This window comes from Calliphora vicina, chromosome 4 (genome assembly GCF_958450345.1).
Source record: "Calliphora vicina chromosome 4, idCalVici1.1, whole genome shotgun sequence".
Lineage (NCBI taxonomy): Eukaryota > Metazoa > Arthropoda > Insecta > Diptera > Calliphoridae > Calliphora > Calliphora vicina.
In genome coordinates, this window is record NC_088783.1 from 100179226 (window position 1) to 100251314 (window position 72089).

At 29.2% G+C, this 72089-nt stretch overlaps 2 protein-coding genes across 2 annotated transcripts in view; one reads left to right on the plus strand and one right to left on the minus strand.

The window, feature by feature from the left end:
* LOC135957280 (lipid scramblase CLPTM1L) overlaps positions 1-1359 on the plus strand; it is a 4048-nt gene extending 2689 nt beyond the window's left edge. The window contains exon 3 of the mRNA XM_065508002.1: positions 513-1359. Within this exon, the coding sequence (XP_065364074.1) occupies positions 513-1304 (792 nt within the window). The 3' untranslated portion in view covers positions 1305-1359. The remainder of the gene's footprint in view (positions 1-512) is intronic.
* Positions 1360-5197: 3838 nt separating this feature from the next.
* Positions 5198-55541, minus strand: LOC135958799 (nose resistant to fluoxetine protein 6). Its single transcript, XM_065509699.1, has 7 exons — positions 54140-55541; positions 11642-11907; positions 9480-9658; positions 8696-9409; positions 8472-8637; positions 7791-8414; positions 5198-6018 (listed from the first exon to the last, which is right to left on the minus strand). Exons 1-7 carry the CDS (start codon positions 54519-54521, stop codon positions 5890-5892), a joined length of 2460 nt encoding a protein of 819 aa, XP_065365771.1. The 5' UTR covers positions 54522-55541; the 3' UTR covers positions 5198-5889.
* Positions 55542-72089: the final 16548 nt, after the last annotated feature.

A 72089-nucleotide genomic window follows, 5' to 3' on the forward strand; every position in this document is an offset into this window, starting at 1 on the left:
ATGGTGTATATGCTTATACACTATTGTTTTATTGAAGGGACGATTTTCAATACTTCTGTCATCAAAGTAAATTGTAGGATTCAAGTTTGGCAAATGAAAATTAATGGATTTTGTTTTATTTAAAAACTCTAATTTTGGATAAAGTTTAAATAATTCCATTTCTGCACTAAATTGAAGAAATATATCATCAACAAAGACAAATGATTATTTGCACATATCATTATCCATCAAAGAAATACGAAGAACTGAGCATTGAGGAACCCAGAACTAACAGTTCCAATACTCGAATTAAAAACATAAATTTGTTATTTTTTGATATTTTTGTGAGATTCTGCAATGTGTTGTATTAGAAATATACTTTCTAGTCTACAGGCATAGATTTAATAAAGATTTTAGCTGCAGAATTAATTTAAATTTTCCATATGCAACGCTTAATTTTACTGCATTCTATACATAATTATTTAGAAATTTACCATTTACTTGCAATTTATTAATTAATTCTTTGTTTATAGACTCTCTTCGATTTTCTTTCCTTCAAAAATGACGTAATATTTTGGCGCAAACGGAAATCATATCAAGGTCTTTCAACTCGAACTACACTTTGGCGTTGTTTTTCCCAGATCATCATATTTTTTTACTTGTTGGAGGAAAAAAGTTCATTATTGATTTCAATACCAGCTGGCGTTGGTGTATTGATTGAATTATGGAAATGCAAAAAAATACTTAAATTAGAAATCACACTAAAGGGTATATCCAAGCGTATAGATGAAGGCGAAGCAAAGTCAAATGGTACTGCCGAATCGAAAACAGAAGAATTTGATAAACAAGGCATGCGTTATCTCAGCTATTTGTTGTATCCGTTATGTGTAGGTGGAGCAGTTTATTCACTTATTTATCAACCGCATCGTAGTTGGTACTCTTGGACATTGAATTCGCTAGTGAAAGGCGTCTATGCCTTTGGTTTCCTATTTATGCTTCCCCAATTATTTATCAACTACAAACTCAAGTCAGTGGCTGATTTACCATGGCGTGCATTTATGTATAAGGCTTTTATAACATTTATTGATGATGTGTTTGCCTTTATAATAACCATGCCCACTGCCCACCGTGTTGCTTGCCTACGTGATGATATTGTGTTCCTTATTTATCTGTATCAACGTTGGCTGTATCCAGTCGATAAGAAACGTCTCGATACTGGTCTTAGCATTGAGGAGACTGTGGATAATGAAGATTTGGCTGAACGTTTAATTGAAGACGCATCAGAAACAACTACTAGTAATGTAGAAGATAAAAAACTAAAGTAATTATAGAAGACTTTTTTTATTTTAATAAATACATTCCATATTTTAATATAGACAATTTTTGTTGTTTTGAATATTTTTCCATAATAAGCTAATCGAAACCTATTTCGAAAATTCGAAACTTTTTTGGACAAATTGCACAGAGATCTTGACTATGAATTGTTGTAAAGAATTTTAAAACTTATTCAATTTGTTTTAAATTTTTTTTATATTTATGTACATCAAAACGCAATATCTATTCCCCATATTCAGGGCTTTTAGATCCATCATGGCGCTTCCAGTTGTTAACTGCGGTTGTTAAGAAATCAGCGTTGTCAAATGTAGGGAAAATTCCCCTTTTGGAGGGATTTTTTGCATAAATTAGAAGTGTAGGGGAAAAGGGAAAGATTTCTTATTTTAAGCCGATTTGTAGGAAATTTTCTTAACTAGGAATCATGAATTTGTATTTAGGGTGGCCCATCCACAAAAAATTGTCGGTAGCATTTGGCATGAGGAAAAAAAAGTTCCACTACGACATAAAAAAAAATCATTTTCGAGTCGCCCAAATTTCAATTTTTTCACATTTTCCCAATTTTTATTTTTTAGTACTTAATAAAAAATGGCTAATTTTTTTTTAAATATTACCTTTTCAAGGTGAAATTGTACGCTAAAAACGATGGCGATAGCAGTTTTTCCCCAACATTTTTTTTATTAAGGTTTTGGACGTTTTAAGCGTACAATTTTACTTTGGAAAGGTAATATTTAAAAAAAAAATTAGCCATTTTTTATTAAGTACTAAAAAATAAAAATTGGGAAAATGTGAAAAAATTTAAATTTGGGCGACTCGAAAATGATTTTTTTTTTATGTCGTAGTGGAACTTTTTTTTCCTCATGCCAAATGCTACCGACAACTATCTTCATACCCTTAGATTCAAAGAACTTGAGGATAGAGTTCACCGCTAGTAACCATAACAGGGGAGACTATACTCCACCTTGCGGTGTACCCCTGATAACACATCTTCTAATCCTGTCTTTTCCTAGGCTTCAGCTGATAATCCTGCTAGCAAGTATCGAAACTATCCTTAACCCCGAGTTCAAGTAAAGACTCTCTGCCTCTAACCTAATGTTATTAAAGGCTACCTCTATATCCCGGGAATTTTGCCAATTTTTCACTTCCGGATTCCCGGGATTTTTAGTCGGGATTCCCGGAAAATAAAACCTGATGAAATTACAAAGAAAACAAGTTAGAACTCCATTTTTTTTAAAGTGAAAAGTTTTTCGTTTATATCTCGGAAATAATAGGTCGCTTAATATTATTATTTAGTTGGGGTTTAACGAATTGACATTTAAAAAGACATATGGAAAACTGAACGATCTAGAAATAAAAGTGAATAATCTTCAATGCCAAAATGGACTGGTGCGAATTATTCCACAAAACTCTAGTAGAATAAAGGCCCCCACATTTGATGGCGGCACACGCTTTGGTATTTTCAAGTATAGAATTGATTTTGGCTTTGAAAGAAAACACAGCAATAGTTCTTGGTAACAATGACATCTTTATAATGAGTGTGTTTTCTGCAAAAAAATTCATTCTGTATTATAAAAATTCATAATTCTTCATTTTGTGAATGAACACCTTGAATCCAATAATTTGGAAATTTTCATCTTTAAGTTTTCCGTCATTATATTTTTTAAAAATTATTTGTATAAACTTTTATGTTTTGTAAATAACAAAGGCATCAAATGAAGACTTTATGTATATGTAAACATTCTTAATTCCATTTTCGTGATCAAAATAAATTTTATCTCTTAACGATTCAGTTAAATGTATTGAATTAATTCCTTTTACTAAAATAAAATTTCTTTCTATTCATTTTGTAAATGATTAAAAGCTAAATAAAACTGAATGAGAAAAAACATTTTAACTCAATTTGTAGTAGATTTGAATCAACAAAAATTTAATCATTCAAAGTTTGAATAAATTCTGTTATTAATTAACTTCAAATTGAAGCTTTTAAAGGAAGCTAAAGAATTAGATATTGGGAATGGATTTATGAAATGAATTAAGTTCAAATTGAATTAATTAATATGAAGCTTTATATATAATGATTATAACACTAAGTTTTTATATGAAATTTTGCTATAATATTCATAATTCACAGTATTATTATATATTTCGGGAATAGCCGGGTACCCGGGAATGTAGAGAAACATTTGCTGTTTCCCGGGAATCAAAAAAGGTCGGGAAATTAAAAATCCTACTCAAGATAGATACCTCCTACTCAGACAACTCCTGAAAATATCAGCCAATAGAAATAACGTAGGTGCAGTGTCCCCCTGGTCGTCGACCCTAATTTCAGTTTCTGTACAACCAGGAAAGTGTGTTTGGAGAACTCATTGAAGTTATCAATGAATTCTGTTTTGCCCTCTTGAGACCTTCTTTAAACTTATTGAACCATACTTTATAGTTGTTCCATTCGCTCGATAGTCCTGTGATCTTGGCCTTATTGAACAACCTTCTAGCTGTCGATCTTTGAACGTAAAGTTCTTTGGTCTACCATTTAGGTTGCTTCCGCCTGCCTGGAAACTTCACCGGGCAGGATAACTCATAGCTCTCCTTTAGTAAGTGGGTAAACTTATTTAGCGCACTATCCATGTCAAATGGCAACAGTTCACGTGAAGTGAGCTGAGTCATACAATTCTGAACCTTACATTCTAGCTTATCAAAATTCATAACTCGGTAATAAATAAAGGTACAGTCATGTCCAGGCGGAATTGGACAACTGCCACGCCCACTTCCCATATAAGATAAAATTTTATATTACATTATAATAATCGGGCAAGCCCGACCTATGATACCCTACACCGAGTGATTATAAACTGTTTTCTTTTGATATGAAACTTATTTGTATTGAATCTTATTTTCTTATTTTCGAGAATGGTGCTTATATGGGAGCTATGACTAATTGTGGACCGATCGTTACAAAATTTGCGTATATATAAAACTTATGTTTGCTGAATTTGGTTTGGATATGTTTATAATTATGATATTTATGAAAGCTTAACTGTTTTCAGATTGGGCAGTTGTATGGGGGCTAGGAGAAATAATGGACCGATTCTGTCCAAATTCAATAGTTCTTGGGGCAATATAAAAGTTTGTGCTTAATTTTGTCGAATTTATTTTAAAATTGCGACCTGTAGTCAAAAATTTGTTGGCGAGAAATACCTGAACCATGATCAGTTTTTGGATCGGCAATTGTGGAATGGCAAGTTGGGGCAGATTTTTTTGGTTGATGCTGTAAGAAGACAGATAAGGTTATCTAATGTAAATGATCTGACTACTTTTCCTTGCTTTCCTATATATTTCAATTAAAAAATACAAAATTTCAAAATAAGTTCAAAAAAGAGATATATTTTAAATTAAAAGCTTCAAACTTTTTTTCTGCTCACGAGTTTTAAAATTTATTATTTTTTTTTAACAAAAAATGTATGAAACTACAAACTAGAAAAAATTTCATGAAGATAATGCATTTAAAAAAAAATAAACATTTAAATTTGAGCTACATGTCTTGTAAAAGTCTGCAATTACAGTGAAGTTTCAGGTGCTTTTACTTTATAAAACTGTAATTTTTTTTACTTTAAAATGCAATTCTTTGTAGTTGGAAATATTATCAATCAATTCTAGTTAAAATTCTTTAAAAAAAACAAAAACCAAAAAATTTATTATGATAAGCTAAATTGTTAAAACCTCACACTGTGCCGTGGTTCGAAAAATAACAGACCATTTGTCGATCCACAGCGAATTGGAAATCCCTCCCGATATTCTACTTGCACACCATTGAGATTACACGAGAACCCCAGTTAGGTCCATAAAATCACCAGGTATAGTAAATTTAAATAAAAAAAATGTTCATAAATTTGGTTTAAGACTAAACATTTTATTTTGAATCAATTCAATGTATACATGAGTTTTGCACATTATTATTGTTTGTATATTAAATTAAAAATAATTTAAAAAAATATATTATATACACATTTGTATATTACATACATATGTATTTTTCATTTACAAAACATATTGATTATTTACTAATTAATTTCTAATTACAAATATTTAATACATATGTATTATTAAAAAGTTGTTTGTTTTAACAAAATAAAAATAATAATGAAATGATCTTGTTGTATGTTGGCGTGTATTTGAAATGTGTTAAAAATAAAAATAAAAAAAATGTAAAATGTTTTATTGTCGACCTTAATCCTTTGGAATAATTTAAATAAAAAGTAAGAAAGAGATAGAATTTGTTCGTTTTTTTTTGTGAAAATTTTCTTAATTTACTAAAAATACAATACATAGAAATGACAATGTGGGTTTCATATTTTATACAATTTCATTTCGTTAAAAATGATTTGTTTGTTTTGTGTTAATTTTTTTGTTGAAATGTATAAAATGTGTGATGAGTTTTTTTGTTTTTCATTTAGTTCGTTGATAAATAGAGGAGTGTTTCGTTTTGACTTTTGTCTTTTAATAAAACTTAACAAATATTTATGTACATAATTTAAATATAAAACAATTGCAAGCGTAGTTTTTGTTTTAGTTATTGATAAATTAAGCGAGACGCTTTTTTCGACTAGGAGATAAAATTTTAAGCATTGTTACAACGGGTGCTTCAAATGACATTGACACTACGAATGATAGTAGATATGAGGCCACTACAAATCCAAAGAACATGACAACCTGAAAAAAATAATTAAATTACTTACACATTGTATAAAAATAAAATTAAGCTAAAAAAAAACAGTTTTTCTACATCTGTATCATTCAGCCATGAAATTTGTTATAAAATTTAGTTTTTCAATCTACGAAATACAAATTAAAAAATCAATTATTAATTTGAATTACATTCCCTTAGTAATGGTTAAAAATCAAAGCATACATTAAGGCTTATATTTAATTTTCTTCCATAGATATAAAAGAGTAACGTCACTGACCGACTGATTCATTGTCGCTTCGTATTTCAGAAATTCGAACTTTTAGGGGAATTTGGCAGAGCTGTAAATGAATCATTCTTTTTTGATTTTAATTCATTATGAATTAGCTAAATTTTGAATTAATTCATTGAATTGAAAAAATGAATTGAATGAAATTTGAATCAATTCAAACGAATTAAGCAGAAATGAATTTCAATTCATTTCTAATTCAAATGAATTTGTAAAAATGAGTTGCAATTCATTTACAATTCATTTGAATTGAATTCATTTTGAATTAATTCAAATGAATTAGAAAAAAGAATTAGCAATTCAAATGAATGACTCGAAAATGAGTTGCAATCAATCAAATTCAAGAGCAGATCTCTAGGGGGAATGAAAGATTTCTCCTACCAAAATGAAAATATCCAGTACAAAAATTGAAAAGCCTTGACATATATACGCGCCTGATCAATGAAAACATGGTGTTTGGAGTTTATTTCTTCAAGAAGAACTGATTTTTATTTTGAAATACGCTGAACGACAAAACATATTTAATATTCAAGAAGCAATTAATAATTTTTGAAATTTTGTGACCCACGACCACCCAACGACAAACTTTTTGCTAATGTTTATATTATATTTATTTCAAAAAAATAAAACTATCTTCCAAAAATAATCAAAAATCAGGAAAAATAACAATGTATGTAGTTCAAAACACAATTGAGTTTCATAAATAAGGCTAATTAGATTTAATTAGAATGCATTTGGAAATGAATTGCTAATTTTTTTTCTAATTCATTTGAATTAATTCAAAATCAATTCAATTCAAATGAATTGTAAATGAATTGAATTAATTCAAAATCAATTCAATTCATTTGAATTGGAAACGAATTGCAATTCATTTTTACCAAATTCATTTGAATTAATTCAAAATCAATTCAATTCATTTGAATTAGAAACGAATTGCAATTCATTTTTACCAAATTCATTTGAATTGACTCAAATTTCATTCAATTCATTTTTTTGTGTGAATGATTCGCGAATTAATTCAAAAATGAGTGATTCATTTACAGCTCTGGAATTTGGTAACCTTATAACTTATAAACTATGAACATTTAAAACAAATAAATTTAAAATTTTGTTGTTGTTTTCAATATAAAATACGAAAGAAAATGTTCGTTCGCATTTAGAGAAACAGGCAGTTAATATAGATTTATTTTCAAGATATTTCAGATTTCAAAAAGTAGGGCTAGTTTTCCGATATTGACCTAACTTTTTGTACTTTGTCAGGACGGTCTTTGAAATACCATTAATGTGATATATAAATTTGTGTATAAAAAGTTCATAATATTTGCAAATATAAAGCCACACCCACTTGAGTGCAAATTTCAGCCAAAACACGGACTGACGCAATCTATAAGGATTCGGAATATATAGGTATGCCTTGTGGGCTAGCAAATGCATATTTTAGAAATTACAAAAATAGAATGATAAACTTACATATATGTATGTATAGAAAAATAAATACTAAAATCTTACCATTGTATCACCACCCAAATGTAAAGGCGAATCCGTATTCAAGGCCATTGAACGTATAACAATGGGATGAACCAAATAAGCACAGTATGTTACTCTGGAGAAGGGATAAAGACATGGCGCTGACAGCAAAGTGTTAACAAAACCACCATAACCAGTTGAACAGGCAATGGTTATCCAGGCCAAGGATAAAGCCCACGCCGAATGACTTAGAGAACTGTATAAAGCAGCAGTGAGTTGAGAGAGTTCGGCCCGATAAAGGCCAAATATTAAAACGAATAGATTTAGGGATGCCAAAGTCCAGGCAGTGATCACAGTTGTTTTGGACATGCGAATTTTGCAACTTGTGCGGAAAAGAATCCATCCCACAGCCATGCCAATTAAATAGGGACCCAAACGAGTCCAGGGTTTATCGTAGATTTTATCAAACAATGCCAAAGGATCATCTGAATCAGGACGATGATTATTTGTAAAGGCAATGACTGCAGTAGTTATCCACGATAAAACAAGGAAGACACATGTTGTAAACGCCGACAATTTGAAGTGTCGTACTGATACTATGAGGATGATTGCTCCAATTATATAGAATTGTGTATCATTAGCCAAGTACCAACTCCATAACATGCACTGAAATATAAAGTTAAAATTTTATATTAATGTCTTGAATATTGCAATATTACTTACCATTTGTTCCACCGGAAATAGAGTGTTAATATAGAGCATATTACGCCACCAATAATCAGGACATGTAATGTGATCGTTAGTGGGAGGATCAAAAATTGAGTAGGCGGCCAAATATTTCATAGATACTTGTACTACGCCCAAAACGAATAAATAAGGAGCCGTCAATCTGAAATATAAAGTTTAAGTATTCGTATTTTCCTAAAAATCTTACTGTTAAAACAAACCTCATAAAACGGTACATAACCAAACCGAAGAAGTGGGCCGTACATCTAGTGAATTCATTCGAACCTTTGGCCAGTTTATTCAATTTACCCTTGGCATTTGTGCGGAAATAGAGATACGAAACCAAACAACCGCTGATAAAGAAGAATGTATCCACACTGAATGGTCCATTGGTGATGGCTTGGAAGAAGAAATTCTTTTCGACATCTTTGCGCAATTCCAAATTATCGGAATATTTAAATATTACAATACAAGTATGACCCAATATAACCCAGGCCATGGAGAAAGCTCTTAGACCATGTATGGAAGGTATGGTATCAGAACCAACATTACGATCACAGATTGCATTGAAATTCGTTATAGCCGAGAAGGATAACAGAAGCTCGGAATAAATGCTTAGTTTTTCCGGTTCATGTAAATGACCTTCCAGATGTTCATCGGAAGTACTGTTGCTAGTAGTTACACCATTGCAATTTGTTACTGTGTGGGGCAGGTTCAACACTATATTCAATTCTTTAAGAGATTCTTTTTTCAACGAATCAGTCGTCACCGAATCACTGTAATCGGATGAAGCACATCCAATACCCGAAGACGTTTCACTGTTGTTCATCATTTCCTTATCCTGTTGACGCAGAGCTTCGCGCAGACGTCTTCGCAGAAATACTTCATACATGGTGCCGGTTAGAATTAATAGTAAAACAATTGTTGACACGATTCTAAAAATGAAAGAAATGTTAAAATAATTTTTAATTGTGTTTAGAGTGGGCTGAAGAGTTCTGAACTTACATTAATATCCAAAACGTGCGATCTTCGAAAATATTGAATTGCCTATCGGTAGGTACGCGTACATCCAATATATTGATTGCTCGCGAATCTAATGAACGATGACCGTGTTTGGCCAATTCTATAACATCTCCACTGGAGCAAGATGATGGTAAACAGACGCCAACATAAACCGTTCTAATCTGTAAGTGTAAATAAAATTTATATAAGAGAATATACAATTACTTTTCAATACAATTGGGTGAGGTATAAACCGATATAGAATTGTGAAGTAAGTTTGAATTGAGGATTAATATTAAAACTCAAAATTAGAAGCACCACATCTTTGGTTTCCAAATATCATTTAGAAAACATAAGAAATGATAACAAAACCGTTTAAGTCCATTGTGCATTTCGCCAAACGTAAACTGTGAGTCCTTGAATTATAATATCCTTTGAATTATAATATCCTTTATAATATTCCTTTAAAGAAGGAAAATGGTTCGGGAATTCTATTTTTATGTGATGAATTCTGAATTAATCATAACTCTAGGCTGAAAAACTTATTTAGCATTTTTTTTCCAAATTATATATTTTTTTTTGTGTAAAAAAAAAAATTCAGGTTAAAAAATATTTTTTTCCCATTGTAGGTCAAAATTACTATGGTCTTTGAAATATCTATCATTAGATATCCATATTGTTCATATTAATGACTTTGTAATCCAGATATAGGTCAAAAATAGGTCAAAAATCGAGGTTGTCCTGGTTTTTTCCTCATATCTCAGCCATTTGTGGACCGAATTTGCTGATTTTAAATGGGAAACTTCTTGAAAGCATGTCTGGTAGAATTATTGAAGATTTGAATCCCGAAGATATCTGGGGTCTTCAGAAAATTGATTTCAACAGACAGACAGACGGACATGGCTTAATCGACTCCGCTATCTATAAGGATCCAGAATATGTATACTTTATAGGGTCGGACAATTATATTGTAGAAATTACAAACGGAATGACAAACTTATATATACCCTTCTAAAATCTGATTATAAAAACGTTGTAAAGCTCAACATTTTTTGGTTCATATGTTTTTAATGTTTACATACATATATAAATTCCAATTAATTATAAATGTTATTAGGAGTTGTGTTCCATTTGTAATAGATTTGAATTGAAGACAAATTTAATCATAATGTAATGGATTTGAATTATGTATGTAAATAAAACTGGAATTATTCAATAAGTTATTAATTCTATAAAGAATTAATTCTTATAGGAATGAATTCAATGCCTTTGAAGTACTAAAGAATTAAGCGTATGAATTAATTCGTAATGAATTATTAAATGTAACGGTTAAGAGAAATAATTTAACATCCCTATAAGAAATGACTGATGGAAACTAACACACTAGCAATTTATTTACCAACACATGCATGACATGGCACAAGTTGGAAAGAGAAAACAATAGTTAGAAAGAGAAAAGAAATCATACGTACACGAATGTTTACACCAGTTTTTTCACAATGCCCTTAATAAAATGAGAACTACTGATGTATAAACCCATCAGAAATACCCATCAGATCATGCATCAAATGACTGTTACTGTTCTTGTAGGGATATGGTTGAAATAGAGGCACAACTGAGAGTAAGTTGAGAGTAACAATAATCACTCTTTCCCTAACCTCCTGTCTATACTTGAAAAATATTCATCATAACAATAAATGACATTTGTTGTCAGACAAAGTTGTCTAAGCAAAAGCACTAACAATATTATCATAACGAAGCAATAATACTAATAAATGGAGACTATACCTGATAATTTTTTATCTAGCATTTTGAAGTTTATCATGATCAAAATTTATAAGAAAATGAATACATTGATTAATATGTATTTTGTTGTTGTAAGACTAAGTTTTTGAAAATTGAATTAGGAATTAATTCTTTCCAAACTATCCTAAAAGGTTAAGTCTGAATTGAGGATGTAGGATGTAGTATTACAGGACATAAAGTTTGGAAAAGGAGAACACACTTCCCTTCTCTGTAGATGTCCTGTTTGGGCTGTTTTTTAAAAAAGAAAGAATTCTTTCAGTAGAGTTTCTGAAGTAGAGTTTTCAAAAAAACCGCGTGTAAAATGCACATGTTAACTGTGTGATCCTCCTTTAAATCTAAGCTCACCATTTCATACTTACAACACTTGTGGGATATGTTTCATTTAACAACAACTTTATAATATAAAATCCTGGAATGAATGGTGGATTTTCATTGTAGACAGATGTGTACGACTGCAAATGGGCTTTGGCAAATGGTAAACCAGAATTTTTTTCTGTCTCTCGGCGAATTTGATCTTCTTCATCATCATCATCATGATAAACTGCCTTACAGAGTGACATTGAACCCATCCAATAGTTGTTGCCATAGAAGAAACCAGAAGCGTAATGGCCGGAAGCATCATCCACTGAAAAAAAACAAACAAAAATAAGTGGGTGAGAAAATATGTTATTACCAGTAATGTGTTAAATAATTTTCTTACAAAATGGTAAAATTTCAATAATATATAACAAATTCTCTGGAACAAACTTTAGCTGTTCAGTTTTTAGTACAAATATTGAAACCAGAAAGACAAACATGATTTCAAAAGCACAAAAAACCGCCAAGCCAGCATTGTACTGTTAACGTAATAGTAAAACATTGACTTATTGTTACATAATTGTAATAATTGTGGTTAATGTCTTAACCAACAATAGCAATAACAACAATGAATTGTTAATATAATTTGTATTGACTGACGTTGTTGTTACCAAGACTAGACTTGAACGAGCGTCTCTAAATGTGCAGTCAAAAATTACTTTTGGTTTCGTATATCGTTTATCCAGTACATCTTAAACACTTTTAACGCGATACTGAATTTGATAAATTTATTTCGAATATTTATTTTATGGAAGACTCATCTTCTTTGAATTTTATGATCTGCCCAACGAGATGGTGAGCCTACAGGGAATCCATGAAAATAGTAAGAATCTTCAATATTAGTTATACTACGATAAAGATACTGATACCATTACATACTTAAATCGTCAATCAATACAACAATTATTCTCTTAAGAATGGAATTTTTTACTTTCTATTCAACGTTGGCTAACGATTAAAAGGTAACGCAAACTATTACAATTTGAGCTGAGACCTGGCGGTTGTATGTCTATCACTTTCAGATTTCAAGTAGTTGTGATGTAAATATCGTTTTCATTTCCATGTAACTCTAAGGTGGAATCAGTGCTGAATACTGGTAAAAACATAAAGACATAGTAATGTATTCAACATTGTTAAAATTATCTCAGATGTAGTTTGCTTTTGCTTTTAATGCACTCTGGGTTTGAGTTACATAAACGTAAAACTTTTGTTAATCAACCATAAAAGTTGTTAGCACACATTCCACAACAACAAAACTCCAACCGTCTGAACAGTTGTGGCAAAGCCAATGCTGTTGCAAAGGCTGTATGAGCTTGCAACATGTTTGTTGATTTTTTCTCTAGCATTTTCCAACGCAAACTATTACAATTTGAGCTGCGACTTGGCGATTGTGTGTCTATTACGTTCAGATTTCAAGTAGTTTCCATGTAAATACGAACACGTTGAACCGGAATATTAAAAATGTTTTTTGTTTTTTTTTAATAAATTTGGTTCGAATCAAGTAAAGTTGAGACACCGCATTTTATTTTGTTAATTCTTTTTTGAGCATTTTAATTTCAGCCCAGACCTTGGTCAAGGTGAAGACCATGCATTGTTTAGGTGAATGATTTTGTTACAGAACATACATTAACTTAATTTTATTGTTACTTATGAAGTACGTAATAATTTAAAGAATGTTGTCGATCAGTTGGAATGAATTGTAGCTTTAAATTGATCATTTATGAAGATTACGTAAACATTTAATTGAAATACAGTTTTACTTAAATATGTTTTGGCTACCGATTCGAAACGGTAAAAAGTTAACGATTAAGCTAATTTGGAGAAGAGCCTCGTGTGAACAGAGGGGAATAACTTGGGGATTCAACAGAAGGCTAGAAGATCTCGACTATGCCGACGACATATGTTTACTATCCCACAACTTCAATGATATGCAGACTAAGATCAGTGCAGTACAAACTGAAGCAGCTAAGGCTGGTCTAAAAATAAATATTGCCAAGACTAAAGCAATGAGAATTAATGCTTCTAACAACAGAGCATTCGCAATAGAAGAGAAGAATCTTGAAGACGTATCAATGTTCTGCTATCTCGGAAGTCTTCTGACTATAACAGATGGTTCTGCTGACGACGTAAGAAACCGAATAAAAGCTGGTAAACATTCGTTTGGTATCTTAAATCCCATATGGCGATCAGCACATATTTCGAAAAGAACCAAGCTAAACATATTTAATTCCTGCATAAAATCATCTCTTCTTTATGGATGCGAATCGTGGAATGCAGCGCAGACGGATGTTAACTCGCTACAGGTCTTCATAAATCGCTACCTGCGGAGAATTTTAAAAATATTCTGGCCAGTTATAATATCAAATGAAATACTATGGGTCCAAACCTCCCAAAACCCCGTACATGTCCAGATCAGAAAAAGAAATGGCGCTGGCTAGGGCATACTTTACGAAAGCCCGTTGACGATGTCACAAGACAAGATATCGAGTGGAACCCACAAGGAAGCCATAGAAAAGGAAGACCATCACACACCTGGCGTCGCCAAATCGAAATTGAAGCAGCCAACCAACACAAGGGCTGGAACGAGATAAAAACACTTGCATCGGACAAATCTGAATGGAATAAGTTTGTTATTGCCCTATGCTCCTTATAGGAATTACGGGAACTTATATATATATACATATATATAATTTGGATTCAGTAACGGTATTTTGGCTTATATACAGGAATTCAAAATCTTAAAATAAATGAAAAATTATTTTATAAAACGCAATATTCATTTCAACTGCAAAACAATCAGATACTTTTGGTTGTAATCTTCGACAGTCTCTTCACTGCCTTCATACGTTTTCCTAAAATCTCGCGCAAATTGTATGAACAGGAACATGATGAAACGACTTTATTTCCTTCAGAGATGTCATCAGAGAAACCACCGAAACTAAAATATAACGGAGATGGATTTCCTGATATGACATGAAACATAATCGAATGACAGTTTTTAACGATATTCATAGCGAAACAATTAGTATTGATGTATCCGGTTATCGCATTAATATCGTAGTTGAATATTGCTTACCGCCTAAAAAGAATTATTTTTATTGCTATCCGGTGTAGCTCCATAAGCATCTTGTTGCTGATCTTGTCCATACCTTTCTTGGGATTTAAATCAACAATAGCATTTTCGATCTCTCGAATCTCAAAACGTAGGGGTACGGCTGCTCCAAAATGGGGTGCAACAGGTGGCAACTCAATTGCTTCGTTTGATGTGTTCGGTGTAAATACTTTTTTTTAAATGATTAACAAACAGATTCCCTTTTTCAGTATCATTTCTTGCCCAACCGCCACTTGAATTTCGCAAGGGGGACTTACATATAACGGGTCTTTTAAGACTTTTTGTTGCTCGCCATAATGAGTAATCCATAGCGAAACAATTAGTATTGATGTATCAGGTTATCGCATTAATATCGTAGTTGAATATTGCTTACCGCCTAGGTTAGTTTGAGTAGAGCTGCAGTTTTATAGCCCATACCCATTTCGGGTATGTACTTACCCGTTTTTTTCAGAAGCCTAAGAAATTGTGGTGGCTATGCTATGATCATAGTTACCTCATTGTAATTTCTTATCGATTTACAATCAGAATTCCTAAAGTGTTCCAAGGTTTCTTCCTCACACCGAGAAAAAGCCGAAAAATCAATTCTGTGTAAAACAAGAGTAATTCAGGCACATCTGAGATCTGTATGGATCAAGATGATTAAAGTCTACTGCCAAAAATACTGTGTTATCTCCAAAATAGTCCCAGTTGTGATTAAAGATCGAAACTCTTCACATATTCTACTTTTAGCCAACATTATATAATTTCATCCTGAAGATCTATGAACACATTCAGTATAAGTGACGCGCCATCTTGGCCTTGATCTAAACTAGAGCTAAGCTAAACATTGGCACCTTGTATTTGGTTTATCTCGCTCTCGATCTCGCACAAAACCATTCAGTCTCGCTATAGAATTTATACGATTAAGTTTTCTCGTCTCCTCTTCATTGCATAAATTCGGGTATGATTATGTGTTTGTCTATCATCGATTTCTTCTATCTCAGAGTATACTTCTGGCTGTCATTGGGGTCACCGATATTTACAGACATAGCAATGTGCGTGTTCTAAACGAAATTCAATTGGCTCTACATAAATTACAAAGAGTAAACTCCGCATTACAAAAGGACACGTAACAACTTACTCTCCTATAGTGTGGGTAAAATCAATTCTTTCTAAATTATAGTACACAAAAGTTTTAAGTGACTACTCCCTAGTTAACTTAGTGACACTAAAGTGACGATTAACTTCACGCTAGTTTACCTGTGATGTGACAATTTCTTTTCAGATTTCAAATATGTTTCAAGAAAAGCACGAGAATGTCATAGAGATGTATAAATTAAGTCAATAGTATCAAAAATTTGTATAAAAATCATTTCTAACATTTGCATCTAAAAGTAAATTCAAGGATTATAATAAAGTTACATAAACATAGAAACAATTATGTCATTCAGAATGTATAAATATATTTTACTAGCTGTACCCGGTCCGCGTTGCTGGCCTTTAGAAAACATCTGTTTTATATTGCAGCTCGATCTCGATTTTAATATACAATGTCGGAAAAAGTCGTTAATCCAACCTTCAATGTTAATACATGTGGTTGCATTTCGGCTGGTTCCAATGAATTCAAAAATTAAGTAGGACAATTATTTGTATTTTATTGTTTCGCCAGACACTTTAAATTATATTTGGTCATCGAGCTTTTTAACATCATAATTTTTTGATTAAAAGTATATTTCATATGGAAATTTCTTATTCATGCACCTAATATGCAAGAGTAAACAAAATTGTTTATCACAGACCGAAAATAAAAAATCTGAAGATTCCGTGAAAATTTTATCAAAATCGGTCCAGCCATTTTTGAGTCCATACGGAACATACATACACACATCCATTTTTATGAAATATATGGTATTAGCGGTATAATGTAAAAATTGGATTTTTACACGCCCCTCCGCCCTCAGACCTAATATTAAAAATCTGACTATACAGTGTTACCCGCTGGGCTATTCTGAAGATTCCGAGAAAATTTCATCAAAAATCTGACTTTAGAGTGTTACCCGCTAGACTATTCTGAAGATTCCCTGAAAATTTCATTAAAATCGGTCCAGCCGTTTTTGGGTTAATTCGGAAATACATCCATTTTTATATATATAGATGAAAAATTTTTATATGAGAAAATTCGAATAATGTAATATTTTAGGTGTCCAAAACCATATTCAGAAAATTTCCTTTCCAATGATACCAGTTTGGAGCTAATCGGTTGGATGGTCTCAGAGTCTATAAAGGACATACATAGGTAGACACATTTTTTGTATTTTATATATATAGATTGTTGTCGTAATCTATATATGTATATAAAAAAGTAACGTTACTGACTGACTGATTCATCATCGCAGAGCCCAAACGGCTGAAGCTAGAATTTTAACTGTGGGTTCCTCTCTCCCCAAAACGATCCGATAAGAAGGGATTTTTGGAAATTTGAACGTTTAGGGGGTAAAAACGGGTTAATTCGGTAACCTTATATCTTTAAAACTAATATAGATACAAAAAAACTTAAAATTGCATGTTACTCCATTTAAAAAATAAGCTGATGTTTCGGTGTTTCGTACTTTTTCGAAATTCGAACCTTTTAGGGGAGAAAACGGGTAAAAACTGTATTTTGGTACTTTTTTGGCACCCTATGTATCTTTTAAACCAATAAACATAGAAACAAATTTATCAAAAAATAAAAAAATACAAGTTTAGTACAAAAAATACAAGGGTATACTATTTAGGTACCAAAATGTGAGAACTGAACTATAGGTACTTTTTAATTAATCTAATGGTACTTTTTGAATTTTCTATAAAAATGTACTTAAAAACGTGAAATTAAGCATACACGGTCCTAGGTCATTCTAGGGGGAAACTTTTTGGTACTTTTCCTTTATTTGAATGGTACTTTTTGTAATTTCTTCACCAATAAACCTAGAAACATTAAGCAAAGCTTATATGGACCGGAGTGAGTGGGAATCCGCATGTGCCTGATTTTTGGTACTTTTTATATATTGTAGTGGTACTTTTTGAATTTTCTATAATAATGGACCTAGAGTTTCAAAAAAACCGAAGAAATTCAAAACTGCAATTTCGGTTTTAAAAAATTGAAAACCGAACCGGTTTCGTTTTTTTTTTGGTTTTGTGATAATTTATTAAATATTAAGTGTTATAGAAACAAAATTATTTGATAATATAGGAAATGCTATACAAATTTAAAATTCAAACTTGACTGGTTATGGTTTAATGAATGCGAATTCAAAAGTGATAATCAATGGTACTATTTTTTTATTGCAATGGTACTTTTTAAATATTTTATAATAAACCTAAAAATTTTAAATTAGACACACATGATTCTGAATGAATTTGAATTCACAGAATGGTAACTTTCTTTTGCATTTTCTATAATAATGGACCCAGAAATATGAAATTAGCGAAGCGCACCGGGTCAACTAGTTACATACTATATATAAAAATACTACTCATTATAAAAAATACATATTAATATTCAAAAAAATCGTTAAAATTTAAATTATTTGTTTTGACAATTAGTCATTTAGTGGCTGACAAACAGTTTATGTTTATGTCTAATTTTCTAATTCAGTTAATGTCAAAAAGATTAAAAGCAAATACCATTGAAGTACATGCAAGTTCAATGTCATAATATGACATTTGATTTTAAAACAAAACGGAAACGGGCTAATCTTAAATAATGCGAATAAATGAATGAATAACTACATACCAGTATATTAAAGTACTATTTAGTAAATAAATTAAAACATACAAGTACCTGATGTGTGTTTGTCGTGAAGTCACGCAAGTGCAATGGGTCTTAACTCTTTTTCTTTTTTTTTGGTTGGAAAATTGTTAAAGCGTTTATACTCTAATTGTATGTACTTCATAAGTAAAAGATGTTAGACGAAAATATTATTACACATTTTATAGTTATTTTTATACCCTTCACAATGAGTGCAAGGGTATATATAGATTTATCATTCCGTTTGTAGTTTCTACATTTTTCATATAGTCATGTCCGTCTGTCTGTTGAAATCAAATTTCCGTAGCCTCCAAATAACTCTCATACATGTTTGATACATCAATATATCCGCTATAGTCCAACTTAGAATGTTATTTAAAATCGAGAAAATAGGCCACAAATGGCTATAATCCGCGATCTACTTTTTTCATAAATTTGTCACCAAAATATTTTTTCTTAAAGTATAATTTGTCGAATATATCACTCTTACTTGTTTATTAACCCTTCATTTGCGACCCCACAAAGTATATATATTCTGGATCGTTATAGATAGCGAAGTCGATATATCCATGTCCGTCTGTATGTTGAAATCAACTTTCCGAAGCCCCCAAATATACATGATTCATACATCAATATATCGGGAATTCTTCCGGCTCGGTTGCTATTTAAAATCGACAAAATCGGCTCATAAATGGCTGAGATATTAGGAAAAAAACAGGAAAACCTCGATTTTTGGCTAATTTTTGATCTATATCTGGATAACTAATGGCGTTTTCTTTTCTGACATAAAATGTTGCCAACATATATTGTACCATTTATTAACGATTACCCATACCCTCATCATGTTTTACATTTTTTACGATCACAATAGAACCAAAACCATTACCATTTGTCCAATTTTATTGCATGTACCTTCTAAATGTTGTAAAACTAAACATTTTGCTGTTTAAAAAAGTGCTGCATTTCCAACCCTTTGATAAAATTGAGGGTGAAATGTGTAGCATATCTTCGGGGTTTTAGGGCAACATTATTTGAAAAGAACACATTATACCCTTACCAAACTACATTTTTTTAGAAAAGAACACAGAAAAGGGTAAAAGGCAGAATAAAGGCATCATTTATGCCAGAAAAGAAAACGCCATAAGTCATTAATATTGATTAATATGGATATCTAATGATAGATATTTCAAAGTCCATTGCAACGATGTATACAATGGTTCAAAATCGAGAAAAATATTTTTTAACCCGAATTTGTTTTCATCAAACTATTTTTTTGTCATAAAAATAAAAAAAAATTTAAAAAACAAAATTGGAAAAAGCTTTTTTTAAACAAATTAAAAAACAATTTTTTAAAAAAAAATTAAATTTTGTTTAAATAAACATATTTAAAAAAAATATGTTTAAGTATAATTTGGGGTAGGGTATATAAGATTCGTCACAGTCGAATATATCACTCTTACTTGTTTATTATTATTTTAGTTTAAATGAAACAATTAGAAGACAGACGATTATAATTATATTATGATTGCCTCAGGCAATGTCACTCACTTGCCAGTTCGTTTATTGCTGATGACTTTAAAGTTTAAACACATTAAATTATTAATAGTTTTGGTTTTTCAACTTCAATAAAGTTTATTAGAGGTTTAGAAGAAAAAACTCATTTGTATTTAAGTCTGTAGATGACAAAAATGTAATAAATTTCTTGTATGTATTCGTATGTAAATGTTTTGTAAATTTGTTAACAAAAATAATAAACAATGAATTATTGTTGTTTGTATCCATTTATGAATGAACACTGTCTGTCCGTCTATGTTTATATAATTAATCTTTTGCTGAAATGTTAAGACCTGAGGCGTTATTTGTCTTATAAATTTATTTAATTGTCAATAGTACAAGTGTGGTTTCATATTGAGTTTGTTGAATAGATCTATTGTCATAGTAAATATGTATAGCTGTCCGCCAGATTGTATTATATGTTTACTGAAATAATATCAAAAAACCCTGCCAATTTGGTTAATAATTTTAAAAATAAATCTCTATAGAAGGTTTTTTATTTGTGTATTTTTATTTTCAATTTGCAATAATTTTTTTTTTCAAATGACCACGGGCCATAAATTGACATAAAACATAATTATTGGTTTTTATTAAAATTGCATAATATTTAACACTATTTCTTGATAACTTTCATCATTCCAATACAATCATTACAACAATAGCTAGACTGGCCTGTTTAGTTATTTCGTCATACGCGATTTAGCCTATATTTTTGTTTCCGAAACTCTGCTCTATCTTCTACAAACTCGAGACTTGCGCAAGTAAACTTGGCGTGTGTGAATCAGCACTAATGAATGTCCAAATATTTTGTTAATAAAATCATCTTATTAGAAATAACACCTAAAATATAAATATATTTATTGGAATTAATCTGCCCGTCCAAAAACGTGGTCAGGGCATTAGATTTTGTAGCGCTTCATGTAATTAATGTAACATGTTTCATTAAACCTATATCAATGAAATATTTCATGAAATCAATGAATGTTTTAAATTGACTGAATGAAATATAATTTATTAATAGTATGATATGATTATTTGTCATTCATGTAATGAAATGTCTCATTGAATTAATGATGAATCTATTTAATTAGTTTAATGAAAAAATTCTTCAATAAAATAATAAACATAATAATAAACGTAATTAAAAGGGACGCACTAAAAGGGATTTATGTATATTTATCTACTTCTCGTCATTGATAAAAATGCCCATCATTATTCAGAACATTACTTAAATTTATAATTATGTATATGAAATAGTTTAACCAATATTTTTTAAAAAATATTGGGAAATTTTCGAATATACTACATACATAAGGTCAAAATAAATATTTCTTTTAATTTCTATCCTTGTAAAAAATTACTTAATTTTAGTATTTATTTATAAAATACTTTACGTGCATTATTTAGTAGTTATAAACAATTATCACAAGATATTTTGGCAATTAATTAATTACAAAATATGTTTAATAAAACCATTGCTGCAAAATTATATCAACATAAATTGTGCAAACCAAAAAGGTATTTTGCATTTAAATTTAATCGTATTACAAGCACTGTAAAACCTTGAGGGGTCATTGTAAAATGTTATCTTTAACAAAAAAAACCCAAAAACTGTTTTTATTATAAACATACCTTAACATATGCTATGTATGTGTATGTAAAATATTAATATTTTTGCCATAATAATTGAAATCATAATTGTTGATTAGTGTTAAACGGTTATTTTTGTATTTCTTAAAACATGGTTTACTATCTGATAAATATTTCAACACCATGCACTCAGAAAAATCTATAGATTGTCTTGAATTTCATACACTAAAAAGAAACACTATCAAATTCACACGAGCATGAGCAAATATCATAACTCTCTTATTAATTTTGAGAAAAATTACAAACTGGGTGGTTAACATGCCTCCCAAATCCCCCGTCTAATCAGATATACATAATTAAATTTATTCTGTAGATGTCGAACTGCTCTTGAATGAAAAAAAGATTTCGAAGAGAGTGGCAATTGCAGATACACAAAAATACACAATAGTAGAATCTTATGGAATATATTAAAGCTATTTGAGAAGATAGTTGGAACTGATTTTAATTGAAAACAATTATATTCCGAATCATCCATGTGGATTTATAAAGAAACACAGTACTATCGTTGAAACTCATAGACTAATTAAGACTAAATTTACTCGCAAACAAACTTAAGCTATTGTACAGTTATTTATCTGGTCGAACATTTAAACTTAAAGAAGGAGACTTATTAAGCTACTCAAAACAAATTCCATACGGAACTCATTCTATATTTAAATATAATTCTGAGCCCAGCTGTTTAACAAGTAGTCAAGAATCCCTTAGGGACAATAATTGTCACTAATGACTGATCATTTTACTGACTTCATAACGCATGTGCTCCTTGTAGTGTATAAAGATGCCAATTGGTTACTTTGTACATCCCGGGTAATCTAGCGTGAAGTCAATTGTCATTTGTCACTTAAACATTTATTTTGTTCTGCACTTTTATCTGAATAATACGTAAAAACTGATTTTATACAAATTATGTTTATATAAATAATTCTCATACAGTTTATTTTCTTTTTGCTTAAGTATACTTGCATCACAGGTAATTTGTGTCCCTAAGTATTCATCGCCATTTTTAATTGAAATTGAGAACATTATACATGATATTGAGAAAATTGCAATTGAAATTGAGAAAATTCGAAATGAAATTGGGAAAATTCCAATTGAAATTAAAAAAATTCCAAATGAAATTGTGAAAATGTTATTTTACACTACATAAATAATATACATTAAACAAATAACATAAATATGTATATAATGTTATTGACCCACAGGCATATCATGCAATTCCAAAGCGCTTTGTTGGAACGATGTTATATGTTGTATAGATATACTGCAGTCTACAGTAGTTACACAGGACTTGGGATCGTTAATTAATTCTTCAAGATATAAAATCCTCTGCTCTCCTACATTAGGAGGATTTACGGATGGTATATTCATCCTTGACTTCAGAATATTTGTGATTTTGGACCAAATTATTTCAATAAGGTTAAGCATTGGTGAACATTTCACGTAGACGACTGTGGCAAAGGGACGAGTTAAGATAACTGATTGCCCAACTCTTGTCATCTATCAAGAACTCTTTTGACCCATTCGTTTGCACTTTCGGCAGTGAACGAACCTCTGCGACTATCCATTTGAATAATGCCTGTGGTACCAATTACACCTACATATTAGGTTGTGGCCACGGGAAGTAGGTATCGAACTGTTCGGGATCCAACACGAGATCATCCATGTTTTCTACGACAAAATAAATTAAAATTGATCTCTTTATCCAGACCACCACATCTTTCCACATTTGATATAATTGTTAATTTTGTTTTTTTAATATAATATAATTTATATCATCATACAACAACATAAGGTACACCCAGTAGAAAATAAATTCTCAATTATACAATTCTTGTAACGTCAAACAAAAGAAAATATAAAAAAATATGAAAAAAATCAAAATCAAAGTTTGACGTTATAGGGCTAAATATTGAAAACTCTCCCTAGTGATTCTACCTTCTACAATTATTGTATCATGATTTATATAATGTTTCTCAATTTTATTTAGAATTTTCTCAATTTCAAATCGAATTTCTCAATTTTATATGGAATTTTCTCAATTTAAAATGGAAATTATTAATTTCATTTGGAATTTTCTCAATTTTAATTTGAAATTCTGAATTTCAATGAAAAATGGTGTAGTTATGTGGTTAACCAGTTGGGTAGCTAGTAAGGTATTCAATTAATCGGGTTTCTGGTTTAATCGGTTAATCGAGCAAATAATTAATCGGTTAATTTTAAATTATTCTATTTAAATTATTCGATTAATCGAATAATTCTAATTTTAAACTGAAAATAAAACCACGAATTTTGTGTACTTATTTAAGTATTTTATTAATAAAAAGAACAAAAACTTAAAAAAAACAAAACATAACAATTCAACAAAAAATAAATAATTTTCTTTAGTTTTAATAAAACCTGACCTGGAAAAAACTCTCTCGCTGATTGTACATGTTGGAGAAATCGAAAGTAAGGCATGATAAAGAATATCCAATATCTCAGTTCTTTTTTTAGTTTTTTTAAGCATATAAAATTCTCAATTTACTATTGGAGTCCTTTTTGGATTTTTTAGACTTTGAATTCTTTTAATAATTTCGATAAGTTCTTGTAAAAGACTTTTTTCAATATTGTCTCCAGTTTCGTCAATTATCATATCAGTTGTTATAGTAACTAAACATGTTTGGATGGATGTTTGAATAAAATATGTATGTAATTTTACTTTTACTTTAACTTTTGTATTTGAATTAAAACGGAAAAGTAAATACAAAAAGTGCAACAAAAAAATAAATTTTGGTTAATCGACACAAATTAATCGGTTTGTTTGTTATTTGAAAATCGGTAATTTTGAATTATTCGAACAGTTAACCGACCAAAATTAATCGGTTAACCGATTATCGGTTAATCGATTAAATATCCTAGTAGTTAGTAACGTAACTAACTTTATATAACCGGTATGTGAATCCCATGCCAACCTAACATTTAAGTTGTAAGTCAGTTTAGAATTTAATTTATTAAAATATTATTGGCCAATTACACTGTTACCGGAAAGTTTACTGCAAAATGATGGTGCCGGCTACAACATAATCAACATATTATGATATTATGATTTATCATGAACATGATTGCCATAAACATATATTTATTTACTACAATCTTGTATGTATATGATACGATACTTACTAATTTCAAATCGATATATCTCGATTCCTCGACATGACCCAGCGATTATATATATATTTTTTTTTTGACTGATATAACTTTTCCCGGTAAGCAGAACCCCCGCCGACCACTGACCCCTACCATTTGTCGCAGAGTGTTATTTTTAAATTAAATAATTCCAAAAAAGTCATTAAATGTCGTGTGGGGTGCGATGGTATTTTTCGATAACAAAAGTACTGATAAAAGTACTCAATTTCCCATACCTGTACTAACTCATACATAAGTTTTTTGATATTGTAAATAACTATGGTTAGTTTTTAAATGAATATAAACGAGTAATAACAATAATCGAACGTGTCTGATGCTTTTTTCACTGTATCACACTTCATTCCAATTGTTCGAGTGATTGAATCAATGCGAATTATCAACGTTTTGGTTTTTCTATGCATGAGGTCTTCTTCGTGGTCTTGTCACGATGATTTCTCAGTTATTTGCACTTTTGTTTTTAACTTTTCTTGGATTTTATCTCTGTCATTGTTTATCTTTTAGCGTATGTAATTATCGCTATTTTGAATTATGGAAAACTGTTCAAAATTAATGTCTATCATCAGTGTGTTAAAATTAGTGAAACCACAATTACCAGGTACTTACTTACATGTATATTTATGTAGTATTTATTATTTAGTTATTTATTTATGTTTCTCTAACTTCATAGCAATAATTCAGTTTGAAACAAGTAGTTTATTTGGTTAAAATTTATGCTAATTCCAAAAAAATAAATTAGCTTTTTCTACATTTTATTTTTCAAATTATTAATACGGAAATCTATAATCTCGTTTTTGCAGCAATATCCGTATGAAGAATTAAGGCGTTTATATCAAACTGCATTTTTTTACCATCTCCATATTAAGCCGACAAATTTTAAGTTTCTTTTGTTAAACTATTTAGCTAAATACATATCTACAATAATACTACAGTTAATAACTATTCAGAAAATGTTCCAATCATTAGAAAAAACGCCAAATATGTATTTCAAAATGATTTAAAAACATATGATTTAATTCATAATTTTGCTAAAATTTTCCAAATTAGTTTTGCTAAAATATGTGCTTTATAATGGATCTTAAATTAAAATTTGTATTTATAGATTTTTAAACAGTCATTCAAAAACTAAAATTAGATGATGCAGGGTTTATGATACAATACCAAACATTTTTGGTTGCAACAAATGTTTCTAGTTACTATTTTTACTACAGCTATTTCTGCTACTGGTTTTTTCCTAAAAATCTTAACTTGTCTTCTTCATTTGTAAAGTTTATTTCGAATGATTCTTTTTGATTTAAAGTTATTTGGGGTTTCGGAAAGCTGATTTCAACAGAGAGACGGACTTTGCTATTTGAATCGCTAATGAAAAATGTGAAAATTATAAACGGAATGACAAACTTTTACATATATTACCACTAGAGTTTTTCTTTTCCCGCACTTTTTAATTTCCCGGGAAATCGGGATTTATTTTGAAATTTACCGGGATCCCGGGAATTCCCACATAGAACAAATTATCTAAAAAATGTCTTTGGTTTTAATATGTAATTGGATACGAATAAAAAAATCCAATAAAAATTTAATATAAAGAGATAAACTGACTCGATTTCTAAATTTGGTTATATACAAACATTTCACCATTTGACATTTGTATTAATTATTAGATATAAGATTTGAACCACTTATTGTTAGTTCATTAAATAATGAAGATACAATAAATAAATGAAAATAAAAAAAAAAAATTGACATTTGTATCGGAATGACTTGAATTTCCATCACCTTCGTTAGATTCCAATCAATTCTGTGAATTAAGTAGCAAAAAAATAAATATTTTATTTTTTTGGATTTTGAATTGGCGATGTAAAACAAAATTCAATTTCACGGAAGGTGGTTTTATTCCAAAAAAGTGGTTTTATTCTTTGTGAATACTAAAATAATTCCAATTTCGGTCGGAATAGAATTCTGCGACAGCCCTGAACATTCATGTGTTTTTGGAATATTTTAAATAATGAACTTGTTATTGATATATTTGGGTTAAATCTTTTTTATTGTATGAATCTTCTGCATTTGTTTTGGAGCTTTAAGCTTCTTTTAGAGAAAGTCATGTTCAAAAAACATAAGTAAAACTAAGGAAAATAATTCCCGGGAATTCTCGCACAATTTTCCGGGATTTCGTGATTGAAAATTTTGTGGAATTCCCGGTATTTTGCGTCTCGGGAATTCCTGTGAAAAACTCTAATTACCACTGATTGTGAGTGGTATACAAAATTTTAATTAAATTTATTCTTAAAGGAATAATTATATTTATGTTTGAAGTACTAAATAATTAACCATATGAACTAACTTTCATTTTATTATATTTTGAATTAATATGAATTTTTGCTTTAACAGTTAATTAATAATCGATTCTTTCGAATTATTTGTTTTGTAAGATCGGTTCCCATTATTGTAGGTAATCAACGGGAATTTTCTGGGTTCTACGTATTACGACAAGCCACGACATGCGCTAACTTGAATGCGACATGGCGACCATCTCGATTTAAAGAACCATAGAGCGATTAAATGATTTTGCAAGATTTAAAGTTGAATGTAAATCATTTCATGTCCGCAAAATCGACATAATAAAATCGATATAATAATAATATGAACAAATTGTCAACCTCAATCCAGACCGCTAGGATTAAAACTAAAGTTTTCACGTTACCAGTCAGTCTACTAAGTAACAATTAACTTTGCAATAGTTTTAATGTTTGCATTGCAAATAACTACATTTTTAAAAAAAATTTCGTAACTGTTATTTATTATTCATATATCTTTCTTCAAATTTAATTTTTTCCCCAAATACATAATAATTTCTGAGTACGAGACCCGGTTAAAGTTAAAAAAAAACAAAAATAAAAAATGTTTTGATTAAATTGAAAACGAAAACTATAAAAACGGAATCCAATTCTATTTGTTTTGTTAATTTGTTGGTTGATGTGCAAAAATAAAAATAAAAATGTTAAAACTTCCGCATTTGTTCATGTAATGAATTCATAATTTTTGAGCCATTCCACGTGCTTAATTAATTGTGTCTGTTGTGTGTATTTCGAGCGCGTTATGGCTTTATGACTCTAGTAGTGCAAACAGACAGACAAACATAAATATGATTCGTGTTTTTTGGCGCACTTACTGTCGGTACTAGCTGTTGATTGTAATTGTAGATCTAAGCTTTAATTAAAATGATTTATTCTTTATGATGGTTGATAAGGTACTCGTATTTAATAAATAAATACGAGATGTTATTAAAGATTTTTTTTATGTCAACAGACAAAGAGAACCATAGAGAAATACACATAGGAAACTAGAAAAAAACTGAAATATAAAAATTACTCAAAAAATCACACATATAATAAATTCTCACCACTTAGGTTTTTCACAACTGAGTTAGGTTTTTGACAGGAGAGTTTCTGGTCTATGTGTATTTATCTATGGTTATAACATATATGATTTATTTTAGAGACCTTTGGCCCTTAATATAGAAACGATTTGTAATCCCCTATAATAATGTTAACACGAAAGTATGCATTGAAGTTATGTTGTCTGTATTTTATTCCGAATATAATTGGCGAAGTAAGATGTTCCACGAATTAACATTAAATCTAAAATAAAGATTTAATAATTATACTATTTATAAATCTATAATGAAATCATTCTTTAATAATCTGTGGTACATTATTTGGCATTACCTACATAATGTAATATTGTTTTTCATTATCTACTAAATAGGTGGGAATATATAAAATTTATTATTAAGAGAGCTATATTCGGCTGTGCCGAATCTTATATACCCTTCACCAAATTATACTTCAAAATAAAAATTTTAAATATTTTTAGGTAAACAAAATTAATTTTTTGGAAAAAAAATTTTCCGAATTGTTTTTTTAAATCTTTTTTGTTTTTTAATATTTGGTGAAAAAAAAATCGGGTTAAAAAATATTTTTCCGATTTTGACCCATTGTAGATCCAACTTACTATGGTTTTATATACGTCATTGCAAAGGACTTTGAAATACCTATCATTATATATCCATATTGTCAATATTAATGACTTAGTAACCCAGATATAGATCAAAAATAGGTCAAAAATCTAGGTTTTCCCGTTTTTTTCTTAATATCTCAGCCATTTGTTTACCGATTTTGCTGATTTTAAATATCAAATTTCTCGAAAGCATGTCCGACAGAATTATTGAAGATTTGGATGCCGAAGATATCTTAATCGACTCCGCTTTCTATAAGGACCCAGAATATATATAATTTATAGGGTCGAAAATGAAAAATGTAGAAATTACAAAGGGATTGACAAACTTATATATACCCTTCTAACGAAAGTGAAGGGTATAAAAATCACTCTATATTTAAAATTTTAATTATTTGTTACATTAGCAAATTGTGGCTTATAAGAATGGTTCATGGATGATTTTGACTAAAGGTAATTCGAATCCCTCATACGTTTAGTGGTTTGATAACTCATCTCATTGAATCTTCTACAGAATCTCTTGAAATTCACCTCACACTAATTTTCAGAGTGTGGTTGGTTGTTAGGAAAACATGCAGATTGGATTAATATGCGAAATCGAAGAGGATATAATTTCTGCGTATGGACAATTAACTTACGTGGTCATTTAAAAGTTTTTCCTTATACAAGACACAATATACAAATGTATGTGACGAAATATTTAGACTTTACTTAACAGCATTTCAATTACAAATTATATTTCTACTAGGGTTGTTCCAACAGCGACTTTCGTACGTTGAGATTTGATAGTGGCCATATTGTTGAAGCTACATCTGGCAAATGGGCTGTCATTTATTCAGTTTGTTTTGCTAAATCACCAATACGTGCAAATGATAAAATTGAATGGGCCCTGGATCAGTTAGAAACTACTCCTAATTTTCATAAGAAAATCTTCAGCGATGAGGCCCATTTCTGTATGAATACAACAAAATTATCGAATTTGGTACGATACCAATCCACATAAGATCCATTAAATCATTGTTTGGTGTGGATTTTTGGCTGGCAGCGACATCGGTCCATATTTCTTTGAGAACGACGTTGGTCAACGGCGAGTGGTATAGGTCGATGATTACCAACTTCGTTTGACCTGAAGTGGATGATATGGACACCAACGATATGTGGTTTCAACAGGATGGCGCTACTTGCTACTCAGCTCATGCTCGAGCGATTTGAACAGGCCACCGATATCTGGCGATTAGACCCCGTTGTTATACCCTTCGAGAGCTTTTATTAAAACAAGCTCTCTTACTTGTTTTAATACTGTTTGTTACAAACTGCTAGAAATAATTTAATAGTTACCCTAAGTTAACTAAAATACATTACATTTTTGTTCACATGCCACACAACTGCTAGCTGTTCCAAGTGGGTAAATGTCACTGTTACACCTACAAAAACACTTATTTTGGCAAATGCATTTAGTGTTAAAACACACTCTACTACTCTATTTATGGGGTTATTGGCCAACATAATGTTAAGTCAACAACAAAACAATTTAACTCAATCGCAGTATTCATACTAAATGGAATAATTTTGACCGATTTCAAAAGAAAACCAAACAAAACCAAACAGTTGAACATGAATGAAAACATTCACAAGTCATTAACGAAAATTGGTCAAAAATATAAAAAAGTAAATAAATGACAGACAGCAATTGCGCAAGATAAATTTGTGTATTAGTTATTAATGAACAATTGAGGCTTAAATGGAACTTAAGAAATTAAACAAACTAGTAAAAAACCAATGCTCTATTATTGCATATATGGTTTGTTTGAACACAAGCCCACTGACGTACAAACGAGGGCAAACTGAAAAGTTCTTTTAAAATCTAAATGAACTAGAGTTAAATTTTCTTTCAACAGTGAGACTCGTGCCTTGATTGAATTTGTACTTAAATTTTGAGCCAAAACATCAAAAGAATTTAAAGCAGCTTTGGGTGAATTTCAGTGCACATCTATTGTACCTTAGCATAATGATTGTTGGCAATTATGAGAATTGGTTCTTAAAGTTACAAGCCTCAAACCATGGAGAAAATATGCATAGAACGAAAACTAGAAAAAAGCTCAAACAAAAAAAAATTACTCAAAAAAGTTACACATACGAGTGTTGTTTTTGTTTTCACATAGTTTTTTTTACTAATACATTCTCACCACTTAGGTTTTTGACAACTGAGTTAGGTCTTTGACAGGAGAGTTTCCGCTCTTTGTCTATTCTCTATGTATCAAACAGTTGTGAAATTATAAACGCTTCGCTTTTACCATTTCAAATATTATATTTTTTAAGTACTCGTACTTGCGATAATTTCAAGAAATAATATCATAAAATTAAATGTACTCCTGTTAAGGAAGTTCTTTTTAGTATACCCTCGAATACTGTTCCATATGTCAATATGTATAAGTATTTCAACGATTGCTTAAATAAATATTAATTTGCCAAATAAAAGAAAGGAAGAAAAAAACTAATTTAACCTGAGTCATCATGATTTTTATCTGCCAAAATTTATTGCACAAAATTTATTGAACAGACACACTCACTCACTCACATTCACATGCATTTACATAATGGCTTGATTACAATTGGGACCGCTGTCGACAAACGACTGTCTACAGAACACATTTTTTTGGAGTTTAACTAAAAACAATATCCCCGCTATAATACATTTAAATTTTTATAATAATTTATTTTAAAAAGTAAAGTTTGCAATTGTAGAATATTAAAAACTTAACTTACTTAAAAATAATTATAAAATCCCATAAATAAATCTTTTACATTCACTACAAAACTACATCAGAAAATTATGAAACAAATGAGAGATTCTCCCTCCACAGATATCAGCAAAAATAAAACAAAATTGGAGTATTCATATGGTCTGCTATTAGTCATATTGTCATAATGTCCTAATATATTATAAAAGTTGTTGTTGTGTTTTAAACAAAAAAATTTATTATTTTATGACAAATGTTAGGTCATTATGACATGATAAGAGACCTTATGAATTGACCAATAGTTCAAATAGTGTTATTATTTTAGAACTTTTTTGTTTGAAACACAACAAAAATTTGTTTAAACTATCATAATATATTAGGACATTATGACAATATGACCAAATAATAGACCGTGTGAATACCCCAAATATATTTTGTCAGCGATGTCGCCAGCTTTTTTTCATTGCTTTCCATAGAAAATATTATGTAAACTTATTGTCGACAGTGGTTGTGGTCCCAATTGTAACCAAGCTGTAAATCATAACTGTTGCTGTGAGTGTGTGTATGCTTGATTTTTCGGAGGCGTATTATTTATGTGTAACAATGAGACTAATGCTCTCTATAACTTTGTTGTTATTTTTATTGTGATTCTCCATTTGTTTAATGGCCAAAGGCCATCATTAAATGTTTTTTTAACAAAAAAAAAAAAAAAAAAAAAAACATTCATAAGCAGCAAAGTGATCTTGTTTTGATGTGTTTGTTTTGTTATTGTTTATGGAATTAAATATAAAGGTTACAAATTTCCAGAGCCTCAAGATTACGCATTATAATTGATTCATATTAAAAGTATTTTATTTGTTGATGTTTATAAGTATTTGTCACAATGACCTTGTCTTTGTCTTATTTTACCTTGCACTTACTTCTCCTCAAAAGAGAGAGAGCAACTTAAATGTTTGGTAGTAAGAGTATGAATTATGTTCCATTAACTGATTCAATCGATTTGATGTATAAAAATCATGTTTTCCTAGTAAATGATTTATTGGAAAAACAAAAATTCCCAAAATAATAAATATAAAAAATGCTGAATAATATGCGTAATATATAGGCTTATAAAATTGCAGTGTAATGATTTTTGCTAAATTATTACACAAGTACAAATATTATTATTGAAATGACCTTTGGACAAAAATGTATGAAACAACTTATAAACTGTTGAATTTCCCATATCATATTTATCCACATGAAATATTTTCCTTTGTACAACAAACTTTGTTGAATTTATTTCAATTAAATTTGTTTATTATTAAATTTATTTCAAAATAGGCTGCATAACCAAGTTTTTTATTTATGTAAGAAAACATTTAGACATGACAAAAATTCGACTATCAAATAATATGAGGATCAGATAAGGCTACCTACCGACTCAGTATAAAAATATATAAAACACATTGTTAACTAAACTCTAAATTACTTTGGGACACTAAAGTGATAATATAGTTTAGATTAACTGGGATATTTAAAGTAAAGTTTTGTTTTAAGTAACAAAATAATAGTGTTTTTAATCTCAGAGCAAAATTATAAATTTTAATTATTTTCAAAGTAGCGTCGTAGTCTTGTGTTGAAATCATCTACAAAAATACTCTTTACACAGATTTTTTATATATAAAATACTGTTAAACATAAGATTTTCTATATACTGTTAAACACAAGTTTTGCTGTTAAGTATAATGAATATTTTTATAGAAAATATTCGTATACTTAATATTTTCTATTGAAAATATTGTTATAATGAAGATTTTCTATAAAACTGTTTCCCACAGGATTTTCTATAGAAAATACTGTTATACTGAATATTTTTTATAGAAGACTTTTATCTGAAGACTTTCTCTGGAAGAACAGCATCTTCCATACTGAAGATTTTGTATAGAAAATAGTTTTATACTGAAAATGTTTTATAGAAAATAGTGTTGTACATTTTCTATAGAAAATACTGTTATATTGTAGATTTTCTATACAGTTATACTATTTTAAATACAGACGATTTTCTATGGAAAATGCAAACAAAAATTGTATACTGAATATTTTCTTTAACTTAAGTGTCAAATTGCCAAAAAAAAATATTTAAATTGGAGTCTGCCGAGTAGAGTATCCAAAACCGAAACCGAAAACCTGTCAACCGGTTTTTTCATCTTTGTAAACTCCACCGGTTTCGGTTTTTTGACAAACCAGTTTTTGTAAGACGGTTAACCGGTTTTAGTGAAATATATTTTCTATTTTATAGAAAATTATAGCATTTGATAATATTTCGTAAAAGATATAAAATAATTGCATAAAGATAGAGCATTAAGAATTCAAAAATACTAAGTTTCCGAAGATTTGGTATACGATTCTTAACACGTTCTATTAGGGTCCACAAATAAAAATAAATTTTAGGAGACCTTTTTTATATTAAATAAAAGTTTAATATAAACCGGATAACCGGTTTTTTTGAAGACAAAAACCGAAACTGTTTAACCGGTTTTTTCAAAAACATACTTTTTCGGTTAAACCGGAAACCGGTTTTTTGGACACTTATTTTTTTTTTGTTATTTTTACAATTGTAACGCTGCATGATTTGTTTATAATACTTATATAAGCAAATCGGACAGCCTGTCTAAATTCTCATTTACATATTTGTTAATGTTCGGTCGACACTATTAAATTAGTTTCATCCACCTTTAAAAAAGTTTGACCGGCTTTAAATCACATGAGTTGGGTTGTTCATGGACGAACTAGTTCAATTAGTCTTCTTAAGTCTTCTTGTTGGTTTTATTCATTTTATTATTTTTGTTTGTTGTTATTAATGTAGATGTTTGAAACCTATATTTTAAAAATCACCTTTATATAGAATAAAAGTTGTTTGAATTTTTATTAAATTACTAGTTGATCGCCCGGTGGCATTTACTAATGTTAGCACAGAAAAAACTATTTCTTAAACCGTTTCAATTCAAATATATATCGCATATTGAACTGGTTTCAATTATTTTATAATTGAATCAAGTATTCATGTGCTTAAAAACTAAATTTTCTTATATTTTCTATTGAATTTTGAGTTTTGAATTTGATAATTTTGACAATTGAATATACAATTTTCGTTATTGGTTGAAATTTAAATACAAAAATTATTGAATAGATAATTTTCGTAATTGAAAACACATTTTTGTTATTTTTTGTGTTTTTAATTACGAAAATTATCTATTCAATAATTTTTGTATTTAAATTTCAACCAATAACGAAAATTGTATATTCAATTGTCAAAATTATCAAATTCAAAACTCAAAATTCTATAGAAAATATAAGAAAATTTTGTTCAAAACTCAAAATTCAAAAGAAAATATCAGAAAATTTAGTTTTTGAACACATGAATACTTGATTTAATTATGAAATAATTAAAACCAGTTCAATATGTGATAAATGTTTGAATTGAAATATTTTTTCTGTGAGTTCTTCAAGTTTCTCCAACCCACGCATACCACCCTGTTCTTATTTATTTGCAAATAAAATATTTAAATTTGTACTGCATACTTTAGGGAGCGTTTTTTATTACAGTTGACTGGACTCAAAAAAAAAAGAATATCCGAGTTTTACCCGGAATTTTTGAATTTTTTTCTTTACAAACCATCTGATAATTTCGAATCGAATAAAAAAAATCAGTCAAATCGCTCCAGCCGTTCTCACGTGATGATATTACATACATGGACCATTTCATTTTTCTAGTTGAAAAAACTGTCAAGCGTGGCACCCGGTGAGTAAAACTAATTCGGATACGCTGAATTCAGTGGTGCCAACCGTTTTTTCAGGATAGCTCGAATTTTCGAGATATACCATTATTTCGAAAAAGTGTCAATTTCGTTCACAGTGTTATTATTAAACGTCATGTCAATAGTAGGGTTCTATAGCTGGAACAAAAAGTCGACTTTTCGACCTTTCGACTTTTTCCGTTTTTTAAAAAGTCGACTTTTCGAACTTTCGACTTTTGGTAGTTTATGAAAAGTCGACTTTTCGAACTTTCGACTTTTTAGTTAATCGACTTTTTTCGATTATTTTCGACTTTCCGACTATTTTCGACTTTTTTCAACTTTTTACCATTTCTTGTAAAAAATACATGGTTTCTATTATTGATGCGCCTTTTGTAATGTTTAGCAATAAAAATGAAATTTATCTAGGCGATAATAGTTAGAATAATGTTGTAAGAATTTTGTGTAGAAAAAAGCTTTATTTGATAAACATTTATTCATTTATTATTTACACATATTAGCATACACTACAAAAAATGAAAGTGCAATATTTTTTAACAATCTAAAAAGTCGACTTTTATCCACTATTTTCAACTTTTATCGACTATTCGACTTTGAGATAACATAATGGATTGTTCGACTTTTTTCCAACCAAAAAGTCGATTTCGACTTTTCGACTTTTTTCAGGAAATAGTCGATTGTTCGAACAATCGAACAATCGACTTATAGAACCCTAGTCAATAGTGGCCAAATTTTTTTCACAGAACACTCGTCCAACCACTTAGTTCCCTCAATTAACCGAGAATAAAAATGTACCACTAATCAAAAGGAACGAACTTATTCATTTATTTACCAAATCAACAGTTAAGCGCTTGCAAACTTTTAACTGTTTCGAATCTATGTTATGTTAAAACCTTTATGATTCTTAAATGTATCTGTATTAATAAAAAAAAAATTGAGGAGTGTTTCTGAAATGTTTTTAGTGCACTTCGAATAACAATGGCTTTATTGAGAAATCATTTTGGTAGATCGTTTTATATCACACCTCTGGATTTTTTCTATGGGGTTATGTGGAGTCAAAAATCATGATTCACGAGAAAGCGGCAGCAATTCTGGAAAGAGTCGTAATTCTCGAGATAATCGTAGTAATGCTGGAAAGAGTGATTGAAATTTGCATTTTCTGAATGGATCACCTACATTTTAAAAAGTGTATGTCGATGATTATTCTTTCAGATTATAATAAAGATTCCGACATATGATACTCTAAATGGATCATTTTGTGGTAGCGGACATTCTAATATGAATATGACCATTACAAACGTTCTTAAAATGTAAGTAAAACAAAACTCCGAAGTGCAGAGGTAGCGGACTGACAAACAGATACAAAAATAATGAATCAGCAGGGTCCAAAAAGTAACGGAAGGAAGATTTATGCTTAAGTCATTTTAAAAAGTTGTTTGTAATGTCATCATAAATTAAAACAAAGTACACTGGTAAATTGTATACGATAGAATTGTTAACTTAATTCAAATTAAATTTTTTTTTTACTGCGTACTTTAATAAAAAAAAAATAGATTCTATGTATGTAGACACAAGAACACAAATATTGTCAGTTCGTGAGTACTCATTTAGGAATCGAGCTTTAAGATTTTAACAAATATTATACGTTTTGATTCCAAATATTATGTGGGTATATATTTGTATCAGATATATCTAATATGTATATTTTGTAATCAAATTTATAACAATAAGGCCAAGGTAATTATTTACATCTCGTAATGCTAGTAGTAATTGTGTAAATATGTACATAAATTCGTCATAATATTAAATATATTTATATATTGTACGATTACAATGTATTTAGATATTTATCTAAGTAGGTATCAGTATTAAAATTTACAATATATCGTATGTCCATAAATATCAATATGAGTAATAAGGTGCGTATTTCACACATGCGTTAAACGTTTTATTTTCAGTTGCAAAACATTACATAACAAATTAAGTACAATTCATTTATAACACACAACAAATAGCATTTAAAAATATTTATCATTAAGAAAAAAATAAAACGTTTAAGAATGAAAATATGTACATATATATGACACCTCAGCATGAAGAAGCTAATTTTCAAAATAAACAAATTAATTGATTATTTTTAAAAAACAGTCATACATATACGAACTGAATATTTTTATACGCAAATAAATAATAAAAACAAAATATTATTAATCCAATGGTCCAAGTATTATCGACATACGAGTACATATCTACATACTCGTGCTATTATGAACTTAAAAATCATAGTTTATTTGTACGGAAATAATGAATTTAATAAATATTTAAGGGACATTAATTTTACTAACAAAAACCTAAAAAAAACTTTACATGATGATTGTTTTGTTTTTAGTTTAATAATTTTTATATTGTTGACCAAAGTTCACATTGAAAATTTAAATAAACAAATTTCAATGAATTATTTATAAAATATGTACGTATTTACCCCACACAAATCGGTTCATTTATTAACTCAACAATGTAATTATACATTTTATTGATTTTTCTTAAATCATTTGCATTTAATATTATTTTTTAATCATGTAACTGAAATTAATTTTAACGCTATTCAAATTTAAAATTTCCATATTTTTCATATGCGATAGCGGAGTCCTTCTGTCTGTTTACTTACAAACCCGATAGATACATCATTATATCAGGTATATTGCTGGTTTGATTGCTATTTAAAAAATCGACCCGTAAATGGCTCAGATACGACTCTTCGTAATTATAAATTTTTTCAATACTTCTCAACTTTGATAGAAAAATAAAAAAAACTATAATTTTCTATATTTGCCATATTTTCAAAATAAGTTCTTTGATTATTTCATTACATAATGCAAAAATTTCCAGCTGACCGTCCTTGCCCCTTTTTTAGCAAAAGGTAAAATCTTGGAAAAAATGTTTTGCATGCATTTTTGGGAAATTTATGATATATAACCGTAAAAACACATTAGGTATATCTTCTTTTAGGGATTTTAAGCCATATTTTACAAAAAATTAAAAAAAAAACAAATAAGAGAGCTGTGCCGAATCTTATATACCCTTCACAAAATTATACTTCAAATTTTAAATATTTTTAGGTAAACAAAAATTTTTTTCCAAAATTGTTTTTTAAATTTTTTTTTTTAATTTCAGGTTAAAAATATTTGACCCATAGCAGGTCCAACTTACTATGGTCTTATATACGTCGTCGCAAAGGTCTTTGAAATATCTATCATTAGATATCCATATTGTCTATAGTAATGACTCAGTTATTCAGATATAGGTCAAAAATCGAGGTTGTCCTGGTTTTTTCCTCATATCTCAGCCATTTGTGGACCGATTTTGCCGATTTTAAATAGGAAACTTCTCGAAAGCATGTCTGACAGAATTATTGAAGATTTGGATCCCAATGATACCTGGGGTCTTCAGTGATTTCAACAGACATACGAACATGGTTTAATCGACTCCGCTATCTATAAGGATCCAGAATATATATCTATACTTTATTGGATCGGAAAATTATATTGTGGAAATTACAAACGGAATGACTAACTTATATGTATATATCCTTCTCACGAAGGTGAAGGGTATAAAAATAAAAAAATTTAAATATTTTCGGAATATTTAAAAAAAATTTAAATCTTTTCTGGAATAATTTTAAATCATAAAAGACTTTAAAAAGTAACATAAAAAATTTAAAAAAAAAAATATTTTACATCCCATAAAATGGAGTTTTCCACAAATTTCAACTTTGCTAACCCATAGGTAGGCACATAAAAGTCGTAGATCACTTTTCAAACACTCATTTCATAGGCTGATCAATTATCTATCATATGCCTTTTAAATTTGTTAATTATCTCAATTAGTTCAAAAGTTATAATTTTTCAAATTTAAAAATATCGTCCAAAACTCTATAATATTTGACACAGGCGGAATTTTTTGGTTTGATAGGTGACTTTTTTACCCTTATTTTGGTATATTAATTTGTATATTAGGTCGTGTCGGAATGTAGTTATGATGTCTAGAAAATTGATAGTTATTTTCTTAAGAATTAATATCCATAATTTAAGTAAGAAAGTAAAACGAAATGGGTATGCAAATAAAGAAAAGAGTACGTACTTTAAAATGGTACTAGGCTTTTTACGAAATATTAGGAATTCCCTAAGGTTCTATTCCAAAAAAACCTTAAATTTATGTAAAATTTAACACATTTTTAAAAAGAATATGGAAGCGATTTCAAAAGTGGTGGAAACATAGTCTGCATTGAAATTAAAGCTATGAAACCATTTTAACGAAAACCGTTTACTCCATAAAATTAACTTTTGTAAATAAAAAGTTTAAGCGATTGAATTTTCAAAATTTATTACAAAATCCTACTTTTCAGTCAAATTATAAAAAGGTGCATATTGAATCACCCTGTTTATAGGGAAAGTGTTTACATAGAGACCTAAATTTTTGGCTTCTGACGTTCTCAGGTGTTAACTTTAATATGAGTATTTAAAATTGAAAATTGGCGGCAAAAAAAAAAAAGACTTTTGGCGCTATTTCAAAATTAGCAACACTATGCGACGTCTACCTCGATATTTTTTCACCAAAATGTTTGACTACCAATAAAATTGCATTTAATATTTATCTTACTTGTTCAATATAGATTTGTTCCGTTTCAAATCGTCGCACTTCTGTATAGATACAGTAGTGCATTTTAACTCATTACTTGGCAATGAACGTTTTTGCCGGAATCAATTCTGTCGACCGAATCCAGGAAAAATATGAAGCAGCTTTGTCTGTCACCAAAATATTAGATTAGAATCTGAACCACCAAATTTTTCTGGAATATAAATATGGAATGGAGTATTGAATAACCGAGGAACCGATCTATGTATGTACCGACTGCGAAAAAAATAAGAGAGTATGAAATAAGTAAACACCTTTGTCTAACTTAACTTGACTTGAAAAGCCATCAATTTGTTTACTTAGAGAAAAATGTCTTGTCCGCACAGGAACATAACACGGACAAAAGGTGTCCAAACAAGATCAAATTCCTGTGCACACACAAAATTGACAGGTGGTAACAGCGTGTTAAGCAAAGTTTAACTAAAAAGTCAATAACTAACCCTAAATATTATAAGACTTGTGCAAATTACAATACAATTTTTTTTATTTTACCAATTTATTTGTTTTTGTATTGTAAAATTAACTATTTATTTACATTAAGTGCAATATAATTATAAATTATCTTAAACAAATATAAATATTTTGAATTAACTTAGAACAATTTTTGCGTAGTTGAAACTTGAAAGAACAGAACTTTGAATTAATTAAATTTGTGTTCAATTAACTAAAATTTTAATTAGGAATTAAAAAATTTTAGCCACTCAACCTTTGAATGATTAACCTTTTGTTAATTAACATCTAATAGAAATTGAATTAAAATATTTTGTCTTCATTGAGTGCTGCTTTTCTTTTGAATGTAATCGATTTCGATATGAATTTGAAAAAAATTAACTTAAGCCTTTTTGTAATATTGTAGATTTGAGTTGAAGAAAAGTTTAATCATTCAATATGTTTTATTAACCCTATAACCCGCAAGAGTGCCTCAAGTCATGCGTTACAAAACACCAATTATCTCTAAAAGTAATTATATTTTTTATACCCTTCACCTTCGTGAGAATGGTATATATAAGTTTGTCATTCCGTTTATAGTTTCCACAATATAATTTTCTGACCCTATAAAATATATATATTCTGGATCCTTATAGATAGCGGAGTCGATTAAGACGGAAGTCTGTCTGTTGAAATCAATTTTCTGAAGACCCCAGATCGGGATCCAAATCTTCAATAATTCTGTCAGACATGCTTTCGAGAAGTTTCCTATTTAAAATCACAAAATCGGTACACAAATGGCTGAGATATGAGGAAAAAGCCAGGACAACCTCGATTTTTGACCTTTATCTGGATTACTAAGTCATTAATATAGACAATATGGATATCTAATGATAGATATTTCAAAGACCTTTGCAACGACGTATTTAAGACCATAGTAAGTTAGACCTACAATGGGTCAAAATCGGAAAAAATATTTTTTAACCCGAATTTTTTTTTCACCAAAAAAAATTCAAAAAAAAACATTTAAAATTTAAAAAATTTTAAAATAACAATTCGAAAAAAAAAAATTTCCAAAAAATTAAAAAAACAACTTTGAAAAAAAAAAATTTTGTTTACCTAAAAATATTTAAAATTTGTATTTTGAAGTATAATTTGGTGAAGGGTATATTTCTTACATATTTTTAAATTTAACTGTGACTTTAGTTACAGATTTGTAAACATTTCCTTCGAAGGTCGAAATGCATTCTGGCTTTTAGTTTTTGTTCTATCAGCTGTTTTGTGAGTGATATCATAATATTATAACGTGAAATTTTGTGTGTCATTTTTTTTTTAAATCAAAGTTTTACTAACTTTTATTCGAAATATTTTTAATTAGTTTTTCAATAAAATCGTATCATAATTATTGTTTTTTACGCCTAAACTGGCAACAATGCCTTGAGGCACTCTTCACGTTTTTGCACCTGGTTCCTAAACTTAATTTGCAAATTAGTTTCTGATGGCTGTTTTGAGTTTATTGGGTCATAATTGCTATAAAAAAATTATTCGACAACATTTTTTTTAGCTTTTTAAAGTTTGCTCTAAAAAAATTATTCGACAACTTTTTTATAGCTTTTTAAAGTTTGCGGTTAGAGGGTTAAACAAGAAAATTTTAAGGATTCAATAATGAATTAATGCTGTAAAGTTTGAGTTCTCAATGGAATGAATTCATTACCGGAATGTTTGTAACATAAAATTTATTTTGAGTTCGAAAATGGAATTAAGAATTAATTGGAACCTTTGCTTGAATCATAATGTTATCAAGAGAATCGTAATAGTAATTTGGAATTTTAATGTACATATGTACTTATATGTTTTGTTTAAATCAGAAAAATTTTCACACTTTTTGCAAGTTGTTCTATGCATTACAATTCTCCAAATGTAGGGTATAAATTTATTAACGATCGACAATAATAAAGGTAGATAAGATTTGTTTATACGATTATTATTTAACATTTATTATTTGCATTTGCATCTAAACTAAAAATTAACAAGAATTTAAATTAACATTTAACAAAGTTTAATAATTTGTATGTATTTTATCATTATTTATTCACATAATACACAAGATTCATAGTGGTAATTCTTAGTTCTAAGAATGTTTATTTTAGATTTTGGCAAGATACTCGTACTGCAAATTTGCTAATAACTAACACTTGTATTATTTGTTGTTAAATAGTTAATGTTAATAAATAGTGTTAAGTAATAATCGTATTTATAATTAAAAATGTCAACATTTCGATACGAATACAAGTTTTATTTTTCAAGTGCAGGGGCTTGGGTTAACTCATGGATGAAAATCATTTTACTTAATACTTGACAGCCATTCAATATTTTTTTCTTTATGCGATGCAGACATTCTCAATTCTGGCCAACATGAAATAAAACTTAAACACATCATTGATACATAAAACTAAGAAAAACAATTATACAATTTAAACAAACAATCTAACAATTTATGTTGAAAATTTATTTTTAAAACTCAAGAGTAGGATACAATGAGTTTTACTTATTTGAAATTATTAACGAATATTTGCACTTTGTTATTATTTTTGGGCAAACACAAAATTATTGTTATTTAAAAGAATTTCCTCTTAAATATAATCGAGTGTGTCTGTGCAAAAATGTCCAAAAGTTTTTGTTTGAGCAGTAAAATATTATCTTAAGATGAGATTTATTTAACCCCTTAAGAGCTCGATTTATATATATCTGATGATCAGTCAGTAAAGTTTTAAATCGTTAAATAATATAGTTTATAGAAATTAAATATGTGTGGAAAACCACACATATATTTAATTTCAAAAAACCATTGTTTTTTTTGTTATTTCTTCAAGTGTAAAGAGTACGAATGTATTAAGAAACATCTTGAAATGTCAAAATGTTTACCTATGTTATCAATAAAAAACTGAAAATGTAAAATAAAATTTTTAACTTCAAATTGACATTTCGTGAATTGAATTTGAATTTTGCGATTTTCTATGAAAAAAATATGTTGGTTTTTTATTTATATTTGAAGGTGAATTAAAACAATCCTATATCCATAAAATACAGACAAATTAAAGTAAATATCTCGGTATAAAAACATATTTTTGAATCAATTAATGTTTTTTCTGTGCTAAATTAATGCGGCAGGAAATATTTAAACAAAATAGTAATTTTGTGTGCTTTCCCACACAAGGGTGAGTTGAGGTTTAAAAGTGTTTTCTCAGTTCTTATTCAATAAGTCGAATTAAAAAAAAAATTTTCTGGAATCGGTTCACTGTCGATCCAAACTTATACGTCGTGGTAATAATTGTTAAATAAATTCAAAAAAATCGTAAATCGTATTCATAAGAATTATAGCAGGATATATAAGCAATAAACCACGATTTCCTCGATTTTTATGAATGTATATCAAATGAAAGGTTATCGGTGCCTCAGCTAGTTTAGATCGGATGAATCTAAAGCTACGTATACAGGGTTGTCATATTCTTACAATATTGTCAGAAAATGTTCAATAAATGGTTAACACCCATATGTTTCAACATAAGTTTTCATGGTTGTGTTAACCATTTTCTGAGCATGTTCCTGACAATCTGACAACCGTGTATACGTAGCTTAATACGAATCCACTCCTTCATCAGAAAATCTGGGTGTTTCACCTCGGAGACAACGGACGTATTATAAATACACTGCTGTTTACCTCTTGGGTATATCAATGGGATCAGTTTTTGGATGGACCCAAGTGAGCTGCCATGGAATCTAACCTAACCACCTAATCATGCAAAGCATTGTGTTGGAACTAGGAAAATTGTTTATGGGAGGGAGAATGTTTGTGGATATTATTCGATTTGAACTTTCTTGCTGAAGTATTTTTTGTAACTTTCAAAGTCCATATCGAATATCTGTAAACACTACTTTCTCCTTCCGCCCTTCCATAACCTAAAGAACGAATTTTCACTGTAATGTGTTGTGCGGTCCACTGACCAATCGACCACAAAGCGATGAGTTCGCAATGCTCTCTCCTGTACTCAGCCCATAACATGATTCCACATTATTTACATCACCCGCAAATACAGATAAAGCGACATGATCTGTCGTGCTTTACTGTGTCAACATGCAAAAGTGATTTTTATAATTTTTTGAATAAATCTCCGACAGAAGTAGTCTATAATTAAATGAATATGAATGCCAAATATTGCTGTCATCTGAAAGAACGGAGCCTTGCGATACCCCTGTATTGATCTTGAACTCGTTTGATATGATCCCAATTACATCAACTATACTAAAGATCGCATACTTTGAGACTAATTTCATTTATTTTCTTTTCAATAAAAGTTTTTAAAAGACTGCAATTTTGCAATTTCACTCAAACAAAGTGAACACCTGACATATTTAAACAACATAACAATTTGGTTTTAATTATGCAAATTAATATTAAGAATCCCAGTAAACACTCAGGTTCAATTTCTTTATCTCAAGCTGATGATATTTGAAAATTATTTGGGTTATAATCACAAAAATTACCCATTTGACAATTTCCTTTTCCCGGTTACCTGAACCCCGCCGAACTCTGACCCCTACCATTTGTCGCATAGTGTTATTGTACAAATGAAAATTCCTAATAATTTCAAACTTTAGACTTGTTTGTCTGCTGGGTTTAAGCTGCTATTTAGCTTTTAGTTTTTGTTAAACAAAATCTGCATAGGGAAACAAAACTAAACAAATAAAAAAATTTGTGTTGAAACAATGATATGTATTTTGCTTAATAGCAACTGATGGATGTTTTGTTTTTTTTTTTCTCATTTTTTTTTTGTTAATTGTATTGTAAACTTATGAAAATTTTCATTTATCCAAAAGACTTTGAATGGATAGACAGACCAAGGGACAGCCAGCCAGTACAAGTTTTATACAAATTAACCATAATTTTCCTTAGCTAAAAGTCACGCAACATAATTTCTTTCAAAAATATTTATGCTAAAAAGTATTTGGCTATAAATAATACCAGTAGTAGTAACATAATAGTAACTTTTGTTTTCATTGTTTAAGTTTCAGTTTTTGTTTTACTTGTTTGTATTGTCTTGATTTTATAAGCATTTTTTATTTTTTTTTTTTGCTAGAGTCTATTTTTATTGTTTGCATTTATGGCCCACAATTTAGCAGCACGAACACAATAAAAAAACATTAATTATATAATACTATTGTCTAAGTATTATAAATATCCATAATACTTACTAAGTAATAGATTAAATGATATTTATTGTTAATGTTGCTATAAAAACCATTGATTGTATAAGTTAAAAAAAACTATATATAATTTAACTGTTAATTGAGATTATTTTTTAGGCTAATGAAATTTATTTTAGATCTGTGTTACATCTTTGATAACACAGGTCAACAGCAAAAAAAGGCATCACTAACCACTATATAGATTTGATGCATCATGGTTACCTAAGTTCAAAAATGGTAAAATTTTTTAATTCTATGGATAGATTTTTTTTAAAATTTTTTTTTCTAAAATTGCGAATTTTTGTATATGTTTCACCACATAATTTATGATAACTCAAAAAGGGTTAGTCCGATATTACAGAAATAACCTTTAATCTGTTAATATATTGCGTTTTACTCGGCTGAGTAGTTTCCGAGTTATAATAACAAATTGAAGCAAAAAATATATTTTTTACGTGAAAATAGCAAATATTTTTTGTTTTGAAAAAATCATTAAAAATCGAAAACGGCAGAAATTGTTTAGATTTATTGATTTATCGCAAAGCCACATATAATAGGAACAAAATGAGATACCGATCTTAAAAATCGATTGATTATTTTTTTCTATAAGCGAAAAAACGCTCTTTAGATTTTCCGAATTTGGCTGCGTGTAAATTTCATCAAAAATACAATATTTTAAAAAAATAGGTCCGTCACTGTCAAATTCCCTAGTGTTTGTTGTTCCGAATACTACAACATACGTAGAAGCAACAAAAACAACAGGCAGGCTTTGACAGCTCCAGGTGTCACCACCTTGATTTATTTAAAAACAAATAATTTTTAACTTGATCTTCTTAATATTCAGATTAATAGTATTTATTAGGCTTAACCCCATTTTCTCAATCTGTGGCTATCGTTTTCGCAACAATATACTACCAATTCATAGCAGAATCAAACAGGTACAATTATTAGGGGGAGTTGTCAATATTAACACCTACATCGTCAAACTATGGATGTTTATCACTTTGATTTGTGCACATTTTCAGAATTTTTTTGCGTTAAACTTTAATTTTTTACATTTTTTACATTATTTCGTAAAATTAATTTTTTTTCACACAAAAACTTTTCAAATTTATTTTTTTCAACAAAACTGGAATTTAATTTATTTTGTTTTTAGACATTACATTTTGATATTTTTCATATTCCTTTGTTTGATATTTTAGGGAAATTATAATTGAGAACACATTATCTAATAAATGTACCTGGTTGATTCTGCCATGTTACCAATTAAAATAATTTTTGTATGAGAACTGTCAGTATATCGTTACGATAATAAATACCAGAGACTGAGAAAATTTGGCTTAATCAATAATATTTAAAAAATCATATTAATTCAAATATCACACAGCTGTCAAAATAAACTAATTAATGGCAGAAGCTATCATTTTATGGTATTTTTTATTTGTATTTTTATTAAAAAAAAAATCATTTAGTTTGTAAACATACTTGGCATTATTAATCATTTGTATTCCTATTCTTTTTACACAATGACTCAATAAATTTACTATTTGTATTATTAATGCTATTAATTTGATTTCAATATTCTATTATGTGAAACAACATTTTAACACAGTTTATAATAGTTGTGTTCGCGTACTTGATAATTTGTAATAATTTGTACAAATTATCACTGGAAGTTACGGGATTCCGTTCGTTTACTTTTAAAAACTTGAAACGAGAGAGCAAGAGAGCAAGAGAGTGTTAAAAGTGACAGTTCGTAGATAGAGAACATGATATTTTTTACTCAGGACATTTTTTGTCCAGTAAAAAATATCAACATAAAAAATATGTTTAAACATATTGTTGCAAATGTAAACAAAAAAAAAGTTGAAAATTATGATAATTTATAAGTCTTGCAAAGAAAAGAACTAAAATAACACAAAACAAACGTTTTAAATTGATTTATAATAAAATAAAACTTATTTTTAAAAATTGAGAGTAAATGTATTTTTACGCTCTAAATTAAAGTTACTGGATAATTTTTACTGGAAAGTACGCGAACACACTTAATGAATGAAATTCATGTTCTTGTCAGTGTGAAAACAATATTAAATTAAATTGAAAGTCATGAAATTACTTTATTAGCTAAATTTTATAACAATTTATAACCACCACGATTTGTAAGCCTTGAAAATTTTGGTCACCTAAATAATAATTTATTAATTTCTGAAACAATTACTTTCTATCTGACCATGTTAATTTTGAGGATAATACATCGAAATTAGACGAGAGAAGTTCGGTTCTATCGGTTCTATATTTCACTGTTTTTAATTTGTTGGTCATTCAGGGTCGTGTCATCCGATAATGTAAGACATTTATGAAATCAAAACTAAAAACCAGAATGGGGAAGGATTTCATCACAACGTATCTGAATATTGCTGATTTAAAAAGAAAACCTATAAAGAAATTCTCGATTATATTATGGAACGATCCTCACAAAATTTGTAGACATTTTATTGTGAATTTAATTTTCATAATAACATATATCAGAGAGATTTACCGAAATAGGCCTTTTACGGAAGATTTGGGAGCGGTATTTATAGAGAAACTGGTAAAATATTTTTTTTTTCTAAATTTTATAATAACCTCTAATCAGCTTAAAAATAGTACATACTTGTTTCATAAAAAGGAATAATTATAATTTAAAATGGAAAATATTACAATTTATTTAAATTAAAAAAAAAGAATCAAGTTTATTATTAACATTCTTAACTATACGATCATTTAAATGCAGCCTACTAAGCCATTGATCTTGATCATTGAATAATGATCATATATGAAAAGTAAGTCCAAAACAGCAACAACAGCAATACAAGTTGTATGGAAACAATTAAGTTTTTTGTATTTCTTCTTGTAAACTTCAAGAAAATATTTTTTTATACTAAAAATAAAACTGGATGGTTTGGTATCAAGTTGTGTTTTTTTGTTTTTGGTATAAGACATTGGATATTACGACTATTTATACAAAGTGGTTGACATACTTTTGATTTACAAAAAAAAATATAAAAAATAAAACTACTGACGCATATACGTTTTTCAAGTTATTATAGTGGTTAGTAAGTCATCATCTTCATCATCCTCATCATTATTATTGTTACATTCACAACATGATGATCGTTGAGATCAACGTGATTATCATCATTATCATCATCGACTTGACTAATTAAAAGTGCAACAAACCAAAACTAGATTTTGATTTTCTGTTTTACAAGTTGGTCAAAAAAGAGTGTGTAAAACCCAAAACGGAATATGAAACCACTTTTATTTTCATGTTTTTGTATTTTCTTTGAAAGATAAATAAATGATGATGCATTACTATTGCTAATAATTATCATAATGTTGCGTAATACATAACTTGAAATATTTATACGCTCAAAGAAAACAAAAAGTTGGCTAAAAATATCAGACATATCAACACATTATAAATAGCTTGAACTTTCAAAAAATATTTCAAACTAATTTGAATATGTATGCTGGATAAATACGTATGTTGTATGTATCTTACTAGTTGACATACATTTTTTAACATTCCATAAGCGTTTTTAATATAAAATTTATATAATTTGTAGTTTATAGGAAGTACAATTGGGACATACTATTTCCCTGCTTAACCCTAAGAAGACTGACAAGATCTCTAGGAACCTTTTTGGCTTTAACGGCAGACTAAGGTATTTTTCGAGTGCATGTTTAGAAATGGCATGGATGATGATTGATTTAACAATGAAATTATATGCGGTTGTAAATTTAGCTATTTGTATGCAATTTTAGTTCATTTCAACAATTCTAATTCTATAAATCACATTAGAATTTTTAATAGTTTTGACTTAAATGGCTGGCTAAACCAAAAACAGCAATTTGTTGCAAAAAAATAAAAATAAAGAAGACATCTAAATAGCAACAGCGAACAAACAATTAATTAAAGTAGCTAAAGATGTTGGTAGAATTTTTATTGCAACATAAATTCAGGTCCTTCAAATCATGCATGTCTGTCCACAAACAAATTGCCGTTTTGTAAGTGGTTGTTGATAAATGGCTGGGGCTTCAAAAAGCAAAAAAACTTGACATTTTGGCAAATGTTTATTAAATACGCGTAAGTTTAGTTTAGTTTTGTTTCATTTTATTGTTTATTTGTTTATGGATTTGTGTTAAATAACCTTGTAGCTATAATTAAAAGACAATTAAATAAAGTTTTAACCTATTTTCGTAAATCATATCACTAAAACCGAAATTTACAGCTGCAATTTGAATTGTATTTGCTTTTTACGACAACCAAAATGATTATTACTATTAAGTACATAAATATTATGATTTAATAGTACTTATATTCCTCCCTTCAATACCTATCTGGGTTAATTTAATTAAATTAAATTGAAAGTGTTAATTATTTTCCAAAGTCTTGTTTAATATTTCAGTTTTGACAAACCTTTACTGGTTTTACGAGTATTCGGTTTAGTTATGTTTAACAAAGTAATTGTGAAATTTTAAAAATAGGTACATATAATGCCAGGCTTGAATCCAGGTCAAGCTTTTTAATATTTTTGCTTATTAAATTATATTTTATACAAAAAATCGTTTGGGAAAAAAATAAATTTTCATTTAACAATCCGAATTAACTGTTAAAACCAAGGTTCGCTACCGATTCGAAACGGTAACGGTATTTTGAAGGACCAGCAACTGTTTTTTGAGGTTATAACATTTTAATAATAACTGTAATTTCCATCTGACTTAAATGATTAATAAAGTTTACAAAAAAAAAAAAAAACAAGTAAGAAAGTATGGTCGGTCAAGCCCGACCATGTAATACCCTACACTAAGTAAAAGAGCAAAAACATTTTTCTTTTAAAATTTCAATAATTTATATTTTTGAGTGATTTTTGGAAATGGGCCTAATATGGGAGCTATGACCAATTATGGACCGATCACCATTATGTCGTGTGATTTATGTCTATATTAAAGTTAACTATGTTGAATTTTGTGTGTGTAGCAACATTTTTAAGCGATTTATGCACGTTAAAGTGATTTTCGGAAGCGGGACTATATGGGAGCTATGACTAATTATGGACCGATCGTAACAAAATTTGGTGACATGAATTTTGTATATATAATACTTATTTGGAGCGGAATTTGTGTAGATACCTATATAAAGTAACCATTTACGAGCGATAAAGTTCAATTTCGGGAGGACATTTGTATGGGGGCTAGGTGAAATAATGGACCGATTTCAGCCAGTTTCAATAGGCTTGGTCCTTGGACCGAAAAAATAATATGTACCAAATTTGATCGAAATATCTTTAAAATTGCGACCTGTACTCTGCGCACAAGGTTTACATGGACAGTCAGCCAGCCAGCCAGCCGACCAGACGGACGGACGGACATCGTTTCATCGACTCAGAAAGTGATTCTACTTTAAGGTGGGTGTTAGACTAATATTTTTGGGCGTTACAAACATCTGCACAAACGCATTATACCCTCCCCACTATGGTGGTGTAGGGTATAAAAAACTGGCATAGTTAGCTTTATCAGTCCTGTCACACATTTTGTTCGTAATGGGTTCAATATAATTCCTATCGATTTAATTTTAGGTTCTTCAAATTCCATGTAATTTATTAATTCCGAAAATATTTAATAATTCTGTATTTCTGTTTTTAATTTAAAACAAAAGTAAAATTTTTGTACAGAAATTGATTAAAAATTGAGAAGCCGCCAAAGGTACTTTTTTTTAAAATTTAAAAATTTTGGGAAATTGATTTTTTCTAGAAGATTTTAATCCAAATATTATAAAAATACCAAAAAATCAATTTGTAAAAACAATCGAAAAAGTACCTTTTGTTCTGAGGCTCCTCAATTTTCAAAAAACAAATAATTACCAAGAAATATTAAAAAAAAATTGAAAGGATTTTCATTCCGAAAGAAATTTTCGTTTTAATTTTTCTGAAGAAGTGAAATACGGAATTAATTCCACTTTCGATCGGAATGGAATACTGTGACAGGGTTGTATATTACATTTTAAATGCAATAAATATCAATGAACTCAATTGTTGAATTCAAAAAAGCGGTAATGGTAATTTCAGTTATTACGGTAACGATCAAACTATGGGATAACGGTAGCTAGAACCCTAGAATAATAAGTCCTAAATTGAATGTTAATTCAATTTAGGTCTTATTATTCTAGCGTAACCAGATGATTTTTATCACAAAACCCGGATTTCAGATTCACTACATTTATCGTATATTTGGTTTCAATTTATTTAACAAATCAATAACCTCTGGTTTGCAGTAGCTTTTAGAATTTGTTATTTCTTCTTTGTGTTTATTTTTAATTTTGTTCAACTCTAATGATTTAAACTATACACAATAGAAAAATAAATTTCCAAAAATCCTTTAGAGTGCCGGTTTTATTTAAAAAAAAAATTGGGACAACTTTCAAAATGGGAGAAAAATTGCGGGAGTATCAAAACTTACGCCATAAGTTAAATCTGATTGCATTATTCTAATATATTTTTTCCAATATTGTCTATTTATGGATTTTGTTTTTATAAAATATAGAATAAATTCGTTTCAAATATTGAAAAAATTTTAAAGTTTAAAGTTTTACAAGTTAAATCATGTATAGGCGTTAACAGGGGTGGAGGAAATTTCCCGACTCCATAACCGAAAAGTTTTAATATAAACAAGTAAGAGAGCTATAGTCTTATATACCCTTCACCTAATTATACTTCAAAATACAAATTTTAAATAAACAAAAATTTTTTTTTTTCAAAAGTTGTTTTTTTTTTTCATTTTTTGAAATTTTTTTTTCAAATTGTTATTTTAAGATTTATTTTTTTTTAATTTTAAAAAATTGTTTTTTGTTTTTTTCATTTTTTTTTATATGGTCGGAAAACTATATTGTGAAAATTACAAACGGAATGACAAACTTATATATACCCTTCTCACGAAGGTGAAGGGTATAAAAAGGAATGAATGTAAAGTAATTTATAATAATAATAATAATAATAAATCGATCATAACCATAGATTTCGTCCTTGTTCCTAAATAATGACATGTTCTAAATAATACTAAATTAAGTATTTTCAAAATTACGACCTATATTGTGATTACAAGGTTTACATGCACAGCCAGTTAGCAGATGGACTAGGGTTCCTAATTTCCCGGACTTTTTCCATTCCCGGAAAATGTGTAAAAAATCTATTTATTCCCGTAAATTTTTTAAGACTAATTTAAGCCAAAACCCAGAAGTTTTAATGTGTTATGCTACTTAAGAATTCCTTTTAGAACTTAAAATTTAAATTTTAAATTTATTGCAAATAAAATAATTCAGTCTGTTGTGCTTGAAAAATGTTAGTTGGTGTGACAAAAATTCGGTTATTAAAATCGTAATTCCTCTGTTTCGACTAATGTTCAGTTTCTAGTATCGAAAAAATTCGATCATTCGTGCAGAAATAACATTGTTATTTTAAGAAGAAAATATTGTAAAGAATTTCCCGAAATATCCCGACAAATATGCCCGGGAATAGGTTTTTTTTTTATAAATTGATGTCAAATATATATTAAATTTTTTAAAATCTAGAAAAAGCAGAAAGTACGATTCCCGGGAAATTTGACAATACTTATTAAGGGACTAAAATCGCATTTATAAAAATAGGTACAAACACATTTTGAATTGAAAAAATGTGTCCAGTATCGAGTTATAATTTTGGGTCTATATAAAATTTAGAGGAATTTTAGAACTATTTGATTGAAAATCACAAATAGCCAAGAAAATCTAAACAAAAATTAAAGCAATTAATTATATGGGAAAGATAACAAAATTACAACATTCTGAAAAACTCACATACATATATAAAGTGTAATTTCAAAGGCCCTGAAAGAGCCAAGATGATACGTTTGGTACCGTTGGATAGCTTGTATTTGTATTATTAACTGCCTAAGATAAAGGCTTGAAAACATATTAAGCTTTTAGTTAATCTGTTCGATTTATTATTTTATTTAAGAAACAAGTAATATCATAAAAGACACAAACAAGAAAAATAAATTGAAGTCATTTTTAATTTTCAAGATCTTTACGTAGAGAATTTAGTTACTTAAAGATCTTGAACATTTAAAATAGATCTTTAAAAAATCTCAGAGAATATACAAATTAATAATTTTAATGTTACATTTCAAATTATAAGGTAAAAATTTTACGTTATAAATTCAACCTATTTTTGGTAAATCTAAAAAAATAAAAAATATAAATTCATTAAGAACTTAAATCTATTAAGAAAACTTACTTTTCACCGACCACATGTTTGATTTGCTTAATCCTTGTAAATATTTATAAATATCCCGTGAACAGTTTGCTGAAAATTCGCTTTTAATATTAATCCACTGTGAAGCGATCACATTCAGATCGAATACATTAAGCATATCCTTGAGCCGTAATGTATTCGTTAAATCAATATTAGTCACTGTTGCATCCATGGCGCTTTCAAAATTTGATGAAATATTTACATCGTGAAGACGTAAATTCAGCAGAGTCATTTGATCACTGAGCATGTGTGTGAGATTTGTTAGTTTTGTCAATTCACTGCCACTATTCTGATCGATGGCTGCCTGGGTCCATGAGATATGGACTAGTAGGACAGCCCACAGGCTTAAATAAAACACATGCATTTTTTTTGTGTGGCTTTTCTTTAGTTAATTGTTGTATTTGGTTTTTCGTTAAAATATTTAGTTTAAATTATGAACAAAAATTATTGAGTTAATGACAAAAATTATTTTTGGTAAAAAATAACTTTCACTTTAGCCAAGAGTAAATATTTGTTTACACCATTTATTTGATTTATTTAATAATTTTTTTATTATTATTATGTATTTTCTTATTTTTTCTTTGCTTCGATTTTTCTTATGTAATATTGAATTATTATTTATATTTCTTTTTTGTTTAATAATTTATTCATAAAATATTTTGTATTTTGTGTTTTATTTTAGAACTTTTTTTTGTAATTTTAAAATTCGTAACGTATTTTTAAGTCGTTTTTTAATTTTTCTTTTTAGATTTATAAAAAATATTTTTGATTTTTTCGTTATTATTTCTGTTTGTAACTTTTACTTTCCGTTTAGTACCAATATTTCAACGAAATGTTGCCATTAAAACAAGCGCGTTTTAAAGATTGAACGACCGACCGACTTGTCCGATCGCACGATTATGAATTGCGTCTGCGCGTCTTCAACGCTTATAAAAATATGCTAAATATTTCAACACGCACCACAGCTTGGTTTCAGCTTCAATATCAACTTAACTTAACACAAGACAATACAAACTCATAGATACAATTTTAGTTACGAATTGAGTAGTTTTTTTTTTTACAACTATCCATCCATGCACACACAGATAAAAACTTGAAGATAAATAAATGAAAATGATAAAAATTGTTAAATGAGAGACAACATAAAAGTGCGAGTGATATTTTTATTTATTTTGATTTTTTTTTTCGGTAGTTGGGTCTGAAAAGCGTAAAAACGTTTTGTGAAGACCTTTAATTATTCAAAAATCCAATGGAATAAATGTTTTTTCTGCTGTTGTTTTGTTGCGCGTCTTAATGGTTCGACAAACGAAAGTGAACTGAAAAGCCGTTTGTTTTCTTCTTTCGTTGGCGAAAAGTTCAAGCTGGAATTTGTTGTGCTGCAGTACTTTTATTTATTTTTTTTTACAATAATTTTGAAATTTTCAATTTTTATTTTTGTGTGTGTTAATGCGGGGATCGTTAATATGACTTGCATATTGTAACACATTCACTCACTAGATCGTTCATTCATTCAGTCAATCAGTCATTCAGACAGTCATGCATTCATTCAGTTGTTCATTTTACTAATAGATTCATTTATTTACCTTAATGCTGCAAAAATATTTTAAGTACAAACAGCAGCCACTGCATTGATTGGCGGTCTACACTATTTCTTTGGCATTTTTATATGTTTGTGATTCGTTTGTAATTTTCACATTTTTCATTTGCGACCCGTCTGCCGGTTGAAATCAACTTTCCGAATCCATCAAATATGATACTTCAAAATATCCGCTATAGTTCAACTTATATTGCTAAATCGAAGAAATCGGCCTACAAATGGCTTAGATATAAGCAAAAACAGCCAAACATAGATTTTTCACCCTAATTTGTATATCCTAAACCACAATAGTGGAGAGGGTATTATGCGTTTGTTTAAAAAATATTAGTCTAACAGTCACCTTAAAGAATACCATTGAACTCAGAATCATTTCTGAGTCGATTTAACGATGTCCGTCTGTCCGTAAAGTACAGGTCGCAATTTTGAAGACATTTCGATAAAATTGGCCCAAGGACGAAGCCTATTGAAATTGGTAAAAATCGGTCCATTATTTCACTTAGTCCCCATACAAATTTATTCCCGAAATCGGACTTTATCTGTCATAATTACTTGTTTTATATATGTTGATATCCACATTTATATACTAATAAATCACACTTTAAAATTGTGTGCGGATAGATTTATAACACAGAACAGAAAATTATATCGACTAAATTAAGAAAAAAATTAAATTTTATCAAAATCGACCACGCCCAACGCCCACTGCCCGTACAATCCAAATAGATTTTTTCGCATAAAATGTTTCCTATCCAAGTAAAAGACTAGAAATTTGGTACATATATTCTTTGAAACAAAAGAAGAACCGAGTTTCAATAAAATCGGTCACGCCCACCGCCCACGAAACCGATACATAGATAAGAATTTTTTTGATATTTCGTTTATTATTCGACAAAAAATTTTAAGTTTTCATCCTGTTCCGAAAACAATTTTTTTTTAAATCGAAACAAACACACTCCCAACTTTCATTTTATTAAAAAAACAGCTTGGGGGAAAGTCGGGCTACAATTATTAGAGACTTATAGATTTGGGCATATCTTCTTAACGGTTTATGATATCCCCACTTTTTTATTGATGTAGAAATGTTATATTTTTCAAATATGTTAAAGGTAAATGGTATTATTAGGAAAATTATCCATATATAAACCACTGAATTGCGTGAAAATATAAGTAAATTTTTGCTTAACACCCTTGCATGGACATTACTTCAATTTTTAAAAATAAAATAAAATTTTTCTTAAAACTATAAATGCACATTTCATCTTTAAACATTTCTCTACAAAACTGCATAATTTGATTTTTGAAATTGAGTGTTTGAAAAATTTACTTTTTGACACCAAAATCCCTCTGTGCGACACTCCAATTATAGTCTCCTAGCATATGCTGGGTCTCAAAATCCCTGATAATTCCATTCAAATGCGTCTCAGTGGGATCGATTAGAAGAAAAGTGGTAATAACGATAAACAAACACATCGTACAGCAAACATAAGCTTTCAGAAAATGGAATTTTTGACCATCCATGTCAAGGTTTGACCACCTTTAGTTTGCAAAGCAGATTATAAATTAAATAGGAAAATAAAAATAATACTTTTTTCCCTCCAATTTATATCTATATTTTAAATGATATTTAAGTTTCAATTCTGAAATTTTAGATTTCTAACCTTTATTATTAGCTGAATAAACTGAAAGATTGGAATTTTACAATTAATTGCATATTCGTATACACATCCTTAAATATTAAACTAAGCAAGTAAGAGAGCTATATTCGGCTGGGCCGAATCTTATATAACCTTCACCAAATTATACTTCAAAATAAAAATTTTAAATATTTTTAGGTAAACAAAATTAATTTTTTGGAAAAAAATTTTAAATTCAAATTTTATTTTTGTTTTTTCAATTTTATTTAATATTTAGCGAAAAAAAATTCGTGTTAAAAAATATTTTTTCCGATTTTGACCCATTGTAGGTCCAACTTACTATAGTCTTATATATGTCCTTGCAAAGGTCTTTGAAATATTTATCATTAGGTATCCATATTGTCTATATTAATGACTTAGTAATCCAGATATAGGTTAAAAATCTAGGTTCTCCTGGTTTTTCCTTATATCTCAGCCATTTGTGGACCGATTTTCTCGAGAATTCTGGAGATATTGTTGTATGAATCGTGTATGTAAGTTATTTGGGGGCTTTGGAAAGTTGATTTCAACAGACAGACGGACATGGCTTAATCGACTCCGCTATCTATAAGGATCCAGAATATATATACTTTATAGGGTCGGAAAATTATATTGTAGAAATTACAAACGGAATGACAAACTAACCCTTCTCACGAATGTGAAGGGCATAAAAATGGTACTTTCGAAACTGAGACTCGGTTAAATTTTAAAATATTATTTTTTTAGATTTTTCGAGGTTGTGCGTATTTCTGTAATCAGATTCTTAAATTGTAATCTCATTATGATTTAATCGCACACTTATTGTTTCTTTTTCCAATATTTGCGTTTGTTCTTGATTTCCTGAATATGAAATAATCACGTTATATCGAATTTGCACTGACTGTCCTACCGAGGAATACCGAATGAGAGAGAGTTTGAACTAGCCAAATACCTGGCGCAGAAAACATCGATTAGACTGAATGTAACTGGAACTTTCGATTCTCGTTCTCGGGTATTAGGGATGTCCTCCAGGCTCCCAAATCAATATGGAATTATTCTGGCCAAACTGTCGACTATTAAAAGGGCAGAACACAGGATAAGTTATTACATGATATCAAATAGAGATAACCGTTACTTTTCCGACTGCCCAGCTTCAATAATGCTCTCCGATAATGCACAAATAAGATGGATAAACGTATTGACTTTAAAATCCAGCAAGATGTAGCAATTGGGAACTGTGGTCACAATAAACTGGAAATTTGGAACTCATGTTAAATGTGCTAAATATTATTCCAACTCACTAATTTGGCCTTTGTGAACATCATAGGACTATTGATCAAGTCAATCATATAACTGGAGAGATAAGAAAGTCATTTGAAAACTTATACACATGATTAAATATTTATTGGCTCCAAGCATCCATATGTAACTAAAATTTTGTAGACTCAAGCTAGTGTCCTTGATTCAACATATAACTTAATTTATACCTTTGATTTTCTTGTGTGTGATAGCCTAACAATATCAAGACTTGCTGATGATACACCTATTCTTAGCTCGCACTAAATCCAACACGTAGCTTCCACGGCTATATTGTTGAAGCTACATCTTTCGATTTGGCTGTCATTTATTAAGTTTATTTTGCAATGGACGTTTATTTTGTAATTGTACGGTTGAATGAAACGATACGAATCCACATAAGATCCAAGAGCGCCCAATTAATCCCGAAAATGAACAAACTTAAGACTAACCCAGCCTTAAGATTAGGGGTAAGTACGAGTATATCAAAGCTTATACATAATATGTATATTATTTTTATTATTTTCTCGAAAATGATTGCGATAAACGGTGTAATATTTTTTCATTGATTGTTTAAAGTATTTAGTTGGTACGTGAGTGTGTATGGGGTAATGTTTGTTGGGTTTTATTATTGTCTTTACCCTATTACAGACGATGGCTGGCTTGTATTTTCTCGATTTTAAACTTTTGTGTCCAACATTATGATGCAAATGTTTTGTATATTATCCCAAAAAAACACGTAATATATTTTGTTAGTATACATATATACAAACTTAGTTAAAGGTATACAAATACATATATGTATGTATGTATTATATATTTAATATACATAGATACAAATATGTACTATGTATTTGATTTAAAGAAAAAAAGCATTTTTCTCAAAGTGCCGGTTACATCTTCAACTCTGGCATGTACATACATATGCTAATTATATGTGTTTCTGACTCTCTTATCTGGAGATTTTAACTATTTTGTGACTTGAATTTGAATTGTTAACGGCAAATTCAAATACATAAATATTTCCATGTAATTTAGCTAAATAAGGAATTTGACCTGTTAATAAGTTGAACACCGTAAAAGTGCAACTGAAAAATATACATGAATTAAATTTCTTCTAATCTCACGTATGTTTAATATTTTCATTTGAATTAAACAAATGTTAAGTAGGAAATTGAACGAAAACATTTTGTTAATCTTTAGGTACAAATAATTTAAGCAGAACTTTTTTCCTATGAAGAAATACGATTAACTAACTAATAAAAGCATGATAACATGGTAATGATATGAATTCGCAAGAACACTGATAAATACAATTTAATAATTTTGTACTGATACAAATGTTTATAGAAATTGGAGTAAGCTAAATTTTTATTCAATTTGTTGTGTATTTTAATTCGTATTAAAATTTTAAATTTTTTCCCGGGAAAAACGGGAAATTTAAAATTAAAAATTCTTTAATACATTTAAATATAACATCTCTGTATTATAAATGACTTGTTCCAAATATTAGTGGAGGTTTTAAACCCCATTAAGGATACAGTAGAAGAATTAAGCCGACATTTTGGTATGATGAACACTCTTTATGAACAGCTGTTATCTAAAAATTCTACGATTTCTCAAAGTTAATATGACAATATAACAACAGACTTATGTAAATATCCTAACAACTTCACAACATAATAAGCTAAATTATAATACAAAAAGACAAGGTTCATACATACGCCTATTTGACCGCAATGTTGCCTCATCAGTTCAAAGCGATGATGATGATGTTTCCTAAATAAAAATGGAGCAAAATTTTAAAAACGAATTAGATTATTCAATCAATAGAAAAAAAAGAAAATCCTATACAATGAAAGTGGTTTTAAGCGGGAAGGCCTTCTGTAAGACCTTCCTGGACCTTTTTTTAGATCCAGTACTCATGCTCGCTTGCCTTCTCAGGAAGACCTTATGGAAGGGCTACCTGCTTCCTTCTTTTTGTTGCTACAAACGTAGTACAAGCAGAAAATACCGTTAAAAACTCACATTCCAAAGACAAAACTACAAATACAAAAAAATGCAAAAAGTGAAGAAAAAAAAAGAAGTAAACTTAAAATAGTTTTGCTTTAATTCTTGGGCAAAGCGGTTGTGAGAATTTTTTACTTGGTCATTATTGGATTTTATTATAAAAAAATTAAAATAAATAAGACATCGCTTAGGCCGGGTAAGTTATTAAATTTTAAACATAGTTTAGGCTTAATCAAAGATACAATTTATTTACAAAAGGCCTGAAAACAAGCCTGTGAAGAAGTCCTGCTACCAGGCCTGCTGAAGAAAGCCTTCTATCAGGCCTGTTAAAGAAGGCCTTGGCTGGCTAGGACATCGTGTGTAAAAAATGTATGAGTATGGAATGGGTCAATAAGTCCTTGTGTCTGCTAAATAAGGCCTTCCAGAAGACCTGCTTACTACTTCTTTTCGCCGCTGGGTAGCTTTATTTTTAGCAAGTAGCAATCGGAGAAAAAATTTAGATTGTCTTTATAATGCTATATTAACGATAAACCCACCACCTGTTTAAAGCGAAAGAGCTTTCTCGGTGTCTGGAAACTTTGCCACTAAAATAAGAAATAACAAACTGCAAAAGAGCAGTTTAGCAGAAACCAAAAACAAAATACATTACTACTACTTTTTTATTTATTAACACGTTTTAAACTATATGAGGTAATATTTGTTTTGGAAATGAATTCAATTTTATTTTAAAAACTATTTTATAAAAAAATATAACAGAAAAATTAAAAGAAATATGTTATAAACAGCGAATTATAAAGGTACAATCACAATTTATAAAATATTATGATATTTAATTGATATTTTACTTATTACCAGGACAAGGACTCTACATCATGAATATCGCTAATATTTAATTTTATAGTAACAAATGATCTCCAAATATTTTAACCAACATTTTTTTGTTTTATGTTAGTAGAATTGAATTGTAATGTATTGTTTTTAATTTTCTTTTAATAAAATGACACAATTTTGTAAAATAATTTTCTTTTTTACTTATTTTTCTAGTTAAAAAAATAGCGGGATTCCCGGGAAACGAAATTTTTCATTCCCGTTTCCCGGGAAATAAAATTATCCGGGAAACCCCAAACCCTAAATGTAGCCGATGGCAATAAATGGAAATAACAATTAATATCTTAATCTGTTGGTGTGGAATCTTACTTTCTCTAAAACATTCGTATAATATATCTTTCCAATCGGATCAGTAGTTTAATGAGATATTTATTATCAACTAGCTGAACCTGGTCCGCGTTGCTGGCCCGTACAATAATACGGTTTTATATTTGACAAAGTTGTAGCAGATATCTATAAGTACAGTGGCATGATATGCCCTAAAAAAAGGAAACGGATGTATTTAATGCAAATGGGACATTATATTTATGAATTCATCTTAAGGACAGGGGATATACGTTTTTTTTTTATTTACTCGGGAGCAAACGACATACAAAACATGAATTTTGTCATTGGAAATCTTTGGTATTCTTGAAATCATTACGTCTTCAAATTTTAATCTGCCACCGATGATTGTTGCCTTAATTAAATTTGGTGAACATTTTTTGATGGTCAATCGTGTTCCGTTGCATAATTTTGGCGCGTTTATGTTGCGGAGAAACATTATCTCTGATCCAACCTTCAATGTTTCAGTAGAATAATTGAGGCTTGTTCTTCGTTCATTACTGTGTCTATCGATTTGTATTTCATTTTGTCGCCAGTCATTTTCAATTAATTCGATCATTGATCTTGTTGACATCATCATTTTTTGGTACCAAAATTGCACGTTCCCACAACCAATCCGAATTTTTGTAGTTGGTTGGGAATGAAAAAAAGCATTTATTTCTCGAATGAAATAATAAAAATAATTTTTTAACAATTTTTTTTTTGGATTTTTTTTTACCTTGAAATCATTAGCGGTATAGTGTAAAAATTTGATTTTACCACGCTTCTGTGCCCACAGACCGAAAATCAAAAATCTGAAGATTCACTGAAAATTTGATAAAAATCGGTCCAGCCATATCTCCGGAACCACTATGCCGATTTCGTGCAAACTTCACATAAACCATCTACAGACCATCCCCGTACCCTGAAATTTTGGTTGAAATCGGTCGACCCGTTTTCGCAGTTAGTGGTGACATCAAAATGTACATTTCTGTTTATATATAAGATTAGCGATCGGCCCACTGTGATCTCTTTGGTATATTAGAAATTAGTACTTCCATAGGAACATCAATGTTCGCATCTGGAAATTGAATTTCTATTATAACATGGAGAGATCATTTGATATAGGGTTATACACCCTGGCAATATTTATTGATATAGAACCAGGATATAAATACTTGGATAGGTAACATGTAGGAAAATTGATGGATAAGTTGCGAGGTAAAATACAAAATTTGGTTCCTTGTAGGACTCCTCTAAAAATTCTATCCGATGAAGTTTTCAAACCCGTTATCTGTTATTCAGACGTCGCGACTTTGCAAGGGAAGCTCTGAACATATCAGCAAGATAATGAGAGAATTAAATGAGAGTAAACCCCGATAACACGGAAATTTGTATATTCACTAGAAAGCGGAAAATTCAAAACAAGATTGGATTACGATTAGAGACTATACTGGTAAAAATATGTGATTTCTTCAGAAGATTCATAGACTCGAAATATGGCTAATCTGGTTATACAAGAGCGTATTATTACCGATGCTAACATGTGCCTCAATGGTGGAGAGCTTTAGAAAAGAAGATTAATATGGAGCCATGAAGACCATATCGACAAATGCTATTGTGAACATTTTATTCATTCTACCGATCGAAATACAGTTTCAATATGAAGCAGCACTTGCTTCAACTAGAGTCTGGTACTGATAAGTGACCATGCAACCAGACACCAAAGAACAATATAATCCTACCAGAGAGTAATATTACGAACAAAATATGTTAAAATAAACTACATCACATGCAGTAACTTGAGTAAGGAATAACCAAGGAACCGATATATATAGAGATGATTAAAAATAGGATACCAAACGGGAATATGTTTTTAAGTACTAAGCCGAATACATTAGTCTACCAGATCACAATATCGTTTTCAAACTGAGATCATGGCTATAATGCAAGTCATTAAATGGTTGAAGATGAATGAAAACAAAACTCCAACACGTATTTTATGGATAATCAAGCGGTTACATAAACCCTAAGGGACGACATTCCTAAATTTCGAAACATTTTACAATGTAATAATTAAATATATTAAAATATTATTGTTCATTTGCCTTTTTTAATATACTCGTACTTACCTTAATATATTTTACCATGATTCATAAGAAAATGACTAATATTCAACATATTTTACCCAGATTTTAAAAATTTTGTATTTTACAAAGACATTTTGAAAAATTTCTAGCTTTACAAAAATAAATTTGTTTTTAATATTAACACTTAATATGTTAAATATTCTGGGTTTTTTTTCTGAACGCGTAGAAGTGATTTATTGAAATTTCAAAAATTAGATACTGATTAGTCATTAAATACTTTATGATGGATTTTTAAATATGTACTATTTAAATTGAATTTAATTAAAGCATATAATTTTGTAAAATTTATAGTTTTAAAAGAAATTTATATTTAGTAAAACCTTGAACCCAATTATAAAAAAGTATATTAATAAAATAATTCTTAATAAATAAAAAAAAAATGTAATTGAATTTGTGGAATTTTTTTCAACTTAAGATTAAAGAAAAACATCCTTATTTTATCTCAAAACCAGAAACAATTACAACAAAAGGAAATTTTAAAGAATCAACTAAGTAGCACAAAGAATATTAATTAAAAACAAAAGAGTAAATTTAAACAAAAATTCAAGTTTTAAACTGGTTGTACTTACGTATGTATCTAAAAGATATTTAGTACCTTTAAAGTAGATAGATACATGTATGTACGTGTACTTTTTGTACCTTTAAATTACATACATTCATGCATGTACTTTACAGTTATAATTATTTGTGTGTGTGTGTCTGTTTAACTGTATCTGCCAAAAGTATCTGAAAATGTATCTATCTGTACCTGTTACCATCAGCATTATTCATACCAGGTTATTTCATTTTGGATGTTTTGTTTTTGCATGACATAATACGAGTAACACTAGTACAATTTAGCTCAGATCAGTGTTGTTAATTTGACAAACTTATTGCCAAAATATGTATTTTAGTTTCAAACCCTTCGCTACAAAATTTACAATATTTGGCAACAAGTTGCAAACATTTGCTCTTTACAATGGAAAGGAAATATGTAAAATAGTTTTAAGATAATAATAAATATATTACAAATAGTCTGTAATAAATATAATAAATATATTACAAATAGTCTGTAATTTAAAGAAACAAATATACATTTAACACAACATATTTTAGAATAAAAGATGTATTTGTAATTTTATTAAACATGAAGATAATTGTTTCCATAAAGATATTTTTAGAAATAGTATGTTAAGCCTCATTTATTCGATTACATGTCATTCCATCCTACTACCAACTTAACAAAAATTAATGGGAAAGCTAAAGATATTAATATTTTAAGACATGCGCGAATCCACGGTGGGAAATAAGGAAACCCAAATGAAAAATGTTTCATATCACCAAGAAAAATGGATAAGAAGAAAAAAAATAAAACTTAAATATTTTTTGAAAGTAAAATGCCAAAATTTTGATCAACAACACAAAATTTTTAAAATTTCACTTTTTGTTAGAACTCAACTAACAACATAAATATCTATCTACTGTAAAAATTTCAACGCATTCCGATTACTCTTTCATCTCGAAAACCACAGTTGATACCATTTTCGTGATAATGTAGTGACTACTTTTATATCAACAAAAAGGTATTATTTTGAGTTAATACAAAAATTGAAATAGAAATACATCGTATATTTTCATAAAAAAGGTATTATTTTGATTTGAGCCTTTATTTAAGTTAAAGTTTAACTTTATAATTTTAATTCGAAATGTTTTTAAAAAAAATGGTTCAAATTTTTTTCAGAAAAATGGCTGTGCCCACCAAATTATACATCATAATACAAATTTTAAATATTTTTAGGCAAACAAAATTAATTTTATTTTCCAAAGTTTTTTTTTTAATTTTTTGTAAAATTTTTTTTTTAATTGTTACATTTTAAAACATTTTTTTTTTTTAATTTAAAATTTTTTTTTAAATTTAAAATTTTTTTTTTCTGATTTCGACCCATTGTAGATCCAACATACTATGGTCTAATATACGTCGTTGCAAAGGTCTTTAAAATATCTATCATTAGATATCCATATTGTCTATATTAATGACTCAGTAATCCAGATATAGGTCAAAAATCAAGGTTGTCCTGGTTTTTTCCTCATATCTCAGCCATTTGTGGACCGATTTTGCTGATTTTAAATAGGAAACTTCTCGAAAGCATGTCTGACAGAATTATTGGTTCCCGAAGATATCTGGGGTCTTCAGAAAATTGATTTCAACAGACAGACGGGCATGGCTTATTCGACTCTGCTATCTATCAGGATAAAGAATATAAATACTTTATAGGGTCGGAAAATTATATTGTGGAAATTACAAACGGAATGACAAACTTATATATACCCTTCTCACGAAGGTGAAGGGTATAACAATGTAAATATAATTTCAAAAGGAATTTGCTTACTATGGTGTATTCGGATTTTCAAATTCTGATAAAATGTAACCACAAACAATTTTTGGCCTCTACTGAAAATTTTAAAATTTTGAGTTAATACCATCTTGTTGATCAAGTGCGATATGTATGTGCTTTCAACATTTGCTTAAATTTTATAGACTTTTCAAACCTTATATTGGGAACTGTTTATTGACTGATTCAAGATCAGCAAAGGGAAATTAATCCAGATATGCCGACTGTACTACATGTAGTTTTTGTTTACAGGATACGTCACGTTTATCAAAATACCATTTTTTTGTTCACATACTTAGTACTCACCAATACCTCATGGGAGATTGTGTGATCGGATTATTTTTTGCTACTATTTTTGAGTTATTGAATTTTTAATTTGTGATATTTTCATGAAATGTTGTGACCCCAATGTCCTATATATAGGACGACTTTAAAAAACACTTTTTTCAATAAATTTTTAAAAAACTATATTTGCAATGTTTTTTATTTCTAATTTTCTTCCAAAATAATATAAACGTACTTTTAAAATGATCAAGCTCAAGCAGTCTAGGAATTACAATATGTAATTAAATCTTAATACTAAACAATTATTGTTCTCTCAGTAGGAATCATATTTGAAAATTAGATGAGTCGTAAATCAGCTTTACGCAGTCTTGAGCTGTCTTGGGAGCGGGTTCGGATGTTAATGTAATTTCGATAAATAAGCTTCATGAGTTTTTCTGAATTCATCCTTGACCAAAGGTACATCTAAGTCTCTGTGGATTTTCTCGTTTCTTATGTATCATGGAGCTCCCGTCATGGTTCTAAGAATTTTGGATTGTGATCTCCGTATAAGATCTATACTGATATTGGTTGCTGTTCCCCATAATTGGATTCCGTATGTCCAAATTGGTTTTAAGACTGTCTTATACAGTTAAGGCTTATTTTCGATTGGTGGTGGATTAGCCAGTGTAAATTAGAAGCTTTTAGTTTAGTTTCGACGCCAAGTAAGATGTCTATCTAAATGAATGCTAAGGTATATAACGTGACTGTTGGATTTCCACACTGTTTAGTATCACTGGTGGACAATTTCCTCTCCTTGCTTGCTTTTGATTTCATTCACTTGTATTCTCCAATTTTTTAACCACGTCTCCACGTGCCTGAGATAATTAATCAAGGTTTCTAGATGCTATGTTTAAGTCCACATGTGAACTAAGAATTGCAGTGTCATCTGCAAATTTGGAAATGGTTAATTCTTCGGACTCGGGCAAATCTGAGGTGTATAATAAGTACAGGGTTGATCATAGAACACTTCCCTGAGGTACACCAGCATTAATCGCATAGTCGCTTGTCACATAATCGCCGCATTTTATCCTAAACTAGTGATCCAATAGGTAAGACTGTAGTATTTTGTGTGTACTAGAAGGCAGTAGGCATTTAATCTTGTGTATTAGACCTTTATGCCAAACCTTGTCAAAAGCCTGGGCAACATCTAGACATATATTGCCGAACAGTACATTTTTAGTTCGAATGTTTACGGAATCCGAATTGATGATCTGGGATAATGTTTTGACTATTTAAAAATGTTAAAATTTTCCCTTGGATTATTCTCTCAAATAGTTTAGACAAACAAGGCAATAAGCCAATAGGTCTGTAGGATGATGCCAATATCAAATCCTTTTCAGACTTAAGTATCATTATAATTTGGGAGATTTTCCAATCATTAGGAAATACTCCTAGAGACAAGAACGCATTGAATAATACTGTGAGCACAATAATTGCCACATCTTGTAGGTTTCCAATCATGGAAGGTGTAATTAAATCATAACTTGGGGATTTTTTAGATTAAGATTGTACTTTATAATATTCTGAACATCTTCTATACTAACATGGATTAGTTCGGAGTCTGTTTTTATACGAACAAGTAAATCCCCCAATACAAAATTATTTGATTGCGGTTTGGTTGGAACACATCACTTAAGTGTTCAGCGAAAACTACGGTTTTATCCTTTGCACTACGTGCCCAGGTACCATCATATTTTCTTATCGGACTTTGACCCTCTACCGGTGGCTTAATGTTCTTAGCTGCCTTCCAAAGGGATGGAGATTTAATTACTTACGTAAACTTCACATAAATTATAAATGAAGTCTAGGATATCACAATGTGCCCGAGGGTCTCCAACTGAACTGGCAAGCCCTAAGCGATCCATATAATCTAGCCATATGTTTTTTTTTCATCAGTTTAGGCTGTAATAAGTATATTACAAATGATTTTGCGAAATTAATATCTTATTGACAACAACACTTTTTAGAGATGCTTAGTTTTGCTGATTTGATAACACTGAATTCGGAAAAGATTGAAATAATGATCATAAATAAAAGTTAGTAATTTCTAAAAAAAAACAAAAACATCGAAATCTCTTTGTCTGTCGTGCATTATTTGTTTCATATGTATGTTAGTTTTTACGACAAAAATTAAACTGAAGAAGGAACATAATCAATCTATCTCTTTCTTATTATTCTCTTTTGTAAAGTATGCCAAATTTATTAACGGGTTCCATTTATTTCTCCATTGTGCACACACACATACAAATAATAACTGTGTAAAAAAGAGTTTTGAAAAAGAGTGTAAATAAGTAGGTTAAATGAAGTACCATCATCATTGTTTAACACGTCGTAGTATAAACATTAATATTAACATAAATACATAAATATGTATGTTAAATAAAATAAAGGTTGAGTGTGTCTGGCAAAATTATTTAAAACTTAAGATATTGTGTCCATTCTTAACTTAAACTTAATATTGATTTTTTCGTAATTATTACTAAAATGGTTAATTTATGTTGAAACCAAGCAACAAATCTTGGGACTACCACAACATTTTTTTTTTCTAAAAAAAAATATTCATTAATTATTCATAATTTGCAGAAATATTCATCCACATTTCTTTGGCTTTGTGATTTTTATAATTTTTTTGGTTTTGCTTAATTATTCATAAATAAATAAATTTAAACAAAAACAAATACACATAATAAACCAAACCACACAGACACACCTTTAGAAGAGAGTAGGGGAAATGAAATGTTATAACAAAACATGGAGCAAAAACAATAACAATAAAATATCATAAAAAAAGAAAGGTCATTGGAAATTGCATAATATTTCTTTACAGTAGTATTTATGTGTGTGTGTGTGACGAGAGTGTGTGTGAAAATACATCAACCATCTAGCAGACTCCATCCATTAGTCTCAACAAAAACAACTCACTTCATTAACTCTAGCCATTGTAAAAGGTACTAGTAGTACCAAGATACAGTAGGACTAAATCAAAATATTTTGGAAAATTAATTAAACAAAATATTTAGTTTTGGAATAGAAGGGACGAAAGAGCGAACAAAAATAAAATTTATGATCACGGGAATATTTTTTTTTAGAAAATTTCGGGAAATTTTTGTTGGGATTTTTCGGGAATTGCAATATTCAGATTTGTTATGATGCTCAAATTTCCTGCCAATCGAACGGTTCTAGCAACAGATAGTTGGCAAAGAAGCATATTTGTTGAAATAAACGAATTTTTGTCACCCAACTACAATTTTCAGCCACGCAAATCAATTTGATCATTAGGAATGAATAAAAATTAAATTGTATGTTCTTAAAGGAATTATTAATGTGCTTAACATTACAACTTCTATGGATATTCATATTTAAAGAAAATATTAACAATAATAGTGGTTTAAATTTGTTTATAAACAGTTTGATTTGAGAAATGTCTCTTTCGAAGTGAAGTACGCATGTTTTCCAGATTAAACATAGTAGAAATTCTTAAGATTTTTGCAATAGATTTTATACCGATTAAAACTACATGTGTGACCAGACTGGTCAATTTCACTATTATAGTAGCGGTATTCACTGTTAAGTGCAAATGGTCTAGCATCATTGCAAATGCAAAATTTTCCCATAATCCAATAACAAAATACACACAAAAACATTTACAATTTTGCATTTGCAATGATGCAATACCATTCGCACTTAATACTGAACTCCGCTAGTATAAAACCTTAAATGTGTTGGACCAACAATGCATTGTAACACCAAATAGAGTTATTTTATACATCTTTTAAAACGCTGGAAAAATTCTAAGACTTCTTATTCGAAAAAAATGTTACCGGATTTTGGTTTAATTTAGTATTAAAAATTTCCCGCGAATGGAAAAAGTTCGGGAAATTAGGAACCCTACTCATAACGAAAGCAGTAGTGCCCATATTCCCTAACAGCTTCGGTAGTGTCACACATGATGCAGTTTCCAATTCCCACAGTCACTAAACCGAATAATATATATAGAAATGAATAAAGTAGAGTTTCGTGTTCGGTTTTAATTAATCGAAACCGAAACAGACAATTATTCTTCGGTTTTTACTTTTTAATCTATTTTCAGCAGAAAAATTAAAAATTTAGAAATGAAAAATTAACTTTTTCATCAAAACATTAATTCAAGTATTTCCTGACAATTAAAATTCGAATGACTATTTATTTATTTAATTTACAAAAAAAAAGAATTCAAAGAGTTAGTTATTTTCAAATATCCAATAAAAGTATGGAGTACTGGCTGACCCGGTGAGCTTCGCCACACCAATTAGAAGAAAGAAATAACACTATTAAGTCTCCCTTTGTAAATTAATAATAATTCAGAATAACATGTCTCTAGTTTCAAGTTTATTGGTTCATTGTAATGTGGATTCTAGCTCATTCGAAACGTATTAAAAAATTACCATAAAGACTCACATTTTGTATTCCCATTAAGCATCATGAATGCCTAATTTCATATTTCTGGGCCCATTATTATTGAAAATGCAAACGAAATGTACCATCACATTTTGCGAATTCTAACTCATTCAGAATCATGTGTGTCTAATTTTTAGGTTTATTATTATAAAATATTCCAAAAGTACTATTACAATAAAGAAATAGTACTATTGCCAACTATTATGTACATAAGTAAAATAATTTAATAAAAAGTACAAATAGAAGATAAAGTACCAATTTTTCACAATTGAACCCCCGTCAAGTTTGAAATCAAAGTAATTTCCTGATTACACTTTCAATATTATAGAAAATTCAAAAAGTACCATTCTGAAGAACGAAAAAGTACACTTTAGTTTGGTTTAGTTCTCCTTTTTTGGTATTATAATACCATTGAGCCCCCTATTCCTGATTATTTCTTTTTTTATTTATTAGCCAATATTAATGTATATAAGCTAACTAATTTAATAAATTAAAAAAGTACCATTAAAAGAAAATGTAAATGTCGTTATCATCTTGAACACCCGTCAAGTTTGAATTTTAAATTTGTCAGCTTTTCCTGTATTATCAAAGGATTTTGTCTCTATAACACTTGATATTTAATAAATTATCCCAAAACCGATCGGTTTTCAATTTTTTAAAACCGAAACCGTGGTTTTGAAATTCTTCGGTTTTTTGGAAACTCTAGAATAAAGAATGCTTTCTATCCAGATGTGGGCGCTTTTCCCCATGATCAAGTGGCTGTCTGAGGATCTAGTGGCAAATGGAGTTGCTCTTAACTCTTCGATTTGACTCAATACTTCGGGAACATTGCCAAAGGTGAACTGTGAACATGCCACCGTATTCAATAGTTTAGGAGAAAGCCTGGACAAATATTTATTAATG

Excerpts from the sequence above, each read along its gene's own strand:
- LOC135958799 (XM_065509699.1), bottom strand. The coding sequence starts at position 54,521 with ATGCATGTGTTTTATTTAAGCCTGTGGGCTGTCCTACTAGTCCATATC. Across the intron at positions 9,410-9,479 it reads CGCACGTTTTGGATATTAAT|AATCGTGTCAACAATTGTTT; the intron begins GTAAGTTCAGAA and ends TTTCATTTTTAG. Across the intron at positions 8,638-8,695 it reads GTTATGTACCGTTTTATGAG|ATTGACGGCTCCTTATTTAT; the intron begins GTTTGTTTTAAC and ends TTTATATTTCAG.